Genomic DNA, 72,089 nt, shown 5'->3' with positions numbered 1-72,089 from the left:
TTGGTCCCTGACAATATCTATGAAATTCTTTTTAGTCTCTGGCAATAAAAAAAGACCAAATTAGTCCTTAAAATTACGAAAAAAGGGCCACATTTGTCCTTATGTCAACTCTTCTGTCACTAACGTGGTCCTTTTTACATTCTGTTAGGGGCCAATTTAATCTTTTTTTTATTGCCATAGACTAAAAAGAATTTCGTACATATTCTCAGGGGTACAGAGAAGAGAACAATCTCTGGCTGAGGTTAAGGTTCACCCGCACAAAGTAACAACGAAAACTTAATTAGTGTTCATTCATCATCCATTTAAAAAAAGTGTTTATATTCTGCAAGCCAGACAAGAAAAAAAAATGATAGTAATCCTTAGCATGAAACTTGTGGACGGTATAATAGGTTGAAGGTGAATTTTATAAAAAATATGACACATGAAAGAATTTGAATCTAGTGCGCTCCAACGTTCAAATTTACCAAGGATCCTCGTGATCCATCAAACGGTCACAAATTTCCATGTGAACTTCTTTAAATTGATCCAAGGCCTCACAAAAATTTCTTTACCTTTCATTAAGAAGCTTTTTTCTTCTGTAACTATAAATAAGAGAATGCTCGAATCATGCAAGCATATCTCCAACAAAATAATAATTGAGACACACTTCTCATATTTCACCATCTTTATCATCATCATTCCTTCTTTGTCTTGGTGAAAAAATAGAATAAATAAACCAATGCCAGAGTGGTACTTTTTCTACCTTTTTTCTTACTAAATTATAGTTCATCATTTTTTTTCAAATTTCTATCTTACTCAAAGTTCTCTTGTCAGATCCCAACTTCATAGCAAACCGTGATCTGATCAAGACCCAGCTTCCAAAATGCAATTTTGGTTTTGGGTTTTAAACCTTGTTCTGATATTTTCACTACTCAGTCACTTCTCAGAAAGTGTAGCACAGATATCCTCACCACCACAGGCTCCAATATGTTCAGAAGAAGACAGAGCTTCTCTTCTGAGCTTCAAAGCAAGCATTTTGCAGGACACAACAGATACTCTAGCTTCGTGGACAGGCAGAGACTGCTGCGATGGAGGCTGGGAAGGAGTTCAATGCAATCCATCCACAGGGCGAGTTAATGCGTTGCTGATACAGAGGCCTGACAGAGATAGTGGCACTTATATGAAGGGTACTTTGTCTCCTTCACTGGGAAATTTGCTTTTCTTGGAGGTAATGGTCATAAGTGGGATGAAGCATATTACAGGTGCAATTCCTGATAGCTTCTCAAATTTAACACACCTCACCCAGCTAGTTCTGGAAGACAATTCTCTTGGAGGGTACATTCCTCCAAGTTTAGGTCGTTTATCTTTGCTTCAGACCCTTTCACTGAGTGGGAACCATCTGAAAGGGCAGATCCCTTTAACACTAGGGAATCTTAAAAACCTTATCCAAATTAATTTAGCAAGAAATTTTCTGGCAGGTCCTATCCCCCTCTGTTTTAAAACCCTTCGAAATTTGCAATACCTTGATCTCGGCTACAATTTATTATCTGGGTCAATCCCGGATTTTGTTGGGGAGTTCAAAAATTTGACTTTTATAGACCTATCCTATAACCTGCTAACAGGGAAAATTCCAATTTCCTTGTTCAGCCTTATCAATCTTTTAGACTTGTCCTTGAGCCATAACAAGCTCACAGGGAACATCCCAGATCAGATTGGGAGTCTGAAATCACTAACAAGTCTTCAACTCAGTGGTAATCAGCTCACAGGGCATATTCCACTGTCCATATCAAGATTACAGAAGCTTTGGTACCTTAATGTATCGAGAAATGGGATTTTAGATCCCTTACAAGATATCCCAAGCAAGGGCATCCCTTCCCTTTTGTCCATAGACCTGTCATACAATAATCTCAGCCTGGGAAGTGTTCCTGATTGGATCAGAAGCAAGCCACTTAAAGATGTCCATCTAGCCGGGTGCAAATTGAAGGGAGATCTTCCACACTTCATCAGACCAGACTCTTTGAGCTCCATAGACCTATCAGATAACTACCTGGTTGATGGTATTCCAAATTTCTTCACAAATATGTCCAGTTTGCAAAAGGTCAAGCTCTCAAACAATCAGTTGAGGTTTGACATTTCTGAAATCAAATTGCCAGACGGGTTGTCTTCCATAGACTTGCATGCAAATCTACTCGGAGGTTCACTGTCAACAATCATAAATAACAAGACAAGCAGCTCTTTGGAGGTTATAGATCTATCAAACAATTTCATTTCAGGTCACATTCCAGAATTTGTGGAAGGCTCAAGCTTGAAGGTGCTAAACTTGGGGAGCAACAAAATTTCAGGTCCAATCCCAGTTTCCATCTCAAACTTGGAGGTACTTGAGAGATTGGACATTTCAAGGAATCACATATTGGGAACCATCCCTTCAAGCCTGGGTCAGTTGCTGAAGCTTCAATGGCTTGACGTATCCATAAATGGACTTTCGGGACAAATTCCAGGTAGCTTGTCACAGATCACTAATCTAAAGCATGCAAGCTTCAGGGCAAACAGGCTATGTGGAGAAATACCACAAACTAGACCATTCAACATCTTTCCACCAGTTGCTTATGCCCACAACTTGTGCTTATGTGGCAAACCTTTACCGCCATGCAAGGGAAAGGAACAAGAGAGGATGGGTCAGTGAGGTGCTGACTCAATCGTCATAATAGATGCTCATGTCCTGTGACCGTTATTATATGAGCAACATAGAATAGGCTCCCCTACATTTGAATCTTTCTTTTTAAGGTTGACCACAATGCTGAAGTTCAATTTTATAATTCAATATTATTTTTAATAAAACACGCACTCATTTTGCAACGTGCTTTAGACTCTACATCAAAATAGTCTGAACAACTTATAGTGCGTCAGCGCAATGGAAAATATTACAGTAAAACCCTGACACACGCATGGAAGTAACATTACAAAGCCCTCAAATAATCTTATCCAGAAAGCTTGAATCAAACCAGTGAATTATTTCCCACTGAATGCAATGCATGAAGTTACGAGTAAGAGGACAAAAAAACGCAACACAAATACGCATTTCTTATAAAAAAAACAATGTAACTACCATTTCAGTATATTGCATAGAATAGTACGAAAAAGATGTTGCACGCGGATTTCAGATCCATTAAAATAATAACATCTAAATACAAAATTCCAACTAAATCATGTTCCAAAATTTACAACCCTAGACTAAGCAGTTAAGTAGCCCTTTCGAAATAGTAACCATGTTTAAGAAGCTTCAAATTGCCACTACTACTACTCCTCATCAGTTATCTCTTCTACTTCTCCCGGAGTGGCTTCCTTATCAGACCCCTCTTGATCCTGAGAAAAAACAACAGCTTTAGAAGAGAGCACAACAAACAATTAATATAAAGCAAGCTTGGAAGCAAGAAAATTATACTTCATCTTCAGCAGCATTATAACTTTCCATAGCCTTCTCGTATTCTGCCTTGCGTTCAACAAACTTATCGAAATAAGGTTTCTTCTCCTGAACCATTGATGCAATACCATGATACTTGATCAACATCACATTATTAAACAGCTAAAGAAACACTTGAACCAAAACACAAATTATTTTAAACTTACTTCATCAGTCATAGACTTCCACTTCTCACCAGCCTCTTTACCAACCTAAGGTTTTTCAAAAGAGTAAATGAATCCGGGATTCAATTCACTTAACAAAGCATGAATCAAATTTCAACTTAACCCAATTTTACATACCCTTTTAACATCCTTAGAATCGGGATTTGCTTCCTTAAAAGTTTTTCTAAAACCATCCCTGCAACAGATGATTACCTCAATAAAACACTCCAGAGCAGAATGGAATAACAACATCATTAAAAGTTGTATACAAATAAGGGAAGCAGAAAAAGCCTTACAAGAAGAGAAAGAAGGCTGTGGGAGGACGCTTGGGCATGTTAGGATCCTTGACCTTCTTCCCCTTCTCAACTTTGGCCCGTTTTGCCTTTGGTTCTTTACACGTAGGTTTCTTCCTACACAATTTTTCAAAAGAAGAACCAAACGAGAAGTTAATAGGACCAATGTTAAAATTTCACAAACAGATTAAACAGAGAGAGAGAGAAGGAGAGAGGCAAGTAGAGGAAAATTCACCTCTCTGTCTTCTTGACTTCAGCAGGCTGTTCAACAACCTGAGCCTCTGAACAACCAAACAAAATCAAATTTACAACAAAGTAATTTTGAATATAGATAGAAATCAGACAAGATTATGAGAGGGAAAAATGATCATACCGAGATTCATTTTGATTTTAGCTTCGAGACTGCAACTGTGCATGCTGATGAGTGCCACCGGAACATCCTTCTTACACTCTTCGCTGCAGTAGGAAATTTATAATAATAAACAAAAATAAAGAACAATCAGCGAATACAAAGGCTAACCTAACAATGCCAAAGAATGAAGCGAAAGAAAGAAGTGATGTCAATAAATGTGAATCCATTGAAATTGGACGTGTAAGAGAAGAAAAGGGAGAAACAAACCATTGAGCAAAGGCACTGCCATCTTTGCCGCGAACTAGGGCATCAACTCTCTTTCTCGCTTGCGATGCCATTCCCTATCGTATCCTTCTTCTTCTTCTTCTTCTTCTTCTTCACATTTCATAATGCCAAACATTCTTTTAATATATGTGTCATGAAAAAAACAAAGGAGGGAAAATCCAATTCTCTTTTTTTCGTTTTAGCGCCAACAATCGAGCGCCTTGCTTCTTCTGCATTCACGCAGGCGCGGATCCGTGACCTGTCTCTCATATCTACCCTTCGATATTATATCAACGCTCTGCGTTCATTCCTCCTTTTTAATTAAATAAATGTCCATGTTCTTTCCTAAAGTAATAGCCCCCCCCATCTTACATTGGATCAGGCTCAATTTCTTTTTTTCTGACTTCACTCGGCCCACTTCCTTTTAACTACTGAACAATAAAAAATAACGATGTATATCAAATGAAAACAAAAAACAAAAAAACCCAACACTATTTCACCTCACAAACACTTTCTTTCCTTCACACAAAATCCACACTCTTTTTTTTTTTCTAGCTATGCTAAATACAAATCCAAACGTTTCATTGTTTAGGAGTATGATCAACATAGGAATATATATATATATATATGATGGGACTAACACTAATGCCACAAGGCAGTTCCGGGTGAAGTTCTCTGTCAATTTCTTAAAATTTTCCTACTCGGATTTAAACCGCTTTTGGTTGACGCACACGGTCTGGGCTTAATTCTGTTGCTTTCAGCGATTTCTGTTCTCTTTTGCTGTGGGTTTTTTTATTTATATACTAATTTGATTATTTTATAAAAAAAATAAGTCAAACTTAAAATATCAGAAAAATTTGTTTTTAGGGAAAAATATACTTATCATCAAAAAAATTTGTTACTTTTACCACCAACCTAATCACCGTTGATTTCCGTCAATCCAACGGTTATAATTTATGAAAATTAATAATTAATTAATAAATACTATCCGATAATTTTTAATAAATTATAACCGTTAGATTGACGGAAATCAATGGTGATTAAGTTAGTTGTAAAGGTTGTAAACTTTTTTTGTGATAAGCATATCATTTTCCTTTTTTTATAATAATTATAAACTATAATTTAGACAAGGTAAACCATATTGGGAAATTAGGGACATAAACCCTATAAATCAGCAACAAATTCAATTAGCCTTCAATTAATGATTTTGACAAAATTAAAAGGCAGAAACAGAACATAATAATATGAGAAGGAATATATTTACTATCAAAAAAATTCACTATCAATCCATTACTTATCTAATCAGCATTTGATCAAAGAAGGAGAATCTGAAAAATTTATAAAGAGAGATAAAATAATAATTCAACAGTGATTAAATAGACAATGGATTGATAGTAAATTTTTTTGGTAGTAAGAATATTTCTATCTGATAACATATCAGAAACAGAATTTACTGGTGCGTGATGCTCGCTGGCATGCATTGAGGTGGGTGGAATTGTCTGCCATTGTTTGCTGCTCCCAACTGCCGTTCATGGTTGTGGCACGGAGCGCTGGAGAGTCAATGGTTTGTGATGTGATGATAGCATTCTGAAAAGCTCATATTCTGTCAGCAATTGTACAAAAAAATTATCAGGCTGTTGTGTCAGCATAAACAAGAAACCAGTAATCAACCTTCTTAAGGCAATTTAAAAGCATACCTCCTTCATCCAACACATAAAAAAGAAAGGTTTTACACTCAAAAATTTAATCAAAAAAGTCATGCTCGATCTCGGGCCAATCTTTGTATTGATGGCTAGTTAAGTATGCGCTACAATCAACTTTTGAAACTCGATATTTCTTCACGTGTAATCTCTAAAATGAAAGAGGTTCGGAAAATTATTGGTAGTTAATCTTCGTGTGGCCCTTGCATTTACAAAAAAAAGTCATGCTCAATCAAATTCAGCATTAAAACACTTGAAAAAATGATTACTCTTATATACCATATTTAAAATTTCAAACAGCAACACCTACAGACCAAGTGTAATTTGACACAGTCCAAATGATGGAACAAAAAGAATATCTCAAACAGACCTGGCCAAAACGTGTTCTTTCTATATAGATACGACACTTTTTTATGAGGTTCTTTTAATTTCAATTCCAATATTTCGATGAAAGTTCCATATTGTTGAAAAAGGGGTCGGTTATTCTTGTTCACTTATATTTAATAGTTTGCATAACTTAAAAAAATTTAACTGGAATATAACTAATTTAGTTATATTATATCTTATTTAGTTATATTGAGAATATAATTTACATCAATATCCTTATATTCTTTGATAAAAAATTTATTGTCAAAATTTGTTAATATAACTAAATATATTTGTTTGAATAGGTAAAAATTTAAAAAAAACGAAATATGATAAAAATACTATTTTATAGTGTTTTCCTATTTGATACAAGATGAAAACAAAAACAACATTTACAATTTATTTTTATGTTTTTCACTATTCTCAATTTGGGGAGGGGCTTTAGGGGACCCACTCATTATTTTTTTTTATGTGAGTATAGTAAATAAAATTTTCTTTTTTAAAAAAATCAAGTGGCCAATGGCCCAAAACAAAGCTACACAATAATCCAACATGAAAATTTAATGAGTTTAATGTCTTTTATATTGTTGTAGATAAAATTATCTACTACACACATATAAAATTATATAAAGCTCATTTTTTTTCTTCTCTTTATATGACTTTACATGGACCACACATACATTTTATGTATGTGTAAGAAATAATTTGTATCTACTACAATATGAGAAATATCAAATCCAAATTTAACAGCAAATAAATCACTTAACAAATGTAAAAATTAATTCCCTACATTGGGAGAATATCTTTAGTGTTATGGATATATCGAGTTTTCGATGCATCTACTACTCACAATGTAAATAAATAATTTATTATAAAATCGTGGTTTAATAAAAAAGAAGACATATTTGTAAGTGGAAGATATACTCGATGCATGGCAAAAAAATTAATTTATTACTTTTTTAATAAAAAATTACGAATAAGTTGTCGTTTTGCAAAAAATTACGAATCTATAGCACCCAAACACGCCCACATGGGGCGTGTTCTGATGGAGAGAGACACGCCCATGTGGGGCGTGAGCTTGTGAAGGAAACACGCCCAAGTTAGGGCGTGTGCGGCAGGAGAGAGACACGCCCATGTGGGGCGTGAGCTTCTGAACAAGACACGGCCAAAGTAGGGCGTGTTCTAGGAGTCTGATAATGGTTTACACATTCCATTACAGATTTAATTCCCTACCTCCCTTTAAGCCACATGAGCAGTCTTGGTATCGGGCAAACCTTGACACGCTTTATAGAGACGAGGTTTGTGATATCTATTATTAATTGTTTTTTATTTATTTACATATTATAGTTGGTGGTAATTGTGTTTTCTGAATTACTAATTTTTTTATATGTAGATTGTGTGGCAGCCATACGGAAAGTACCATACAGCATTGTTTGTATCTGATCATGAGCGGTACTTATGGTTGGCCATTACTCCTAACATTTGCTTCCACACAGTTGAGTACGCTCAACCGGATCGATGTATGCGACAATTTGGTTTCGATCAGCCCATACCGCGGAGACCAAGAAAGCTTAAGGGTGTTCATGATCTAACTCTGCGAGGGAAGAAGGATGATAATTGAGAGCGTAAGTTGAGGCCCTTCATACATCGATGGATGATCAGGGATACGTCCATACGTATTCCCCCTGCACTGGTCGGGTTGATGTCCCCGAACCATGAGTACCTACACTGGTACAGACAACGAGGGAAACGGTTTGTCGCCAGGAAAGCTGCCAGGGTTGGACGAGCAGTAAGTTTTGACACTTCAATTATGAATATGATTATGTGTTTATAAATTTTTAATTATATCATGTTGTTTCATTTCTTTATAGATTGATGGGTTGGAGATGCTATATTTTGCGACTACTGCGGATCAGTTCCCCGCCTTTGGCTTAGAGTGGGTCCATGACGAGATTGGTCGCATTATTGCCATATTCAGAGAGTCGGCACGAGTACAGGAGCCAGGGCCAGAGGCTCCACCTACGCAGACTGTTGAGGAGCCGATGTTGACCATTGAGGTGCCCAGTGGCAGGCAGGAGGGGCGTGGACTAGGACGACAACGGGAATCGGTTCGAGCGATACCCGATCCTATTATTGCTCCTATACCGCGCACTGATATGCAGGGTTGGTTTAGACCGCCAGTGCTGAGCCAAGCAGGCGGGCCAGAGCCTATGTACCATGGTCCTCCTCCGCCGCAGTATTATGATAGCCAGCCAGGTCCATCGTATGGCCAGGGGTTTACACAGAGTGAGCAGGTTTATCAGGCTAGCCCCATGGCATGCGCATCTGGTGGGGTACCGGTCTCTCAGGATCCTTCCTGTGGTACAGAGTATCAGGAGTGGAATATGGAAGACGTTACGGAGTGGTGCCAGACCTTGGACTTGACCACAGACGGAGTAGGCGATTGGCCTACACATGTTAGTGCACAGTATGATTTCATACCATCTGCGAGCGGTGGATATGTTGCTTCTACACCTGGCATAGCTTGCACGACTCCACCAGCTCATGTTCCAGAGGCGGTTGGCAACGAGGAGCTATGTCTTGACGCATTTGCACAGGCTATAGAGGCTCAGTCTAGGCGTCGATTACCTCCACGTCAGGCACGTGATAGGCCATGGCCTCGTTGGTCGTAGTTTTATTTCATGTATTGACTGATGTATTGACTTTTTTTTGTTTAGTTACATGGACTGATGTATTGACTGTTTTTTTGTTTAGTTACATGGACTGATGTATTGACTGGTTTTTTGGGACTGTTGTAATTGTGTACTGTGCTATCGCTGACTATTGTGGACTGTTTTTTGAAATTTTCTATTAGCATGCAAGGAGTAAACAAATCAGTTTTATGTATGCGATGTTATACGTAATATGCAAGCAAACCACACAATCACCGTAAAAGCTAATTTAAAAAAAACAGAGAGATACATTGTAATTGGCAAATTAATTGTTCATAAGCGACAAACACCCACAATTCATATCATGCATTATTGCCAAGGTTAGGACACGACCTACGATTGTGCCCGTGTTGCTTACAAAGACCACATAACCTACGCGATGTAATAGTTTCAACCTCATCCATCTCGTTCCGTATTCTTGTAGACTTTGGATGACCCTTTGCCCGCAACATATTGTTATCTGGTATTACCACATGACCTGCATTGTTGGGTGGAATTGCTTGCTCATTGCCGATAGGTTGCCATGGAAATGAGTATGCCTTTACCAAGTTTGACGTCTTGAATAGATCATCTATATATTGTCGATAATTTCGACGAATGGATAACGCTGCAGCAACGACGTGACTACAAGGATATTTAAATGCTTTAAATTGTCCACATTGGCATGTACAAGCAGTAAGGTTAACATCATATGTCCTTTCAAACCTTGCATCCACCTCAAAAACGGTTTCATCAACATTATATGTACGCACAGTATGCATAGTTGCCACAGATTCATTATGTGTCAAAGATTCAATCACATTTTTGAAATAACTATGACCAGATTCAAGTTGTCTACAAGCCGATTGACCTCTTTCCACGCAATATTGAACCAATCTACTGTATGTAAATTTTACCAGACCAGTAATGGGCATGTTTCTTGCTCCCTTTAACACTCTGTTTATGGATTCTGCCAAGTTTGTTGTCATATGCCCAAATCTTCGTCCATCAAGGTCATGTGCACGCGACCACTTTTCCTTAGGGATGACATCAATCCATTCCGCTACCTGCCTGCTTGTGTCTCGAAATCGTGCTAGCGACCTCTCAAAATCCACCATGCAAGGAGTATATCCTGCGAACAATTTAAAAAACACACAGTTGACGCTTAACGAAAAACTACAATTATTTAATTCACCAATCATAATGTGCAACATACCTATATTCATCAGGCTAGCCTTCAATTTGTCATTTCTAAATCGTTGATTAAAATTGCTTACAACATGTCGCAGACAAAACACATGAAATGCATGGGGTGGCTGCCATAGGGGATTATTTTCAACAGCTGATGATATGCTAACATGCCGGTCTGAAATTAGACATATATTATGCGCTTGAGTGACGTGCTGACGAAGATTGGCAAGGAAGTATGACCAAGCCTCCAATGTCTCACCCTCAACAACGGCAAATGCAAGTGGCTCACATTCATTATTACTGTCTTAAGCTGTGGCAATCAATAACTTTCCCTTATATTTTATGTATAGATGAGTGCCATCAATTTGTATCATTGGTTTGCAAAATTTAAATGCCTCGCAACATTGTCTGAAAGGCCAGAAACAACGAACAAATACACGTTTTCCGGTAACCAACTGCCCCCCAACAAAACAATCCTTTGTTTGAATATTGTAAAAGGAACCTGGTGAAAAACGAAGCATATATTCACACCAGTTGGGTAAAAATGCATAGGACTCCTCCCAATCACCATATAACATTGCCATTGCTTTCTGCTTCGCATACCATGCCTTTCGATATGAAACTTTGAATCCATATGAATGCGTTAACCTCTCCTGAACGAGCGAAATGGCCACTGAAGGTTCCTTTTTATCATCTCTGAATTACAAAAGCTGGATATAAACATTAACAGAACAACAGGTATATCAACTGCAATTTTAATCACCTTTTTAATTTGAAATTACGTACCTACTACAAGTGCTGCAATAACGTCAGAATCAAGTTGTCGATGATCTTGAGAAATATGGTCATTCAAGCAATTGTGCTTCCCACCCCATTTCGTTACCATCCAATTTTCACCATACGTTGGTTTAATTACCCTGACCCTCCACGGGCAACCTTGGACGTGTGCACAACATTTCATGCTTAATTTTGTGGGAGTGCTCTCAACCACAATTGCTTCTTGATGCTCCTTCATGAGGTAGCGCTTGATTGTCATCTGAGCCTCTTTTTTGGATGTAAATTGTTGGTTAACAAACAACTTTTCTCCCAATTGCCAAGGACCCTGGATTGAACCCGAGCTCTGCGTCCATGATTGTGCCTCACTCGGATAATCCCAATCAATATATATGTAATGTGGAATTTCTGACCAAAAAGGGTCAACGGGTGCATCGCCTACATGTACTACGTAATAATAATAATAGAATTGAATTATTTTCTTAAGCAAAAATTGCAACAACCAAACTGTCAGTATATTAATTGATAGCATACCTTCAGGATGTTCTGGTAATTGACTCGATGTTGTGCCATGATGTACAACGATACGAGACTCCCCCAAATCATGCAATGGTTGAAGTTCAGTACCAGACCTGCCACATTCTTCGTCGTTGTCCGATGCACTCGCATCCTCTAAAAGAAGACGATCCTCTATTGCAATATTTTCCTTATCATCTTCGTCATACTCCTCATCCATAACCCAAGTAGGGTCATGTTCATCTTCCTCAGACATGTTAACAGCAGGAACAGCAGATGATGATGCATTAAGAGGAGAAGTAGACCTAACTGACCTCATTGGTATAACTTCCTCCACGGCTGTAGTATCCACATACAACTCTAAGAAATCCTTTCTACACTGGTTCAAGAACTCTTCCATTACCATATCGATGTCTTCGTCATCGACCATTTGCAAGCTAATGTATTGTTCACATTGCCATAACCTTGCCGTGACAAGAGTGATCAATTGGTTGTCTTGAAGACATAATTTTTGACGTATTTTCTGATGCAGCTCAGCAACCGTTAAGTTTCGTTTAATACGTGGTGGCCTTTTCTCCCCTACAAAAATAACACCACGACGACCTTCTTCTTTCCTACCGTTAAAATATAGAACGACACGAATAGTATCAGAATTCGCACTCATTTTTAAAATCAAAATTTTAAAAGATAAAACAAAATATGAGTAAACAAGTGCAAACTATCAGAGAGTTTAGCATAACAATGACAGAATTGTGAAGAGTGTGTAGCGGGGTGGGTGTTTAAATAGCAGTCAGTTTAGTCACTCACGCCCATAATTGGGCGTGTCTACCCACTGAACACGCCTTATCTTAGACGTGACCACACACGCCCTACGTTGGGCGTGTTTCCTTCACAAGCTCACGCCCCACATGGGCGTGTCTCTCTCCATCAGAACACGCCCCATGTGGGCGTGTTTGGGTGCTATAGATTCGTAATTTTTTGTAAAACGACAACTTATTCGTAATTTTTTATTAAAAAAATAATAAATTAATTTTTTGCCCTCGATGCATTCGTAGATACTGAATAAATTTTCGTACATGGGAGACCTAAACAAGCATAAGTCATTCTAAGTCTCTTACTTATGATCTAACGGGTAGTTAGATAGTCAGTCACAGGTATTAGTTTCGTTACAAGAGTCAAGAGTTAGTAAATCTTACTTCTCAGTCTCGTTTGATTGATGACTGTATTCAAGCAACTAGATGCGTCTCACGAATTTCATCACCAGGCTAGCGTGGTGAGCATAGCGACTGCGTGCGTTACTGGAATCATTCTCCGCTTTAAGTTTTTTAAGGTGTCTCCAACCCCGACTTTAGGCAAACTCAAGTCCCTTGACGATCCTCACCAACTCTGTCATTAGAGCAAAACAATGACCAATTCTATAGGAAAACCCTGCTAACCAGCTGCCATTCTAATCTCTAATTATCCCACCACACTCAACTAGACCTGGGTTACCCATAGCAGCGTCATTTGTATTGAGCTTTCTTGAACAAGGCATGCCATGGATTTTCCTGTTTGCAACAGAACAAAATTCCTTAGCTTGACTTACTGTGAAATTATAGCTGTATGCATTTTGAAGACTTTGAACACCACGTGTCTTGTCATTACTCTATCTTCAATTTAGATAATGATGTATCTAATCTAATCCAAATATATTAGCACACTTAATTTATTGTCTATGTATAATTAAATTTTAAGCATATTTTTTTTAATTCGCTATGCAAAAATAAAATTTAAAAAGCAATATGATATCTTTTATATCAGTTAATTAGATCGGATGTTACATATTTAATTAGGGTTATGCGTGGGTCAGTCGGCTCAGGTTTTTGTCCGATTCGACCCAACTTGATTTTTAATGGTCAGGTATTTTGACCCGACCCGCTTTAATTTGATCCAAGTCAGGTCTGACTTTGTTTGGATTTTGTTGAACTAGTTTAGAACAAGATCAGATCTAACCTGACTTGGTTTCTGAAGTGGGTCAAATCTGACATGACCCGTTTTTGACTTGGTTTCCTCACAAAATTTCGTCGAAATTTCTACATTGCAAATGACGAGAATTTCGTCACAAAATTATTTTTTCGTCAGAATACTTTTTGTCGAAAAGCAACGAAATTTTTTACAAAATTAAATTTTCTATCGAAATTTAGTTTCCGTCAAAAGTTTTGACGAAAATGATTTCTTCCCTCAAATGTTTTAAACGAAAAAAAAATTCTATCAAAAATTTTGAGGGAATGTTTTTCATTCAAAATTTTGATGGGAATGTGTTCTGACAAAAATTTCAACGAAAATTGTTTCGAGAAAAATGTTTCCTTCGAAACTTTTGATGAAATTTTGATTTTCTAAAGTATTTTGACAGAATATTTTTTCCGTCAAAATTTTTTATCAAATTTTTTTTTTACAGAAATGTGTTCCGTAGAAATTTTTGATGGAAATATTTTTTATCAAAAAACTTGACGAAAATATTTAGTTGAAAATTTTCGATGGAAATATGTTTCGCTAAAAATTTTGACGAATTTTTTTTTTGTCAAAAAATTTAACTAAAATTTTTCCGTCGAAAACATTCGCCAAATCTGTAAAGAATTTTGATGAAATTTTTTTTCGTCAAATTTTTTTGATTGAAATGTGTTTCGTCCAAATTTTCGATGGAAATTGTTTTGAGGGAAATGTTTCATTCGAAATTTAGATTCTCTAAAGAATTTTGACAGAATATTTTTTCCGTTAAAATGTTTATCGAATTATTTTTTGTCAAAAATTTTTGCGAAATAATTTTACAGAAATGCATTTCGTTGAAAATTTTGATGGATATATTTTTTATCAAAAAACTTGACAAAATATTTAGTCAAAAATTTTTGAAAAAAATGTCTTTCTCTAAAAATTTCGACGAAATTTTTCTTTGTCAAAAAATTTAATGAAAATGTTTCGTCGAAATTCGAAATCTATAAAGAATTTTGATGAAAATTTTTTCCGTAAAAAAATTTAGATGAAAATGTGTTTCATCGAAATTTTTGATGATATATTTTTTTGTGAAATATTTTAACGAAATTTAGATTCCGTAAAAAAAATTGACAAAAAATTTTTTTTTTCAAATTTTTTTACAAAAATGTTTAGTCACAAATTTTGATGAAAATATTTTTCGTCAAAAAATTTTGCGAAATTTTTTTATGGAAATATTTTTCGTAAAAAATTTGACGTAATTGTTTTATGTTAACATTTTTCTTTTAATGTAATTGTGATTTTCTTTTTTTTTTCACATAATGAATATCGATCAAGTTTTGGGTCAATGCGTTAATATTAAAACAAGTCAGATCTAAAATTGACCCAAATAAAAGAGGTGCAGTATTTAATCCAGTTCAAAAAATATAGGTATTTATAGGTCAGGTCAAGATCGAGTCTAGAGCAAGGCAAGTGAACCTGTTTTTTTGCACGTTAAATTAGTAAATAATTTGTCAAAAATAATTAAAACGATCCCATTACATCGTTCAAAAGCCTGAAAATGAAATGAGGAGAGAAAAAAGGTAATCGGATTTGTTACGTTTCTGTGTAATACTCCTTTTAGGAACTGTGGCAACTCTTTACCCAGCTAAAGCGATGATTATATATTATTCCATTTTTCTGACGTATTTAAGGGAGAACTTGCCTAGCGAGCACCGGTAATATGTTGAAATAAAAAAATAAAAAAGTTACCTGCTGAGCAGGTCATATTTATTTGCAACTTGCAAACGAGACAATGATTAAAAAAAAAAAAAATCCAAAGAAAAAAAAAAAATTTCATGATTGTTATTATCTATTACTGTAGGGAGCACCAGTTATCTTATGATTGTTATTATCTATTTCATGAGTTTTTTGGAAAAAAAAGAAAGAAGGAAAGAAAAAATCCAAAAACACCTCACAAAGAAGACAACGATAAACTCATTTTGTAGCGCTAAAAATCCGAAGTGGCTTACTTCAAAGTTCAAACACATTCGCCAAGATGGCTAGAGCGCATTTCAGCACCAATAAACACAAGGCATGTATATCGAGTTTTAGTTCATTCTCATTTCCATCCTAGCGCATTGATTTGAAAGAAGTCAAGAACAAGTTTTTTCTTTTTTCTTTGGGTTAGAAGCTGGTGACTCCTCAGAATCATGGGCTCCAACATCGCAAGACTCCACTGGCTTCTGGCAGTGGTTTTTACCATCATTTCATTCTGAATCAAAAAGAAGCATAGGATGAACCAAAACACGGCATGAACCGAGGATATTGGACAAAGTTCCCAACTGTGTATTACAAAAGTGACTATTTTGAGCAGAGGAAATAACAGTGGCCTTTGACCAAGTTGTTGACCGACATTAGAACCTTAGAAGATTAGACTATCGGAACAGTAAAAACCTTAAAACTTATGCTTGTATGCAATTTAAAAGCTTGAATCTTACAGCAACAGTTCACCAAAAGAACAAGAAATAAAAAATAGAAAACAGAAAACAAGATTTTAGTTTAGCTGGAAAGCACAAGCCAGTAGTAAAACAAAACTAATCTTCCCAACTGATACATCAAAGCAAAAAGCATGAGAAGGAAGTCTATAGAATCTAGAAGACTAGAACCATAAACAAAAAAAGAAACAAGGGACCCTCTAGCTAATTTTCATCACATATTGTGAAATGTGAATGGTGTGCTATTCATATCTTCAAAGCCTTCCGTTCTTGTTCTCCTAATACTACTGCGAGTTTAGTTGTATTCAGCAAAAGAACCCAAAATTCCCATCGTCAAAGTTGAGGGAATAACTAAAAGGGTCATACTTGAAGCAGAAACTCTTCTTATTCGACCGAGCCTTCATTTGCCTCTTAACATCTGCTCTGACCCTCCAAAACAATCTCCTCAACCTTCTCTTCCCATGCAAAAGCACCACGCGTGGCTCAAAACAGCAACTCATAACACCCATTCCTTCTTCACAACAGATAGAATATAAGAGAGATGAAAGCAAAGTGAGAGTAAATGCTGCAGGAGTTATATATATCACAAGAGAATAATGGAAAAAAGGAAAGCTTTTTGTCTTTATTTTTGTTTGCTTTTGTATCGTTGCGTTATGTTTGTTTTGTTGTGCACAGTGGATGGCTTCATTGGCTTGGAGAGGAAGGCTTAAGGGTAGCTTTTTCCTAGGAATTGGTGCAGCTGAAACAGGACTCTTTCTTCTTCTTCTTTTTGGATTTCTCCCCACTAATTTGGTAGGATTTTTATAGATTAATTCGAAGTTTGGGATGAGATCATAATTAAGTTTTTAATTTTTTTTCAAAAATAATATTAAAAAAATTTAAATACATATTCTTATTTCTAATTACCCAACTTTTATACGTCAACTCAATTATCATAATCTTGTAGAGAGTACTCTTTCTTTGTTTGCGTAGGCTGGGAAACGAGAGCTTATAGTGGTTCCGTACTTGTTGATTTGTTCTCTCTATTGTGTTGTCCCTGCTTTGACAACATACGGCGCTGGCCTTTTTGAGAGAGAAAAAGCTCTCACTGAGAAAAGGATGGTGTAGGTAGTCACGTGGGTACTCTGAGACTTTGAAAGCACTTTGACAGTGAGTTTGGGCTGAATAACAACTTTATGCAAATAGGGTTTTATAAATGTAGTGTTAGCATTATATTTTTTTGTATTATATCATAAACATGTAAATATCATAGGTTCTATTGCATGAAAAAAGAAGAAGAAAAATTGGAATGGATCTCACAATTTTTTAAGTATGTATGAAAAAAAATTATGTCAAGTAACGTGACATTTCTATTTTCTTTGTTAATATCATAGTAAATAGTTAAATGATAAGATTATGCATAAATAAAAATAATTAAAATCAACTTATATATATATATATATATGAGTTCGTTTTTTCTACAGTCAAAGTAAATAAGTTATCTACATTGAACTCAAAATAACATTATTTTGGGTGGAAATCCATGTATTTTTGTAATTTAATTCATTTAAGGGTTATAATGGTCTTTCTCAGTATAAATTTTTTATTTTTCTATTCAAAACGACACTATTTTGAGAATGAATGTAGATAACTTATCTGTATTTACTGTAGAAATATTAATGCCTATATATATATATATATATTGTTATATTATATTTTTTTTTAATTAACTCAATATCATTGAATATTGTTGATGGGAATAAGATTATTTTAGTGTAAAACTAAAATTCTTACACTTCATCTGAGCTATTAATCCAAACAAAATCTAATGGTGATGATCTATTAAGAATTAGTGATCATGTGAGATTAGAAATTTTTCTTTTCTTTTCTCAACACTGTACCTCTCCCTCAAGCTATCCAGAACTCCATCCTATCGAGGCTTGTTAGGAGTTAGTTAGTTTTACGAGGGAAAGAAAAGAAAGGAAATTTTTTTTATTAATTCCTTATTTGTTTGTGAGTTAAAAAAGATGAGGAGAAAGATCTAGAAATTTTCATAAAACCCTCCAAAATTCTTCTTCTTTTTTTAATTAAAGTTCTCCCAATTTCAAACAAAGAAAAAAAATATCCTTAATTTTCCTTTTTTTCCCTCTCCTTTGAATTTTTTTTTCTTCACCTCCAAACTCCCAAACAAAACCTCAAATCTCCCTTGAGAATCCAAACGAGTTGCCTGAATAGTATAGAATTTCTAAATCTTTGGTAATAGGACAACTCAAACAATTTTGAGGGCAACAAAAATCGTTCTCCTTGCCGTAGGATAATCATTTAAAAAAAAAAAGTTTTAGGATCCTACATACAAAGTCACCAATAGAATCATAACAACATACTAAATGATATCTTTACCTTAATTTATGTATCTGATGGGGTGAATGTTCATAGCCCATACCAATTAGGACCCCTGACATAATAACTACGACTTTTATAAGAAGAAAATTCCTAAGTTGTGTGGTAGGTGCTACTGTGTCTGCCCTACAACTTGGTCCCTGAATGGCATTTCTAACTTCAAAGTATGGAAACAGAGACAATGAATACTCATATTTAGGGAGCGAAAACTAGTTGGTTCCTTTTAAAAAAGATTACTACAGGTTTGGGCATAAAAATTAGGGTTTTATAAGAGTTATGTTGTAGGAAAAGTAATTGTGTAATGTTATAGAGATTCGTTTTGGGTGCCTTAATTTTTTATTTATTTTTTTGTTTTAAAAAATGTAGGCCCCACAAAATGTTGTGAGAATAGGAAAGTTTGTTGTGTTATGTTAAAGGATAAAACGAAAACCCTAAAAATTAAGCCTTGTGGCAGTAGTGCTCATTGCTTTGCCAATTGTTTATACCCCTCCCTTTGCCTACTGCATAGGCAAAATGAATTTTCAAAAGGGATAAACACACATACAGATTGCTTCTTCTACAATATGGTGGCTACAATTTTCATGTATAGAAATAACAGTTAACAATACTTCTCTAACAAGATGTTTGTACGTATACATACATATATCGGCACAAAATGTAAATTGAAGACATGTAGAAGATGTGAATACTACCCCAAAACATATTTTTAGCAGATCAATAGGAAGATGAAAAGCAAATAGCAGAAGTTACTTACGTTGCTTCAAAAACTTTCGTAATTATGATCTTGATTTAACTTTTGTAATTTGGCCTTGTATCAATCTTTTGTGGTGGTATGTTTATCAGGCTGTGTTTCTTAATGACAAATTTAGTTTTGTACGCTGAAAATCAAAAAGGGGTTGCTGCACAAACGTTAAAGCCTCTTTTAATCAACTCTTTCACCACAAGTTTTCCAACATTCCTAGGTGGACCCACCACTGAGATATTAATATATTTTGGGTTCTTATTTCTATACATAGATGGGGTGGTCTCAATATCTTGAAATGGTGTCAAGGGGGAAAAAATTTCAATCTTTCTCTGCTAAACTTAATGGGTTCATATGATTTCCGACCAGGAAGACAAAGAACAAGTTAGAGAGTGAGATGCAAAAAGGATATGGGTAAGGGCTCACGGTTAATTTGAGAACGAGAAAAAATTGTGCAAATTGCATAAATGTAATTCTAAGGAACAGGCGAACCAAATGGTAGTTAACTTTGCCGTGAACTAGTTCGGGAACGAAATCCAGAAACCGAAGAGTCCAATGTTGAAGTGAACGCCGGTGGAGAGATTGAATCTGGTGGTGGACTGATGGGTGTGAAAAGGTTACGCGGAGGATCATGAAGTTAGGCTTTATCTTGGAAGAAAAAATAAATAAATAGGATTTTACGTTTATGTTATATAACCTAACTCCAAATTTATACACACGTACATTGTCTATATATTTTTTTTATCTTTTATCATTTCATTTTTTTCTTCCTCGTCATTGTAGTTAAAGAAAATTTTAAACGTATTAAAAAAATATAAACAAAAAAAGAAAAGAAAATTTTAACTTAACATAAAAAAAAATAATCAACAGTCAACTAAGCTGTTATAATAGAACGATCACACAAACATTCTTCGATTCTCCGAAAAGTAAAGCTTTGGAGAAATAATCGATAATGATAATTAAAAAATAAATAAACACCACAAAAAGACATTTATAAAATATAATATAATTGTAGGGGTTAATTGATCAAAAACTCATCTCTGTCGATGTCAATTTGATCCAAAGTTGGCCACTTTTATTTTACAAAAAAACACGAAAAATCTCGTGCAATTCTCCTCCACTTGATAAAGATTAAATTTCAAGAATCATTAATGTCTATTAAGATTTGGAGCTAACAAGGTTTATGTTTTAAAAAAAAAGAAGAGACAAAGCAATGAGGTATAGTTTAAGTTTTAAGCTTTTAAATATAAGGGTTGTTGGGTTGGGCTCTTGTTAGTTAAAATTTCGATTTAAATCTGTGATTTTACGATTTTTTTTTATCAAAACGATTTCATCAAAATTTCAAACACTTTTACGATTTTATGATTTTTTACGATTTTTTTATGTTAAAATTTTATGTTTTACGATTTTTTATCCTCCTTCCGATTTTAGGTAAGATCTCGATTTTAACTACCATGGTTAGGTCTATATTTATTTTTTTCTTTTCAATCTTCCTAAATCTTTTTTTTTTTTACTTGACCTAAATTACTCACCCTTAGGGAAAAAAAAATTCTCAAATTTTTGTATCTGCAAATGCAGACACATGCAAAAACGTACGTCCGCCACGGACAAAAGTAGACAGAAAAAATAGTAGATAGAATATCACATATATATAGGGCAGGTTATATATACAAACTTTTTTGTTTACAAACTACACTATGTTCTCCCGGGAGAACATAGTATAATTTATAAAAAAAATAAAATAAAAATTATAAATGGATCAATCCAATATATATATATATATATATATATATATATATAAAAGGATGATGGAATGTAAGATTTTTTTTCTTACATGATCCCGCCCCTTGTTCATGTAACAGTATCCGTATCATAACAGAGAATCCATAATACGAAAGGGTGTATCTTCCGGTGTGAAAGGCCTAAAATTACGCTGAGAAACTGCGAATGTTTTTTCAAAAAACTTGATTGGATAGATGGGTAATGGGTTATTGATATTTGATGGATGGATGATTGGATGTAATGATTGAATATATATGATCGAGTGGGAAAAATATCAAGTTATTATAAAATAAGAGTTTAATATCTTTTTATAAGAAAAAATATTTGTCCTTTTAAATGATATAATTTATGTCATTTCACTCTCACAAAGAGGTGAGATTCACACTTTTATATATTTTTGTGTCAACTCCCTCTTCTCCTTTATCTATTTCTTTCTCTCACTTAAAATGACACAATTTTACATCTTTTAAAATAATATACATTTTTCCCTCTTTAATATTATATCTTACTCTTATAAGGATTCACATGGATTTTACACATTATTTTACATATATTTTAATGAAAATTGGATAAGGTTCTCTAAATTAATTTTAAAAACTTTAAATCCAAAATAATACCCAATATTGAAGACATTTTATTATTTATTTGAAAACTTCAAAATAAACGTGAAAGTTGAAACTGTCAAAATTATAAATGTTTCTTTCCCTTCAATTATAATTATTTTTAAACGGTTATTATTTTAACAGTATATAAGTAATTTTTTACACACTTTTGTTATTGTTTATTTTTTTCATGCTAACAAAAAATATAAATATAAATTAACAAATGCATAGTGCCAGTTAATACACTAATAATATGTACTTGTATTTTATAGCAGATCTTGTTTTTAACTAAATTCAAATATTTTGTTAACCAGGGTAAACACAATTGGTTAAGAATTAAATTTGTATCTCAAAAGTTCATGCATTCGAATCTCACTGGTAGATGAGGATTTCATTGGTGGTGCAATGTTCAACTTATTTCTTGACTGAATGCAATTTTCACTTCGCTTACAAAAAGCCCCGCAACTCCGCAAGCAATTCAAAAATATGAATTGTATATCTAAAATCAATCCATAAAGTAATGTAGCTTACATTCATCATATTATATTTATAAGAAACATAAGAAGTGTGGTCACACTTCATTTTACGAACATTGCACTTAAATTATGATCCGACATATTTGTAGATAAATATACTCATGAAAAATTACACATATATGTGGCAATTAATTTAAATAAATAAACTATATATCGTTTTATATCAATGTAGATCGTAACATTCCACTTTGAATTATAATTTTTCATACATATTACAAAGAAAATTTGGAATGTAAATCTTATATCAATATATTTCGGAATGTCATGATATAAATCATTAAACTAACATAGGGTATTAAATCACTCTTACAAAATATAAATAATACAACCAAAATATAGTTATATTTCTCTGGTCAATGAAAATAAGTTTTTTATGTGAGTCCAAAATGATGTCATTTTGGGACGAAAATCAAAGTATTTTTGTAATTTTAATATATTGCAGAGTTATATTAGTCTTTGTCATTATAATTATTTAATCTTATAAGCCCAAAATGATGTCATTTTGAGCTCACTAGATATAATTTTATCTCCAATGACGATTGGAGAAATGTTCTTTTCCATTTTCTAATACCAAAATTCACAGCTCAATGAAAACACGACTTTATAGGATAATGCTTATGCTTTAGATACACGTAACATCTACATTAAGGGCATGTTTGGTGTGATGTATAAGGCCGGATAATATAAGCTTACACTTTACGTTATGACATTTTCAGTTGTTTGGTGTGACCATCGTATAGTATAAACTTATACAGCAGGATCCTTTAATACATCAAAATGATGTATAACTTAATCCGGCCTAAAGGGGAGAGATAAGGTGTAAGAACCTGCACCGTTAAATAAGAAATTTAATTTATTAATTATGTTAAATTAGGAAATAATTCCATAATTGACCCTTATAATATTTAAGAGGCTTTAATAATTATAGTAAGTGATTAAGAATGATGAAAGTCGATTTTCGAAAGAAAAGTGCAGATACCGGTTCTGCTAGTCGCTATAAATGCGTACCGAAAAAGTATCCCAGAAAATTATGAAAAATACATGATAATTACTAGAACAATATATAGGACTTGTAAAACGAGTTTCAAGTCAAAATAATGAGAACTGATGCCAGAAACTGATACTGGCTATGAAAAGCGCGTACCGGAAAGGTGCTCCGAAAAATATAATAAAAATATGATAATTCTTGTAAAATTGAGTAGGTTAAGAATTCAAAGTTTGGGATTAAAATTCTAAGCGTAGCAATTAAAATTAATACTGCGTGTTTAATGCTTAAGTGGCTATATATACTCCTATTAAGGGGACACAACCCTAGAAAACTGATTCCTACGTGAGTGCATTGGAGGCTGGTCAGCTGGTGCTCTCTCCTTAAGTTCTCTTCTTCATTTTGAGACCAAGTTGCAACCTTTTCATAGATTCTTCACATTTTCTTCTTGTATACACTTGAGTGGTGTCTTGTGAGTGTGGAGAGTGGGCTTGGGGGAGTGTTCAGCCACTGTTGGTGAGGGGGTTTTGGGGCTGACTTTGTTGGTTTGGTTGGTTTGGTTGTGGGAGATTTTGAGTTGGCACTTTGAGCTTCAAGGAACCATTTTGTTGTTCAAAGGATCAACCTTTCATCTCATTTTCATGCACCTTGAGAGGCAGCACCTTTGCATCTGCTTGTGAGCTTCAAGAGCACCTTCATCCTCTGTTTTGAGCTTGTGGTATGATCATCACACTTGAACTTGAGTCTTTGAGCTTAAAAATGGAACCTTGATGCATGTATTGTTTAAAAGATGATAACCTAATGTTGGGTAATGTCTAACACACATAGAAATGCATGTTTTAGTGTCTTTAATCGGTAAAAACCCAACCTTGAAAGGGTATCTTCACGAAATGCAGAAACTGCATTCTGTCGTGAAATATCCAGATATATGATCGTGAAATATCCGGATATTGGATATCCGGATATGGGGATCTGGATATTGATATCCGGATATGGGAATCTGGATATCCGAATATTGATATCCGGATATGTATAGTGAGATATCCGCATATTGGATATCCGTATATGCTACGAGGAATATCCGGATATTCTGAGATTTCGAAGAACAGTAGCTGTATTGTTCATACAGTAGACTATTGGGGGTATGTGGACCCTAGATTGACGAAGTTGAACTTCTGTAATTAATGAACTAAGTCAGAATCAAGTGATTAAGGGCTTATGGCTTTGTGTGAAGCCTTAAGACGTAAAACGTAAAGGAAAAACATAGTCTTTATGTTAATGCTTATGAGCTATGAATGTTGATATGCTTGCTGGTCCTAAATCAGATTGTGATCTGTTGTGTGTTGGACTTAAGCTGTGAACTCTTGGTTTGGATAGTTAGCTTAAGAGGTAAGCTTTCGTGTCCTCGGTTTAGCCATGTTGTGGTTCCACCATGTCCCATGGGGGTATAGTTATATGCATGTTGTGTTACATGCTTTTGATGTTTTGGAAATGCTATTGAGTTGTTATATGCTAGTGCCTTTTTGATATGCATGTGGTGTTCCACCTATACGGTAAGCCTGAGTATGTGGTACATACAAGGTGGTGAGGCTGTGGGTGAGGTGCAAGCGGTGTTCCTTGTACTACGTGTGGGTAATAGACGTATTCCTGCATTTCTCTGGCCAGTAGAATAGTGATAACACACATGGCATGAATATCTATTGCACTGCATAATTTTGGAACTGATATTGATATAAATGCTTTTAGAACTTATATTGCACATGTAAGTGAGCTTGGGGTGAAAGATCCATGAGGACCCCTTGTCTTACTGAGATTTCTAGTTTAGAGATCTCACCCCACGTTTGGGGAATGCTTATTTCAGTATCAGGTAATGTGGGGGTTGAGGCCCCAGGCGGGAGGAGGCCGGAGCTGAGTTAGATATTGATGATATTATATGCTGACATGTTGGATGCTGGTTATGCTTGCTGCTTTTATGCTTTTAGCTTCATTTTATGATTTTAGTGAGCCTGGGGATTGTCCATGACACATAGACTTGTTATGTCTTGTTTTAGTTGGAGTTGTAATAATGTATCAGGATTATTGTTCGAATTACGTGATGTAATGTCGTGACTTACATACTCACTTTATATTTTATATTAAGGTATTTCAGTTAGTTGTCTTGCAATTTACATACAAGCATTGTTTTTATGAAATTGATTAAGTAATCAACTTGGCTAAGTACAATGACGTCATAATTGGAAAAGAAAAAGATATTCCGCAAATTTTTAATTAAGAGCAGCTACGATGTAATGTTAACAAATCGGGTATACACGGGTGTTACCTAAGGCCTGATAAGAAGTTGGTGTATTAACATCATTGTCCAGTGTAATTCTCAAATATTAATATATTAAAATAAAAATTAATTTTTCAATATATTAATTTTTAAAATATTGAATACTTTTATTTTTATAAAAATTAATTTATGTTATGGACACATTGATCAATAATTTTTTATAAAATTTAATATCATATGATATTTTTTGACGAATTGTATAAATTATGGGTTCGCTTTTTCTGCAGTAAGCCTAATACGACGTCGTTTTGGGACAGAAATCATCGTATTTTTGTAATTTTAATTTTTTCAAGGTTATAATAGTCTTTATATTTATAATTTTTTAAAATTTCAATATCAAAACGACGTCGTTTTGGGAATAAATGCGGATAACTTATCTGCATTAACTACAGAAACATTTTTCCCATAAATTATTTATTAAAGGATATTTTTATCCTATATAGTATTATGCAGTGCATTACCAAATACTAGATGATATTATCTTATACAATATATTATTTTACACAATACCGTGCCAAACGCTGGATAGTATTAAAATTCAATCAGATCTTATACAATCAGACCTTATACTATCAGGCCTTATCCTATACTATGCACCAAACATGCCCTAAGTTCTGACTTCCTCGTTTAAAAAGATACATTTAATTAGAAATTTATATTATTATTTTTTTTTTAATAACCTGGAGGTATCCTCATTCAATCTCCTCTGGTCACCTTGTCATCGGGGTACGGCCCTGTAGGCTAGCCCCTCATTGGAACAGCGGGTGCTTCGCTACCGGAGGAAGGATGAGACTAATCCTCCCATTCGAGGAGAAAGACACATCCTCTGGCTCTCAAAGATTTTCGAAGAATTCTTGAGGTAGGGTTTGAACCCCTGACTCAAGCAAATCCTTGGGAACTCAGTTGCCAACTGAGCTATCCTTGGGGGTTAATTAGAAATTTATATTAGTTAATATAACAATTGAAAATATTTTTTCTTCCAGCCGTGATTAGTATGGAAATCAGTTCCGTAGTTTTAATTAACCAGAACATCATAATATTTTAAAATAGTTTAACATCACAAATATTGATAACATTTGATGTAATATTTTTTTCATAAGCATGAATTTGTTCTTTGTATCAGAACTTTGTATTTTGCAATGAAATCCTCCTAGCTCATCTTACCTAAGAAACGAGTTTCTTCGATGAAGAAACTCGTTTTATCGACTTTGCATATATTTGGATTATATTCTACAAGGAATCTTATAACTTTTTAGACAAATAAATATTCGAATACCTTAAAGATGATCCAATAAAAAAAAATGAAATTTAATATAATTCATAACATGCATGTCATCCCCTAAATTTGACATCACATTGAAAATTAGAAAAAACAAAAAATTATAAGCTATATAATCTTTTTCACCATACAAATTTTACCATGCAAAATTTAAAGTACAATTACTGATAAGATAGAAAATTAAAGACATAATATATCAATATAAAGAAGATGTAAAAACATAAATCAATATATATATATATATATATATAAATGTGTGTGTATGATATTTATCACATATATGACATTATTCATATATAGTTTATGGAAAAAAATATTTATCTTTTTAAATGATATAACTTTGTATCATTTTATATCATAACTTTTTATTTTCGTCAATCAACGGTTAGGATTTATTGGATCAAAATTAATAATTAAATAGTAATTTGAAATAAAACTCAATAAATCTTAACTGTTGATTGGCCGAAATCAACGGTTAAGATCTAAAATGACATAAAGTTGTATCATTTAAAAGGACAAACATTTTTTCCATTGTTTATTATACATTTTGGAACCAAATGAACTCAAGAGGGGGTGAATTGAATTATATAAGCTTTTTAAATCTAAATCAATGCTAATTTTACCAAATAAATAAAATAGTAAATAGATAAACAAGTAATTACATGGGAAAAACTCCAAGAGAAGAAAAATAACCTACAACCCCAATTCAAATACCTCTTTATTCAATTGAAAGACAAATATGCTATAACGAGTCAAGCTCGATTCAAAATGCAGAATATTACTTATTCTGCCATTATACAATAATTCACCCAAATCAATATCTAGATATAGGCAACCCAATTTACCTTAGTAAATTATGCCATAATTGTCGAACTCCTTATAATTGCAAAACACACTTTCTGCAACACCCTCTGTATCTAGTTTGCATAGAGAATATCACATTACTTCTTAAATTATATCTTAAATGAAATAATAAGAATTATAAAATAATAAAAGTGATATAAGATGTTAAAGCAGCGGTTATCAAATAAGGCATATGACAAAAACATACTTAAAGTTAATTATACATATGACAGAGTTAGGTACATTGATTTATGGTTCGTAAACTATTTTACATCAATGGTTATGGCACACAAGCCATCTAGTTAGTTAGGCTTAATTCTCACACTTATCTATTTGTTACATCAAGTAAGAACTTTAACTAAGCCTTAACATATTTAATCATCATCTAAACTGAAAGGAAATATTTCTGCCCTATCAGGATAAAAATTACAGTCACTCCATGGGTATACACGATCACCTTGGACTCCGTACGGTCTTCAAAGTCATTAATAATGACGCTCTATCCCTTTCCAAGGTTACACATATTAGGCATGCTTTTTTCTTCTGAAACTGTAAGTATAAACATAAACACTAGTGAGATAAATTTCAGTAATATTGAGATTTTCAAACTATAACCAGTCTAATGGCTTCAATGGAAATATCACTCTCTTAAAGCATGTTCACGATAATAAAGCCTATATTTCAATAATAACTAAGTAATAAACATAGAAAAAATGTGTAATATTTAACTAAAACTACTAAAACCAAGCCTGTAGGCGTCTCTGAATGAGAAAGGTTACTGAGTGACTAAGCTCAAAGTCAAATAAAGTGTCCCTTACAATATTACCATAAGAACCCAAACTTCCTTGGGTTAGTTAACACCATAATCGTTCAGTTAAATATTACATATTCTGCTAATATTCATTTGGTACCAAAAGAACACAAATCAACTAGTTCCATAGTCTAGATTCAATATTATTCTTACAATCAAATCAACAAAACCAAAGTTTAGAACATAGACAAAAAGGTAGAAGAGAAAACCAAAGATGGAAGATAAAAGAAAAAGAGTAGAATAAATACATAAGAAAATGGTTCACCACAGTAACGATACCTTCACAACTTTTAAATAAATAACTTCCAAATACCAATCTTAAATATAAAAATAAATGAAGATGAATGAAATTAGGATAACGAGGTTCTCTCCCAATATTACTTTTTTATTTTCTTTATCTTTTTTTCCTTTTCTCTCTCTATTTTTTTCCCACATGCCATCACTTAACTTTTTTTTTTTGGGGGGGGGGGGGGGGGGGTTGGGTTAGATAGAATTTCGATTTGTTTTTTTTTATAATAATATAATAATACCTTTATAAATAAATAAAAAAATAGCTTGGAGGGGGTGCCTCCACTTTGCCCCCCTCACAACCATTTTTTTTAATTAGATTATTTTAATATTTTTCTAGGTGTTACACTTTCAGGTTAACTCTAAGTCAAAAGTATGAAAGCCTTAATTTTATTAGATAATTATTCTCTTATTGATACAAGTTGCCTTACACACTTCTAATCTATGAAGCACAAACACACTTTTTTTCAATAAAATGCGTGTCGAATATGGACTTGCTATGACATGTGTCCAACACCCGGTCAACGTTTTCTGACATGCAGTCAATGCTCATGCAAATCCAAATTTTATCTTTTTAACAAAACATGAAAAATTAATTTATAAATCAATATTTTTTTGGTAAAAATAAATCAAATATTTTTTTTTTATCACATCTGGGTATCCCTACAACCGATAGCCACGAGACTAATCCTTCGCCCCGGGTCAGCGCACAAAGCGGTAAAGAGCTGGCCACAGAATGCTTTCCATTCACAAGAGTTGGGGTTCGAACCCCCAACCACTTGCTTAAGGGACGAGATGCTGAACCATCACGCCCACCCACGTGGTTATAAATCAAATATTTTCAATTATATAATTTGACATGAAAAATTATTTTTGCTTTACATTTATTTTATGAAATTTTGATATTTGATTGATTATATAACTTATTATGGGCTGCTATATGTATTAAATGTAAACTATATTATATATATAAAAAATATTATTTAATATCAAAATGTGTCCTAATATGTCAAAATCTAACATTTTTATAATTAGTGTGTCGGACTGTCGTATCGTGTCGTGTCTCGTACATGCAACATAACTTCTAATCAATAAGAAAATAGGTACAAATTAATCCTAAGAGTTGAACTCAATGAATATGTTCATGCCTTGATTATCAAATTATTTTAAATGCACCTTGAGAAAAAATACTCATAATATATGCAATGAGCTTTTTCTTTAGAATGCTCACCCATACTTTTAAAAAAGTCTCAAAATATGATTTTTATATAAATCAACTACTAAGGAAAAATATCAAACTTTTTGTCTAAATTAATTTTTCAGGATTATCATGAATTTAAAAAAATGAATTTTCCAAAATAAATAATACATACAAATATATATAGTAGGGATTTACTTGAGGTCCATATTTATTTTATGATAAAACATGGATATTATGTTTCTAGTTTGATTGACCATTTTGCTCCTCTTTTATAATCAATTTACGGTATTGTTTATTTTTTCAAACTATATACGAATCTGCCCATTGTTACCAAAATTTGACCAAACTCTAGTCCTTAGTAAGTCATTTACTCGAATAAGTATGAGGTAATTTTTTGTCAAATAGCATTACATCAGTATATAGTTTGAAAAGAAGGACAAATTAATATATAGTTTCAAAATAAGGGTAAAGTGTTACTTTTTTATAACAGGGGGAGATGATTAATCAACCAATATTTCTATTATCACTTTCTCAATAGTTATGGGTAAATTAAGAATTATGATTTATTATTTTGTTCTAATTAATTGAATTCAAATAGTTAACTCAATTAATTATGACATTAATTATAATCAGGGGTTCTTACTTCTTAGTATATAATTCATATATAATATGACTAATCTATAATCAATTAAATTACATAGAATACTAGACATTAAATACGGTACATATAAACATTTATAATTTGCAGGTAAAAATATATAACCACAAATAAGGAATACATGCAATGAGATGTCGAAAACGCATAGAAAATATGACTAGACAGCAAATAAGAATTCCATAAAAGAGTAACATTCCTCTTCTTAATTTCTATTAACAAAATAATGAAATTTCACCCCTCCAATAAGGGTCATAAGCACCTTTTTATAGACTAATTATAAATTGATCCAAATTTAAAATTTAAAATCCAAAATTGTAAAAATAAAAAATTTCTAAAATAAATATAACGGTAATTAACATCTAAAAAAAAATGAATAATCACAATCAAATCATTCAAAACACGTCCAAAATCTAAGATTTCAAATCATGTCAAATGTGTTGCTTTATTTTTTTTGTCAGACAAATTACAATCATATCTGCTGCTTCATTGAACTTAAATTTGATTGTAGTTTGTTATATTTTAAATTATTATTTCTTTTAACAATTGAGCCACAATTCTGGTTGACTTCAGGCTTCTTGAATCAATGGTTGGACTATGTGCAATGGGACAACTGTAAGTGCGTCGCAATGAATCAATTTGATACAAATTCATATAAAACTTTATGATAAAATGATTAACTTATACAAATGGGATAAGAATGTAATTTGATATTATATCCTAATTAATCATATAAAGTATAATTAAAATTTATGTTATCAATTAAAATTTATGTTATCAATTACAATTATTTATATATATATATATATTATGTGATTCAAAAGCTCTTAATATATTGAATATAAAAAAAATTCTTAATATATATTTTGAATTATTAAAGATGATATGGTTAATCTCTCACTAATTAAACGTTATAGATCACTTCATATTGATTAATTTCCAAACCTATATTTTATAATAAAATATAACAATAATTAAAACAGTAAAATGTTCATATTAATATCTTAATACTACATATATAAGAACATAACGCAAATACAATGACATAAAAATAACAAAATCACATTATAGAGATCTTGGCTAAAGATATTAACCTCAGGGACGTTTGGCAGAGCAGATTTTTTTTTTATCTGAAAATTTCGATTTTCAGAAATATGATAAAAATATTCAGTTTACGATAATATTCAAAAATTAAAAATTTAAAAAAAATTATTTTCTCAAGAATTCTAAAAAATACCGACTACCAAACAGCTCTTAGTGTCACGGTGTATGCGTTGATTCAAAATCACGCAATATTTAATAAAAATGCAATTTAAAAGCACACAAGCAATTAATAAAATAAATTTTTGCAATTAATGCTAATAACGGATTTAAAGCGAAAGCATGTACGATTTAATGACAGCACAATTATAAAACTGACAAAGACAAATAAATCAAAACAGGTTAGCAAACAAGTTTTAAAGCCATAACAAACCACCATTTAATATATATATATATATAATGAAAATACATATTATCGACAAAAAAATGTTATATTTACAAATTTCACTAAATATGACAGGTCATATTTTAATCTAAGAAGATATACTCAGTGTAATTTGTAAAAAAAAATTTATAAACGGATACTTCTCAATTATCTATTAATAAAAAAATTAAAATTGAAATTGAAATTCAACTTATACATTTATCATCAAGAGAGAATTAACTAACTAACTCAATCCCATTGTTAACAATGTGTTTATCCAATGAGTTGTGTTCCATTATTCAATGAATGACATTTTAGGAATACTTGTAAAATTAGGGTTTGCTACAGAGTGCAGAGGCAGAAATGGTGGAGTAGAATTTTGGTGCAATGGGAAAAGGTATTCTTTTATAAAAAATAATAATAAAAAAATATGAAATAAAATAATTATAAAAATAAGGATAATATAAATATTCTTGTTTCATATGTCGTTTTAATCCTCTTTTACTCTTCGGTTACTGCGTTTTGGTTTAAAACTGGAAAGAACCCTAGTCTCTGAATGCTTGTCTGCTGCATTCACAAGTCAGGCCTCAACCTGTGTCCAGCAACAATACACTGAATCACAGAGTTGCATCACGGAGAGACGAAACTTCCTATCATACCCATAATGGAAACACAAGTCAGCATCAGACACTTAATTCCCGAATTTCTAACATGTATGGTGCCGAGCCGATTGTGAGAAAATGTCATCTCAACAAGCTTTCAAGAGGACCCTCCCGTCATCTCTTCAACCATCAGACAGTTAATACTGATCCTGAGGTTTGGCTCTTCCCACCATTGTTACTGCTGTGAATTGTTACTAGTGTGAATTGTTAATGCTTGATGCAATTTTAGTCAGTATGTTTTGTAACTACTACTTTAAATTGCATTATCCACTGAAATTGCATTATCAACCTTGGTAGTCTTTGGTGTTTGACTAACTGAAATTTGTTTCGGATAACTGTTATGCTGATGGATAAAAGCAGGAAACCTTGGTTTGAATATGGTTGCTGCATGTCAATGTTATTCTATTGGATCCTTGGTGGAATCCAACAACTGAAGATCAAGCTATTGGGCAGACTCGTCCTGTTACCATGACACGGTTCACTATAAAAGATATGGTCGAAGATAGAATACTGAATCTTCAGGTCTTTATTTCTGTCAGTTAATTTTGCGTCAAAATACTGTCTGTCTTGGTGGAAAAATTGGATTTACATTCACTAGGAGTGAGGCTTAGCAGCCCATGGGGAAATTGAGCTGATTCTAAAGTTTTGATTTGTTTTCTGTTTCACCTTTTCTTTTTCCCTCTGTTTTTTATCATTTTAAATTTATTGAATGATATGAATCTCACCCCGAGCTTGTATAAGTTGAAAAATGACATTTTTATGACATAAACAATTTTTTTTTTTCTTTTTTGGTTTTAATTTGTACAAAGGAAAGTGTAACCTGCGTCTGGGGATTTATGAATCGGCATAAGTTCAGTTGTGGTTCACAAGGGGAAATTGGTCTCATAAAATCCCATATCACTTTAATTTGCGTGGCTGCTTCCTCTGAAAGATAAAGGGGAAGCTATCAATGAAGTGATTTTTGTTATGGTTTAGCTTTGAGATGTGAGAGGAGGGGGGCGGGAATTGTTTGAAGGGGTAGAAGATAGTATATATCTGACGTATGTGTAGAGGAATGATAAACTCTGATGATGGTCTTGTGATCTGGCAGGAAGACGAGAGAAAAATGGTTGCATCTGCTTTTGGTGGAGACCATGTTGGCAGTTCTACCACTCGCCTTACAGTGGATGATCTGAAATATCTTTTCATGGTCTAGAATGCTGCTTACTCGTTCTTCCCATTTTAGTTGATGATAGCACTAGCAAGTTTTGTTTTCGACGGTTAGGCTTGGAGTTAAGATGGTTCTTAAGGGATATGTCTGTTTTTTTCGTTCCTGCTGATATCTGTTGCTCAAGTTGGCTGGTGAGGTTGGTTGATCCTAGTAGTAGCTTACATGTTTTCAAGCCCACAAGGGCATTTTTGTCCTCAGAACTGCTTTAAATCCATGTTTTCAAGCTTACATGTATTTACAGCATCTTGTGGATTACTTGGACCAGCATTAACATAGTAGTCAACTCCTTCCTTACGAGAAATACTTCCTCCTTGTAATGAACTCATTGGATTTACAGCATCTTGTGGATTACTTGGATCAGCATTAACATAGTAGTCAACTACTTCCTTACTATAGGAATACTTCCTCCTTGTAATGAACTCATTGGATTTACAGCATCTTGTGGATTACTTAGACCAGCACCAACATAGTAGTCAACTCCTTCCTTACGAGGAATACTTCCTCCTTGTAATGAACTCATTGGATTTACAGCATCTTGTGGATTACTTGGACCAGCGTTAACATAGTAGTCAACTCCTTCCTTACTAGGAATAGAGCCATGATCACATAACTTAATGCCTTTCCTTGGTTCCCCACCCACATGACCTTTAATTCTTGAAACACCTCCCTTGAACTCATGTTTACAAAATTTGCACCGCATCGTACCATCTTCTGCCATATGCACAAAATTCAGTAGTAATTATCTTTTGGCCTACCCATGATCAATATATTTCCTAAACAGACAAGATCCAACTTTAAATATTCTTTTATGCACAATATATTTAGAGTTGCAGAAATTTTACTTTATTTTATTTTATTTTTCTTAAGAAAAAATCACCCATAAGAATATGCATCAACTAGCTAATATGTTGCCCTTCCCCTACAGTAAATTTTATTTTGCGTTAAACAGCATATCACATGAAAACAGTTAAAGATGTCGTCCTTTAAACATAAAAGCCAATGAGTTCCGAAAGTTAATGCTCATGGATCACAAATTAGGGAGAATGTAGAACAAAGTATGTTATACAATATTATGAGGCTTTGAACCATTGGTGGTTCATATATTTGTCACAGGAACAGTGAAAGTATGTCAATTAGATGTGACAAAATGGGTCAATCCGTCAAAAACCCGATGGGGCGGGATGGATTGACCCGCCATTTGATGGTGGGTTGGTAATATCAATCTACCCCATTTTGAGATGAGTTGGCAAGTCAACCAGTTTAAAAAATAAAAAATAATAAAAAATCATATTTTTTAATTTTATAATATTACTTATTTTTATTTCACACTTCCTATAATTTTTCTCTCGAATCTCAAGCCTAAATATAAGCTAATATTTAGTAAAATATTTTTTAAGAATTTATTTTTGCCTCCTTATATAGATAACTTTTGTCATAAATAAAGTTTTTCTTTTTCATTTTTCTAGGGAAGTACTAAAATAAAAATAAAAATTTTATCACAAAAGTTTAGTGACAAATAAAATACTACTTAATAGTAAAAAAAAACTAACCTGCGGGCCAATCCGCCATCAACCCGTTATGAACTATAACTAAGCTGAGCGGGTTGAAGCGGTAACTGGGAAGTCCATGGTGGGAAACCACTACCAATGAGCTAAGTGGATCAAATATAACAAGTGGATTTAATATCACATCTCGATCCAAAATCTTAAAATATTGGGTTCATGTGTCCTCTTATTTATATGTATTTTATTTAGCCCACTATCAATTAATGTAAGACTCATAACACTGAAATATCCCAACAGTTTAATCATAGACAATTGCGATTGCAGATACATAAGTAGTACCTGCAGTTTTCTTCGATGCGTTGAAGCTTCACAGAGCGAAAAGCTAAATTCTTTGCCCAGAGATCGGACAGTAAATTGATGGTGTTGCCTGAGACTCAGAAAATAAATGTATCCAACAAAAACAAAAGGCAGGGCCGAAGGTGGCTGTCTGGACGTATAAAACGCATTTGAAAAAATGTAATGTTTTAATCGAAAGGTTATATTTATAAAAATTTTGTTTATAAATTCTTACAAATTACATTATGTTTGACTTTTATTGAAGTCTGACCAGTCATGCTTCGTATAATTTGTAAGAAAAAAAGTTTATAAATATAACCTTCTCCATGTTTTAAATTGTATAAAACCCTATAATTTTAAAATTGACATATTTCTAATTCATTTCTTTTAGAAATGGATCTACTTTAAAAATATTTTTTTATTATTTCCTGCCTAAAACATTAAACTACTTCACCTCACCCCCTTGAAAATTTACTCAGGGAATAAGAAAAGCTAATACAATTAGAATAAGATGTTAAATAATTGGCGTGAGATTTTAATATCGTATTTCGTACCTCCTTCTCTCTCTATATATTCCTAAAAAAAAATATACGAGGACTGTTATACTTACAATCAAGTAAGTTTACTATCCTTACAACCAAGGTCATTACCGTCACATTAGAATTAAATTCAACGATTCAAAATTATCTCTTATAATCCTAATTTTTACTCTTCCATCCCTTCTCTGTCTCTCTAAATTTGGAATCTGCACACTTCTCTCTCCAAATTCTTCTCTTCACTCCTAGTTCTTCGGAATCACATATAGAATGAGGTGCAAATGCATACAAGACACAACAAATTAAGAATCAGCGAATCAGCGTAAAAAAAATGATACGAAAAAAGAGAAAGATACTGAAACCAATCCTGTTATTCGGATTCACTCAATTCCCACGCCTAATTACAGGCAAGTGACAATAAACAATACTATGATATGATATTATAATACGAACGTAACAGATAAAAGAAAAAAAAAATTTAATCTTTATAAAAACAAAAATACAACAATGGATTGAAATTACGAATCCCACGGACAGCACCCAACCTTTGAATTGCTATAAAGCCTATTTGGCTATTTACCAAATTGCTACAAAATACAACAAATTATGAATTAGCGTACATATGAATTGATATATGTTTACATATGAATTAACTCATCCGATTATTTGTTTTGGAGATTTATTTTTGCTGAAGATCAAAGCGCAGTAACAATAGCGGATGAGAGAGGTGATTCTCAAACCTAGAGAGAGATGTGCATATTTCAAATCTAGAGAGAGAAAGGGGGGATGTGAGAGTAAAAATTAAGATTATAAAGAACAATTATGAACTGTTGGATTTAATTCTAATTTGACGGTGATGACTTGGTTGTAACTTGTAAGGATGGTAAATTTACCTGAAGGTAAGTATAACTCTCCCCAAAAAAATTAAATATTTAACATCTTAAGAACTTTAATTCAACAAATGTTATTTTTATCTTCAACATGTGTCTTAAAAACAAAAAATAACAAAATGTATACTATTATTGTATTACAAAGTGAGAGTAAATGCTGCAGTACATATATATCACAAGAGAGTATAGTGGAAAAAGGGGTGAGCTTTTTGTCTTATTTGCTTTTGTAAAGTTGTGTTGTGTTTGTTGTGCACAGTGGATGGCTCGGAGAGGAAGGCTTAAGGGTAGCTTTTTTTTTCCACCAGGAATTGGTGCAGCTTAAAAGTGATAATATGGGTTAAGTCCGACAGGTGAACTCATTAATCCGTCAAAATGGGATGGGTTGAGTTGTGGTTTTCAACCCACTAACTCACTTTAACTCGCCTCGCCTAAAAGTGGATCAAAGTGGGTTTAACCCGCCGCAAGGCCTCTACCCATCTGTTATTGAAGTGGGAAAGAGTCCCATGAAATCAATGCCCCACACATCGAATATTACCATTTATAGTATGTTGTTAAGAGGCATCTCATGTCTTCGGGAAATATTCTCCATCCTCTGACAATTGTCACAAGCCTCCACAAACTTCCTGGCATCCTTGTACAGTGTAGGCCAATAGAAACTACTCATAAGCACCTTAGCTGTTGTTCTCTCTCCCGCAAAATGTCCTTTATAGTTTGAACCATGATAGTGTCGTAAGACATCTTTCATCTCTTCTTCGGGAATGCATCGCCTTATAACTCCATCAGCACATCTGTAGAATAGAAAAGGTTCATCCCATATGTATTTTTTGACATCATGCAAAAATTTCCTCCTTTGTTGCAAAGAAAAGTCTTAAGGAATTGTTCCTCAAGCTTTAAAATTTGCAAAATATGCAAATCATGGTGGATTATCAACATTTAGCACTTTTCATTTAATAAATCGGAGACCACTGATTGAAAGAATTTGCTCGTCTGGGAACTCATCTCTGATCATCAACTCGGGTCTGTCTTGAAGATCCTTCTCTTGGATCCTAGAAAGATGATCAGCTACTAAATTATCCACTCCTTTCTTGTCTCTTATCTTAACTTCAAACTCTTGAAGGAGTAGCATCTACCTGAGTAGTCGTGGCTTTGCATCCTTCTTATTAAACAAATACTTTAAAGCAACATGATCAGTGTATACAATCACTTTAGATCCAAGTAAACAAGGTCTAAACTTGTAAATGCATATACAACAACTAGTAATTCTTTTTCAGTAGTAGCATAATTCATTTATGCATCATTTAGAATTTTACTAGCATAGTAAATTTCATGCAACAATTTATCTTTTCTTTGTCCTAAAACAGCTCCTATAGCATAATCACTAGCATCACACATCAGTTCAAAAGGCAAAGTAAAATCACGTGATGTAGTGATAGGTGCAGTAGTCAACTTTTCTTTTAACAAATTAAAAGCAATTAAACACTCATCTAGTAAAGTTGAACTCTTCATCCTTAACCAACAACTTGCATAGAGGCTTAGCAACTCTTGAAAAGTCTTTGATAAATCGTCGATGAAAACCTGCATGATCAGGAAACTACGCACACCGCACATATTAGTGGGAGGGGGAGTTTCTCAATAACAGTTATTTTAGCTCTTTATAATTCTATACCTTTTTTCAGAAACCTTATGGCCTAAAACAATGTTATCTTTTACCATAAAGTGACATTCTTCTCAATTCAAAACTAAATTACTCTCTTGACATCTTTGCAAAACATATGACAATTTCTAAACAAGAGTCAAAAGAGGAACCAAAAACAGAATAGTCATCCATGAAAATCTCGATAAATTTTTTAATCATATCAGATAAGATAAAAAAACATACACCTTTGAAACGTAGTTAGAGCATTGCATGATCCGAAAGGCATCCTTCGGTATGCAAAAACTCCGCAAGGGCATGTAAAAGTTATCTTCTCTTGATCTTCTAAAGCTACTGTTATTTGGTTGTAACCCGACTACTATCTTTCAAGGGGAATTCGTCAAGGAGACATCCTCTCACCTTACATCTTCGTCCTAGCAATGGAAAAATTATCTCATTTCATCATTGATGCAAATTATCCAATGAATGACATTTTAGGAATATTATAGGTCTGTCCTAAGCTTTTACGTGTTTTTGAGGAAATTAAGAGCAAGTTTCCTTTTTTTCACATTTGAATCTTAAAGAAGAAAATGACAGGAAGTGGAGCTCTAATATTTATACCTTATCGAATGCGTTTCGTGACCTTATAAAGAGTAAATTTTCGGTGTAACAGGAGTAGATACTCCCCTAATAAATTGAAGAAAAGAGAAATATATATACATACAGTGGCGGATCCATAAATTTTTCTTTATGTCTGCACACTCAGGGCGAGGGTTTGGGGGTGTCGCCCTCGATTTTTTTTTAAAGATCATAATTATGATCCAATTTTTGCTTTCACTTCAAAAGTAAAGCTTTGGTGAATCAACCAAAGTTTTAAGGAAATAATCGATAATAATAATTAAAAAATAAATAAACACCACAAAAAGACATTTGTAAAATATAGTATAATTGTAGGGGTTAATCGATCAAAAATCCACCCAATCCACCCTTGTCAATGTCTATTTGATCTAAAATTGACCAGTTTTGTTTCATAAAAAAACATGAAAAATCCCGTGTGATTCTCCTCCACTCTTTACATTTTTTCTTTTAATCTTCATATATATTTTTTTTACTTGACTTGAATCACACACCCTATGTGATTTTTTTTCCTCCTCAACTTTATGTCTGCAAGTGCAGACAATGGAACCAACCTAGGTCCGCCATTATATATATATATATATATATATATATATATATATATATATATATATATATATAAGGTAGGATTTTTTGACACCAGTATCAAATTTGAAATTTGACACTTTATTTGAGAGCCATTAGATCAAAAAAGATCAACAACTCTGATTTGTAAGCATGTGACACCATTGATCTTTTTTGATCTAATTGCTCTCAAATGAGGTGTCAAAGTATCCTATCTCTCTATATATATGGTAAAATTATTTTCTCAGCCGCTTTACGTACAACAACGACAGGTGTATTATTATGATTCCCAACATTTAATGTTTTCAAACATATATATGGCAAGTATTTGATTGCTGCACGTACAACAGCTACAGAAATGTAAACTCCTATATATATATATTTCCCATATTTAATAAAGGACATATGAATGATCGGTACGTCTGTAATATCAAAAATATTTTCCTTATAAAATCACAATAGCTTAAAAACACAATATAATTAAGGGTAAATGATTTCTCCGGTCAATGGAGATAAGTTATCTCCGGTGAGCCCAAATCGATGTCATTTTGGGACGAAAATCAAGGTAATTTTAATATATTGCAGGATTATATTAGTCTTTATCATTATAATTTTTTAATTTTATAACCCAAGATAACGTCATTTTGAACTCACGGAAAGATAAAGTTATCTTCAGTAATTAGAGAAATAATAATTTTCCCTATAATTACTAGTGGAAAGAAAGAACATAGTAGTTGTCTGTTACCAAAACTTCTTGTGGATTGTACTGTCAAAGTAGTTATGGATCTAAAGAAGAAAGTTGACACGTCATAAGATATTGCATCATATAGGTTCGTCCAATTGGTAGTTGGAAACAACCTACAAGATTTTAGAAATATTTCCGTTTTCATGGAGATAAACAATGGCTAAATTCAAAAGATAGAGTAAATGAGTTTGTAATTCAAAATTTAAATCGAGTGTTAATTAAATTAATTTTTTAATAATACTATTAAGATTTTTTTTAAAAATAAATTATTTCTTCCTGAATAATCTCAACCATGTTTGCATTTAATCTTCAATCAAGTCATATTTTTCGGGATCACATCTAAGTTTAAATTACAAAAATAATGTATATATTCAAAAAAGGAAGTATGAAATAAATTATTATTTAAATTTGAATACTGTTTTTTACTATCATTCGTAGTTTATTAGCAAAATCTTAAATTAAATTAAATTATATTGTTTAAAGTAAGGAATAAAATTAAAGGGAAAAATATTTGTCATTTTAAATGACAGAAAGTTATGTTATTTTAAGAGAGATATAGACACAGAAAATTTGAATTTTAAATTAAAAAAAATCACCTACTTTCACTCTCTCATTATTTCCGTTTTTTTGTGTCTATCTTTTTCCTAAAATGACATAATTTATCTCGTTTAAAATTACAAACACAAAATCCAAAGTTAAATCATAAAAGTATATAAATATGTCATGAAAAAAAAACACAAACAAAAACAAAACCACACCACAGTGGACGGAAGAGTGATTCGTAAGTGTAAGTCGTGATCCTCGTTCTTCCCGAAGTTCAATCTTCTAGTCGCGCATTCCGTGTTTCCTTCAGAATTTGGGTAAGTGAACTCCTACTCCTTCCAATCTATGTCGTTTTAATCCTCTTTTACTCTTCGGTTACTGCGTTTTGGTTTAAAACTGGTGAGAACCCTAGTCTCTGAATGCTTGTCTGCTGCATCCTTCAATTTCCTCATCAAAGATCCAATCTTTTCACACATTTGACTAATCAAAAGGCAATCCTCAACTCTTCACTGAGATTTCTTCGATTCTTGCATTTCTTTTTTTGTTCTTTCTTTTTCCACGTATGGGCTTAAGTTGATGTCGTGGTGGTTTTGCACGTTTTGAATTTGGGTTCCCCTTTTCCCCTTTTCTTGGTTTCTCTACCTAATTCCAGTTGCACTGATCTAGTTTGGCTGTTTATTTTCTTTTTTTAATACTATTGTCATTGCCCGTTGGAGTATGAATTTCTTCAATGGTGGGAATGCATTTTTTTTTTTAATTAATGGGTGGAAATATTCCTATTTATACAAAATGAGTGTGTCTATTTTAGTCATAATTATCTTTGCGCTTTTAATTGAATTTCAGAACAAACTGGTGATGTACTTTTGTTAGAATTAATTGATTACGGGGTAGCAGAATGGTGGCTAAGAGGAGGAAAAAGAGTTTGATTAAGGCGTTTATGATGGATGTTGGCTGCATTATTAGGAACCCTGATTTTAATATTGCTCAATTACTGAAATTTACGGGTCTCTTTACTTGGAGGAAAATTTCTGTAGGTCTTTCACTGATTATTCGGATTTGAGCTCTACTTCTTAGTTTAAAAAGGTAGTTCATTGAATTTTAAGGAGGATGGCAAGATGAGATTCATTGAGCAAGTTTGGGTTATAAAAATGCAGGTGACATAAAAATGGGGAAAGAGCAGCGTGGCTCTAAGAATCTGCAAACAATGTTATCAATGATGTTAACTAAGTTGTCCAAGCAAAGGATGTGACCATGTGCTGTATTTTCATGAATGCTTCATACTGTATTTGCAGTGGACTGTGATATTTTTTTTGAACGAACCTCCAATTTCATTGGATTGGAAGACTGTTGTTTTGGACATTTTTTTTCCTTCTATTTAATTGATAATACCTTATTAATTGTTTTGTGATATTTGTTTTCTTCTGTTAATAAAACAATCATCATTTTTATCTGAAAAAGAAATCCATAAATGCGGTTTTCCTTTGATATGCTTCCGGTTGTATACATATTTCATAATTCAGAAATTTATTACTTTTTGTAGTGCAAATTTTACCGTTCAAGGATAGGGGAAAATAACAACACTTCTTCCATGTAGAGGTCTTTGAATATTAAAATGGCATTTACTTTCTGTTTCATTTATTTTTTTCCTTCCTTGCTGATGAATAGGTTATTTAATAAGGAAGCTACAATGTGGTTCAAGTAGATGCATGACAACGGGGACCATATTCATCATTTCATCAACTCAACTTGGAGACTCTGTTCTCTTCTAGGTGGTTGGGTTTCTGGTTTAATATCGAAACCTTATACAAAAGTGGTGAGTGAAGACATTTTCATGTGGAGAAGCTTTAATTTTTGTCATCTGTTACGAGATGTTCATGATGCCTCTTGACTACAGGTTGGCTCAGCATTTAATGGTTCTCTTTCTAGGTTGGCTGAGGAAAGAGAAAATCATTCTTTAGAGTTCATGGATGCGTGTATATATATTAGTTCATCGGATGATGACTTGGAGGAGATAGAAGATCCAAAGAGGAGTCTCCCACGTTGGGCTGCTAGTGAAAGGAATTCAGGTGGGTGATCTTTAGTTAAAGCTCCCCTCTAATGCTATTTCTTTATAAATTAGCAATCATTGTACATGTAATATTATGTGCAGATTATGGTGGGTGGCCTAGGCAGGGTAGTTCTTCAAGAGGGGCAAATACTTCAAACACGAGCTCTTCTAACATTAATAATCATTCACAAGTCAGGCCTCATACTCAACCTGTGTCCAGCAACAATACACTGAATCACAGAGTTGCACGGAGAGATGAAACTTCCTATCATACCCAGAATGGAAACACAAGTCAGCATCAGACAGTTAATTCCCGAATTTCTAACATGTATGGTGCCGATTATGAGAAAATGTCATCTCAACAAGCTTTCAAGAGGACCCTTCCGTCATCTCTTCAACCATCTGCAGCAAGGGCTCTTCCATCTTCATCACTTGCCCCAGACAGCAGATTAAGCAACTTAAAAGATAACATGAGCAGCAGTCAGCTTCATGATGCATATAGGAATCGTCGCCATGGAGTAGGACCTAGCACATCCAGTGGCAAAGGCTTCATTCGTGACAATTTTAACAGGGGCAATGATGAAGATCGTTTCATGCATCAAAATGGTGGGATTAGGATGCTTCCTTCATCTTTGATGCTTGGAAAGGCTATAGCTCCACAGTTTGCTAGTTCTAGTGAATCTGCAAACCGTTCTGGAGCAGGAGATGAAAGGGCTCCTGGAAATGATGAAAGACTAATTTATGAGGCAGCGTTACAGGTATTACATGCTGTTTATCATTGTATACTTAATTACTTAAGATTATCAAAGTTCTATGAAAAGGATATTCCCTCTGTTAAGTTTGATTGGAAATTACTTAGTTAAAACATTTCATCTCTTTAAGTTTAATGAAAAATTATTTGCTTAAGCGTGAATATTCATTTGGGACTTATATGTGATATGTTGTCAAGGTTGACTCCTTAGAAAATTGGTGATAGTTGTTGAGAGGATGTTGCGAACCTGTCTATAATAGGTGAAGCTGGTTCTCTTGCTTTTTGTTTCTTAGTTTTTGGTGTTCAATGCCAATTTTCTTTCTTAAAAGGTGTTAACTCCTTTACATGCTGGACATCAGGTACTCCTGTCCATGCCCATCAGTTTGTGTGAATTGTTTTTGATTTGAGGGTGTCAAAATTATTATACTATCTCCATTGGGATGGAGTTGTAGGACTTATTCTCTGGAATAAACTATTTGCTCAAATTTCTGGTCATTGCTTTGGTGTTGAGGTTTTTCAGAACCTGAATTGTTTTTCTTTGATGGTCATGATAAAAATTTAAAAACAAATGTGCATATGATGCTTTTGATATGCCATGGCCTATTTAGAGTCCGTTTGTTTGGACTTTTAGAAAAAGTAACTTTTACTTCTTCCTTATTTTAAAAGTACTTTTTACAAAAGTTAACGCTATTTATATTTTTATAAAAATATTTAGTTTTTGAAAAAAATATTTGACTTTTGACTTCTGCTTTTTTTAGAAGCTAAAGTTTTTAGCTTCTAAAAGAGGTAGGTTTTTGGTGTTTTTTGTGACTTCTGCTTTTTTTAAAAGCAGACATCCAAACGAAACGTAAAGTGAGAAGTGCTTTTTTCCTAAAAAAAAGTAACTTTTGAAGAAAAAAAGCCCATCCAAACGGGCCCATATACCTATCACTTACCTTGCAAGACCTAGGGAAATGCCTGAGACTCTCTACTACTAGTAAAACTATAACGGAAACTTGGGCTTTTAAACAAAAGTACAAAACCCTTAAAATCTAACTTAACATGAATTCAAGCCCAAGTACCACCCATGTACTAAAATTACAAAAATACCCCTTGTCCAAAAATACAAGTTCAAATAAAATAAAGCCCGCTAAAATAGTGACCTTAGATAACAGTGATCTATAAAGCTTATGGAACAGTACAATTAGCCCCAAAATCAAAACTTAAAACCCAATTTTGAGATGATTTGATTTTTAATCTTATGCCTTATTGATGTTTGTCCAGCATCAATGTGATTTATGGAATATGCTTCAAAATATTAAATTTACCTGAGACATCAATTGTGAATTTGGTTGTCACAGGAACTTAATCAACCAAAAGCAGAAGCTGAATTACCTGATGGTCTATTGTCTGTCTCTCTTCTAAGACATCAGGTATTATGGCTTGTCTATTTTAATTGCTTTTTTTATTTCTGTTTTGGGCCATTTATTGGTTATCACTTTATTTTCCAGAAAATTGCATTGGCTTGGATGCATCAGAAGGAAACCAGGAGTTTGCATTGCTTGGGGGGGATTTTGGCTGATGATCAGGTCATATTTAATCAATAATTTTTCTTATCAATGGCACTTGACATTTAATTGAGTGATTTTACCTGAACATCAAAACCTTTTTCAAACAGGGCCTTGGAAAGACAATTTCAATGATTGCCCTCATTCTAGTGCAGAGGTCTTTGCAGTCAAAATCGAAAACAGATGATACATGCAATCATAAAACAGAAGCTTTGAATTTGGATGACGATGATGATAATTGTAGTGCTGATGTGGAAAAGCTTAAAAAGAATGAAGAATCTGATGATATAAAACCTATTACAGAACCAAGTAGTTCAACACGGGCACCAGGTAGGAAAAGGCCAGCTGCTGGTACACTGGTTGTGTGCCCTGCAAGTGTTCTTAGACAGTGGGCCAGGGAACTTGATGATAAAGTTGGAGAAGAAAAGCTTTCTGTTTTGATTTATCATGGGGGCAATAGGACTAAGGATCCCGTTGAACTTGCAAAATTTGATGTGGTTCTCACAACATACGCTATTGTGACTAATGAAGTTCCAAAGCAACCGATAGTTGAGGAGGGTGATGTTGATGAAAAAAATGGGGAAAAATTTGGGTTGTCCTCTGAGTTTTCTGTTGGTAAAAAGAGGAAAAAGTCATATGATGGAAGTAAGAGGAGTAAAAAAGGTAGAAAGGGAATTGAGAATTCTTCTATCGATTGTTCTTCTGGCCCTCTCGCAAAAGTAGGTTGGTTTAGGGTTATTCTAGATGAAGCTCAAACAATAAAGAATCATAGAACTCAGGTGGCTAGAGCTTGCTGTAGCCTTAGGGCCAAAAGAAGGTGGTGTTTATCTGGAACACCTATTCAAAATACTATTGATGATTTATATAGCTACTTTAGGTTCCTGAGGTATGATCCTTATGCCGTGTATAAATCATTCTACAATACAATAAAAGTTCAAATATCCAGAAATTCTATTCAAGGTTACAAGAAACTTCAAGCAGTTTTGAGGGCCATAATGCTACGTCGGACAAAAGGTTATTTTTTTAATTTTTTTATATATTTTAAATCTGGTTGCTTTTGTCCTGACTGGATAGATTGTATGTGTTACCTTTTTCCTGGCATGGTATAGGTTTTCATTGTCCTTGCATTATTCTTGCTGATCTCCTCTTAAATAAAGTTCATCATTTAGATAATCTTTTTAAAATTCTTTTTCTCATTTCATTTTCAACCTTTTGTACTACCATTCCTGTATCGGCAGAAATTCATTCTCCTACAGGGTATCTTCATGATCCAGCTGGAATAATCTAAAATATGCTGTTTTCTCAAAGAGTTAGAAAAAACTGAGTCATTAATGAACCTGGAAAGTGAAAGAGAGAGAGAGTATCGAAGCTTAGCCTCTGAAAAATATGCTTCTATTGAAAACTTATAGCCTCTGTAACACAGATAGAGATACATTTGTAGTTACAGAAAGCTTGCATAGCAAGCCAACAGATATGGAGTCAGTTGTAACAATATAAATGAACTGCCAGCTCATCATAACAAATATCAAACTCAAACTCAACTAACAGCTAACCGAGCGCATAACCAAGGGAATAACTGATTACAATAGGATCAGCAACAATGTAGAGCTGCACTAACACATACTGAATTAATTCTGCAGTAACTCTACTGTTTTACCCTAATAATTACAATAAAATCTTTAAAAAAAATGTTCTTTTAATTGATCCTCTTTTGTTCTTCATTACTGCAGAATTAGTGAATTCATTAACAATGGGACTATAGTGTGTAAATAGTGTTACATTGTCAACTCATTAAAATTTATCTATCTTTGGCTAATTTTTCATATGCTTTTTAAATGATGGAATTATTCCTTCAATTAGTGAACTCATCCTTGATTTCTTTTACCGTGACTGTCGTGTAGGATGTAATAAATTTGTTATATTTTCCAAATGTTTCACCATATTATTCACCATAAACATAATATGGTTTGATTGAGGGAGTGAACTGAACATTTTAGCCATCAAGGTTTTGCTTTGTTTCTGTGAGCTGGGTTATCCTTGAAGTTGGAGTCTAATATACTATATGGGTTAAGTATTGGTCTTGGCTGTCTTATAATATCAATTTCTTGTATTTGTCTAGGAACTTTGATTGATGGGAAGCCAATAATCAATTTACCTCCTAAAACAATTCAGTTGAGTAAGGTGGATTTCTCCATTGAGGAGCGGGCCTTCTACACCAAGTTGGAAGCAGATTCACGTTCTCAATTTAAGGTTTATTTGCTCCTAATTTGTTTATACTAACTTGGGTTTGTTGTGATACATTTTTTTGGTCTAAATAGCATCCGGGAACTGTCATCTTGTTTATGAGATTTAAACCTAGTTTTTAGAAATTCAGTTAAAAATTCATTTCGGAGTTACAACCATCCCAACCTGTAAAGAACTAATTCAACCCAAAAGCTTAAGTTGTTAGGTGAGGGCCTCTTTAAGGATTTATATTATACTCTAACACGCCCCCTCACACGAGAGCCCACTGGGCTTGAAGGGTGGATAATGCACAGGCCCAACTACTTGTGCTAAGAAAATTCCACAAGAGAAAGTGGGGGGCAGTGAGGATCGAACCCGGGACACGAGGCTCTGATACCATGTAAAGAACCAATTCAACCCAAAAGCTTAAGCTGTCAGGTGAGGGTCTCTTTAATGGTTTATATTATACTCTAACACAACCAAAACCGTGGCTGCTATAGCAGCCAAAAGCACTAATTCAGGTGATAGTTAGAATAAGGTTAAGTAATATGATAGAGACGAATTCAGCACACAGAAACCAAGAACAATTCTGGGAAAAATAGCTAGAAATAGTACCCTTCTTGTATTCAATACCACAGAACTTAATACAAGAGTTTTTGCAGGAATGTAAAATATTACAGTAAGCTTCAAAGAAATTAACAATGCTGGAAAATGTAAAGATAATGTGGAACACATATGAGAGGTTCCACTCTCTCCCAATCCCCAAAGGGCCCAAGCAACTTCTAACTTTCTGAATGAATCCTCTTGCCTCCCTCTGCACCTCTTCTTAACCAACAGCGTCACCAACTTGTTCATCCCACGCCTGCATTCTGTTGGAGGGTAGTCTCGTCCATAACATCACTGGAGCAATCAACCATGTCAGCATAATTTGGACTAACAGCCACACCACCTGTATCCATTGGGCCCTTAGTTGCACGTGAGGCCCAATTTCTTCTATGCTTATCCCTGCGATATACCAATGGGGTTGGGGTTGTATCAATACTCTCCCCCAATTTAAGCACCTTGTCCTCAAGGTGGAAATGAGGGAACTATTCTTTGATGACAGAAAAATCTTCCCAAATATTTTCGAAATCAGGCAGATTACTCCATTTGATTAAAACCTCCATGACACCCTTGTGGGAACGACGCCACTGCACCACTGGCTCGGGCTGTACCTGTAGCTCCCAATTATCTGATAAAATTGGAGGTAGTGGCTGAGCATTGGTGACAGAAGAAGTAGCAGGTTTGAGAAGAGAGACGTGAAAAACAAGGTGCACTCTACAATTGTCCGGCAATTGCAGCTTATAAGCAGCCTCTCCTACACGTTCTAGAATGAGATAAGGGCCATAATACCGTGGGCTAAGCTTTTCATTGACCCTTCGAGCAATTGTTTTAAGCCTATAAGGCTGGAGTTTAAGATAAATAGCCTCATCCACCTTAAAAGAGAGGTCCCTGTGTCTCTGATTAGCATGTTTTACCATCCGGTTCTGAGCTTGGATCAGATTGTGCTGCAGCTCTTGTAGAATGGAGTCACGCTCCGCCGAAGCTTGGGAGACAGCCTCAATGGCTGACACTTAAGGGTGTATATGGGCTAGGCTGGCCTGCAGGGGCCTACGGCCTAGCCTATATTAGGCCAAGCTTGGCCTATTATAAGTAGTAAAATAGAATAGACCTAGGCTTTTTAAAAACCTATTTAGAAAACAGGCCATAGGTTTTTTGTGTGTACATGTCGGGCCTATAAGCCTACAGGCCGGCCTAAATCATATTATTTATTTAAAATATAATAAATAAAATTATTATTTAATAATTTTGAATAATAAAATAATATTATTTTAATTATTCATTTAATTGTTGAATGTTTAATAGGCTTAAACAGGCTAACAGGCCTCGGCCAAGACTTTTATTTTTTGAATATAGGTCAGGCCAGACTTGTACTTTAGAGCATACACAGGCTAATAGGCCAGGCCATACCCAATGTTTTTTTTTTTTTCACAGGCTTGGCCTATTTAAGCCAAAGCCTAGCCCAACCCAACCCATTTACACCCTTACTGACACTGAGCTGTTTTCCTTCAAAAGGGTAGGAGGGTCTATGCCATAAAGAACCTTGAATGGGGTCATACCTGTGGAGTCCTTGTAAGTAGTGTTGTACCAGTATTCTGCCAAATGGATCCCACTTGGGCCATTGTTTGGGTCTTGGTCCACAAAAACAGCGAAGATATACTTCCAGGCATCTATTCACCACCTCCATTTGCCCATTTGTCTGGGGATGGTAAGCCGTGCTGTAATGAAGCTTGGTACTTGCGCTTTTAAAAATTTCAGTCCAAAAGGAACTCATAAACACTCGATCTCTGTCTGATACAATTGTCATAGGAAACCCATGTAATCTAACCACCTCCTCGATGAACAAATCAGCCACACTCTTAGCTGTATAGGGATGGGTAAGAGAAAAAAAAAATGAGCGTACTTGGACAACCTGTCCACCACTACAAAAATGGTGTCAACACCCAAAGCCTTTGGTAAACCTCCAATAAAATCCTTGGAGATATCCGCCCACACCTTGGTAGGGATCGGCAGTGGTTGAAATAACCCTGTTGGTGTCAAATTTTGAATTTTATTTTGTTGGCAAACAGTACAAACAGCCACATAATCTTTAATGCATTTCTTCATCCCTTCCCAATACACTAAACTAGCCAACCTCTTATAAGTTCGAAAGTATCCTGAATGCCCCCTAATACCCGAGTCATGAAACTCCCCTAAGAGTGGGGAGATTAAATTAGAGTTTTTGGGTAATACCAATCTGTCCTTGAAATATAATCTGCCCTCTCTCAATTTGAACCCATCATGTGCACCCGGATTCACTACCAAGTCCTGTACAATAACTCTCAGTTTATCATCCTGCTGTATTTCCTGCTCCAATTGCTCCAGATCAGGCAGTTGCAACTTGGAAATGCTGGAAAATAGCATCTGACGAGACAGCGCATTTGCCACCAAATTCTCCTTACCCTGTTAATATTGAATGTCAAAATCGAACACAATCAACTTGGATACCCACCTTTGTTGATCTTCCCCCAACACCTTTTGTTACAACAAATGCTTGAGGCTTTTCTGATCTGTTTTCACTATGAAATGTCTGCCCATTATATAATGCTTCCACTTTTGGATTGCGAACACAATAGCCATGAGTTCTTTCTCATACACTGACTTACCTTGAGCTCTAAGTGAAAATCCTTGGCTGATATAGGCCAAAGGCCTATTCTCTTGCATGAGGACAACACCAATTCCCTTACCAGATGCGTCAGTTACTACAGTGAACACCTTGTTAAAATTTGGTAAGGCTAGCACAGGGACCGTGCTCATACAATCTTTTAATTTTTGGAAAGCTTCCTCAGCTTCTTTATCCCACTTAAATGCATCTTTCTTCAACAAGTTGGTCAGAGGCTTAGCCTTTTTCCCATAGTCCTTTACAAAGCGCCTATAATATCCCGTAAGTCTCAAAAAACCTCGTAATCCCTTGATATTCTTTGGTATAGGCCAATCTTCCATTGCTTTCAGCTTGCTGGGATCGACACTGATTCCCTCAATAGAAATTATGTGTCCCAGGTACTCTACATGATCACTCCCAAAAGTACATTTTTTTCGATTTACGACCAACTGATTCTGCCTCAGTACTTCAAATACCTTCCTCAAATGGTCTTCATGCTCCACTTGGCATCTGCTGTAAATCAGTATATCGTCCAAGAACACCAGTGTGAATTTCCTTAAGAATGGCCTTAAAATTTCATTCATCAAGGCTTGGAAAGTAGAAGGTGCATTGGTCAAACCGAAGGGCATTACCAGATATTCATAATGCCCCTCATGTGTCCTGAACGCTGTTTTTGGAATATCTTCTTCCTTCATCCTCACCTGGTGGTAACCGAATTTCAGATCCAATTTAGAAATTTTTTTTGACCCTCCCAACTCATCAAACAGCTCTTCCATGACAGGTATGGGAAATTTGTCCGGCACGGTTAGCTTATTTAAAGCTCTATAATCCACACATACCCTCTAACTACCGTCCTTCTTTTTAACTAAGATCACAGGGCTAGAGTACGGACTAGTGCTATGTCTTATCCACCCATTATTCATCAATTCAGAAACTAAATTTTCAATCTCAGTTTTTTGATAATGAGGGTACCTCTATGGTCGTATATTTGGCACTTGGTCTCCTGGCTTCAAGTTGATGACGTGGTCACTGTCCCGTTTCAGAGGTAAACCTCGAGCTTCTTGGAACAAATCCTGGTACTCTAACTATAAGGACTCTAGTCCTTCCCAGCTTCTGCCTTCCTCATCATCAGAGTGTTTAAGTGCTCAAAAAATACCCCTGGCCTTGCTCGTGTAATGCCTTTATGATTGACTTGAACGACACCTCTGCTCTTGACAGGGCAGGATCCCCTTTGATCAGCACCTCTATATCTCCTTGCCCAAAGCGGAGGGTCATCTTCTTAAAATTGGCCTTAATGTCTCCTATTTGTGTCAACCATTCCAGTCCCAACACCACGTCTGCTCCTCCCAGCTCAAACAAATATAAATCTTGTTTAATATGGACCCCCTGCAACCTGATCTGCACATCCTTGCACACTCCTTGTCACTATACCTTGTGTCCATCTCCTACCTCCACATGGTAGATTGAGGTCTCTGTTACAACCAAACCGAGCCGTTCCACGATACCAGCCTTCACAAAGTTGATGGAATCACCACAATCTACCATCACCTCCACCCTTTTGCCCGATATCTCCCCCCAAGCCTTTAAGGTTTGGTTCGAAGTGAGCCCTAACAAGCTGTTCATAGAGAGCTGCAACTCTCGATCTGGTTCTAACTTGCTTGCGTCTACAGCCAAGTCTTCGTTCCCTCCTTTTTCGTCCTCCTCTTCCGCTTCGTCGTCCTTCACCAGCAAGAGATGTAGTTGTCGCACCTGACAACGATGGGTGGGGTTCCATCGCTCGTTGCATTTGAAGCACAACCCGCGCTCATGTCTCTCCCGTAACTCAGCCTGCGACAACCGTCATCCGTGATTTGTGAAGCTCTTTGCCGTTGTGATGCCCATGGCTGACCCAGATGCTTTCGCCATAGCTCCTTCTCTTGAATTTTATTTTGTTCCAGCTTTCCTCGTGCCCTGACCAGTATTAGAACCACCCATATTCAACGCAGCGTTTCGATTTGGGCCGTGTACAGCCGTTTGGCCCACAAACGAATTTCCCCATCCTTTTGCTTCATGTGGGCTTGAACCCGTTCGTGAGCCCAATGCGCGTTGGGAACCCTGAGCCCAACTCTTAGCCATTGGTCCCCATCCCTCATCTTTCCAAGCTACGTTCCTCCGTTCGATTTTCAGTGAGAATTTCATCATCTCCAACAAACTGAGATTTGGATACATCAGAAGTTCTTCCCTGATACTAATTCGTACACCATTCAACCATGCCCCTTTTAATAATTCCTCGTCTTCGAATCGTAGGGCTCCAACCATTTTCTCAAATTCCCTTCGAAAATCCGCCACACTTCCGTTCTGCTTGAGGGTATACAGAGCTCCATAGGGATTGTCCAACGCTTAAGGTTGGAAACGGCTGAGCAAATCTCGACGGAATAACAATCAAGTGGCATTTGGGTTACCCACCTCCCACCATTGACACCAGTGGAACGCCTCTCCTTCCAAACACACCAGCACCGCTGCCAATTTCTCCGCCTCCGTCACCTTATTCAATGTGAAATACCTCTCAACTTTACTCAACCACCCAGAAGCATCCTCGCCTGCAAACACCGGAATCTCCAAGCGTCGAGTCACCGGAAAGTTCAGGGTATTCCTTCTTCAATTCCTTTCCTCCCGCGTTTCTGTCTCGTCGTCCTCCAAATTATGTTCTCCCCCTCTCGAACGACTTCGTCCTCGCTCAGCCATCTCATCTAGCCTCCTTATTATCTCTACCATACTCCGTTCATTCCCTTCCAATCACATAAGAACCTTTTCATGCTGAGCCTCGCTCGCGTCTAACCTCAAAAGAATTGCCTCGTGTCTAGCACTTTTTCTGCGCATCCCCTCTTCTAACACTTCTAAACGGTGTTCCATTTGTCGCGTCAAGACCATCCCACAGAGCTCCTAGATCGGAGCTCTGATACCAATTGATAGAGACGAATTCAGCACACAGAAACCAAGAACAATTCTGGAAAAAATAGCTGGAAATAGTACTCTTCTTGTATTCAATACCACAGAACTTAATACAAGAGTTTTTGCAGGAATGTAAAATATTACAGTGAGCTTCAAAGAAATTAAAATGCTGGAAAATGTAAATATAATGTGGAACACATATGAGAGGTTCCACTCTCTCCCAATCCCCAAAGGACCCAAACAACTTCTAACTTTCTGAATGAATCCTCTTGCCTCCCTCTCCACCTCTTCTTAACCAACAGCGTAACCAACTTGTTCATCCCACACCTGCATTCTGTTGGAGGGTAATCTCGTCCATAGCATCACGGGAGCAATCAGCCATGTCAGCATTATTTGGACTAACAGCCACACCACCTGTATCCATTGGGCCCTTAGTTGCACGTGAGGCCCAATTGCTTCTATGCTTATCCCTGCGATATACCAATTGGTTTATATTATACTCTAACACAACCAAAACCGTGGCTGCTATAGCAGCAAAAAGCACTAATTCAGGTGATAGTTAGAATAAGGTTAAGTAATACTGTAGTGCTATTAATACAAGCTCAAACCCAATCATACAATAACACTACTATCCCTAATTAATCAAGGAAACAAATTAGAAAACATAATGAAATCACAAAACAATTTGTAAGATTGCTTCCTCAATTAGAGGACTAATTGATCCCAGAATTTATTATAAACATCCTCTAAGAGATTCCAAGATAAGTGCTTTTCTTACAAATTGTCATCTAGTTGCATAAGTGAATTATTCACGAGTTATCAAGACATATACTTGATACAATAGAGGTGCTGGGTTGTGGAAGATGTTAAATTCCCTCTCTGACTCAATCTTTGTATCTAGTTTATTAATATCTAGCATGCAATATTGCAAATTGTAGAATATTCTTGTTCAATGGTCTTTCTGTGCTGAAGGGTTGTAGTTTTGAAATGAGAAGCTTGTACTTTGCAGGCATATGCTGCTGCTGGCACAGTGAATCAAAACTATGCAAATATTCTTTTAATGCTTTTACGTCTCCGTCAGGCTTGTGACCACCCACTTCTTGTTAAAGATTATGATTCTGATCCTGTTGGGAAAGATTCTGTAGAAATGGCAAAAAGGCTTCCGAGGGAGATGCTGGTTAATCTATTTAATTGTTTGGAAACAACATTTGCAATATGTCACGTTTGCCATGTGAGTTAATTTCAAAATTGATATTTCATTATTTGTTTCCTTGGTTGTGATTTGTGAATATGCCCTCCAAGAACGTGATGGCACATATCCTTTTGATTATATCTTTTTAGTTTTGCTGTTCCTATGGTATATGTAATATTTTTAGGTCTACTATATATTTTGGAGGTACACTTCCTGTACGGTTTCAAAAATAATGAAGTGTTTAAGACTGTTAACAGAAGTTTGTATGGATATGCTTACACGGGTCATGTTTTAGGACTGTCACATGTATAGTTTTTCTGCAAATTTATGGTATAATAACACTCCCAGTGGAAGTTGTTTACAAAATTGGGTAAAGTTTAACATGTTACAACTTACACCTTCAATGAAAGAAAATGATGTTATGGAAAGGACTATTAAACCATAAGGGTTAAATTGACATTATTATTATCCCAGAGTAGTAAGAAAAGTATATTTAGCGGGGGATGCTTTTTAAATAAAAAATTTTAGTAGCATAAAAAAATGTCCAAAACCATCATTTGCTGGAACATATCTTTGGTACTACTACAGTGGTACCTACTCCTTTAATAAACCTACTCCTTTAATAAAAATAGGAAAATGTGGGACTTAGGTGAGAATAACCATAAAAGGATGGGTAAAATGGTAAAAGTCAGCTACACTACTTTTTTCCAAATTTAGTAAAAGATACTGGATTTTCAGTACTACGAGAGTATAGAAGAAATTTTCCATTTGCTATTACTAAGTTTTATTAATTGATTACTGAATCTCTGTGATTTTTATTACTAATTAATTGATTAATTGAAGTTTTAGATTTTGATTTCTCAGTTAACCTGCTATAGCTTAGTGGTAAACAGGAACAATATGTTGTCAGTGAGGGCTCTGATTGATTTGTACTGTGGTTTCAACAGGATCCACCTGAAGACCCTGTTATCACAATGTGTGGCCATGTCTTCTGTTATCAATGTGTATCGGAATATTTGACAGGTGATGATAATATGTGCCCTGCAGTTGATTGTAAAGAACAAATTGGTGATGATCTTGTTTTCTCCAAAGCTACTTTGAGGAGTTGCATCTCTGATGATGATCTTGGTGATAGTAGTTCTGCAAATTTGCATCTTATTGATTATTCACTAGTGCAGCAGAGTGAGTATAATTCATCTAAAATCAAAGCCGTCCTTGAGGTTCTACAGACAAATTGTAAATTGATGACCGCAACTGAAGGACCAATAAAAGCTATAGTTTTTTCCCAGTGGACTAGCATGTTGGACTTAGTTGAGATGTCGGTGAAACAATCTGGTCTACAATACAGGAGGCTTGATGGTAGGATGACTCTGGTTGCGAGGGACAAAGGCGTTAAGGATTTTAATACTGATCCTGAGGTTTGGCTCTTCCCACCATTGTTACAGCCGTAACTTTTTTACGCAAATCCATAAATGACATTGAGTAATATGATAACCTATCTGTTAGTAGTGTGAATTGTTAATGCTTGATGCAATTTTAGTCAGTATGTTTTGTAACTACTACTTTAAATTTGCATTATCCACTGTTTCAAGTGCCGCAACCTTGGTAGTCTTTGGTGTTTGACCAACTGAAATTTGTTTCAGATAACTGTTATGCTGATGTCGCTAAAAGCAGGAAACCTTGGTTTGAATATGGTTGCTGCATGTCATGTTATTCTATTGGATCCTTGGTGGAATCCAACGACTGAAGATCAAGCTATTGATCGAGCTCATAGAATTGGGCAGACTCGTCCTGTTACAGTGACACGGGTTACTATAAAAGATACGGTTGAAGATAGAATACTGAATCTTCAGGTATTAATTTCTGTCAGTTAATTTTGCGTCAAAATTGAGCCAAGAGAAAGTTTTGATTTGTCTTGGTGGAAAAATTGGATTTAGGGTCACTAGGAGTGGGCTTAGCAGTCCGTGGGGAAATTGAGCCAATTTGAAAGTTTTGATTTGTCTTCTGTTTCACCTTTTCTTTTTCACTCTGTTTTTTAATGTAGCTCTCTTTTTAAATTTATTGAATGATACGAATTTTGGGAGATCCTCACCCCAAAAGCTTGTATAAGATGACATTTTTATGACAGAACAATTTTTTTCTTTTTTGGTTTTAACTTGTACAAAGGAAAAGTCTAACTTGCGACTGGGGATTTATGAGATCAGCATAAGTTCAGTTGTGGTTCACAAAGGGAAATTGGTCTCATAAAATCCCATATCACTTTAATTTGCATGGCTGCTTCCTCTAAAAGATAAAGGGGAGGTTATCCATGAAGTGATTTTGTTATGGTTTATCTTTGATGTGAGGGGGGAAAATTGTTTGAATTGGTAGAAGATAGCATGTATCTGACTGACGTATGTGTAGAGGAATGATATACTCTGATGATGGTCTTGTGATCTGGCAGGAAGACAAGAGAAAAATGGTTGCATCTGCTTTTGGTGAAGACCATGCAGGCAGTTCTACAACTCGCCTTACAGTGGATGATCTGAAATATCTTTTCATGGTCTAGAATGCTGCTTACTTGTTCTTCCCATTTTAGATGATGACAGCACTTGCAAGTTTTGTTTTCGACGGTTAGGCTTGGAGTTAAGATTGTTCGTAAGGGATATGTCTGTGTTTTTTTGTTCCTGCTGACATCTGTTGCTCAAGTTGGCTGGTGAGGTTGGTTGATCCTAGTCGTAGCTTACATGTCTTCAAGCCCACAAGGGCATTTTTGTCCTCATAACTGCTATCAATCATATGTGCTGAAATCTGTCTGTAAATATTCTAATTAAATTAATTACATGGTTTATGGAAATATTACCTAGTGGCAGCTGTCCTTTCTTCTTTTATAGTGTACAATTATAATCTTATTAAATTATGCATGGAAAGCAAGGATAGGTTGTTAAGGTGGAAACTTGCTATTTACTGATTGTTCTGTGGAGCCAGTTTCCATGCGTAATGGTATTGACTCCAGCTCTAGTGGAATTTGACCAAGAGAACATGAATTCATATTTTAGAACAACTAATTCTCAAGTCCAAACAAAACATAATTCTATTTGAAATTTATTATGAGATAAAAGCCCTTCGTTGCAAAAAGTTGTGAACTATTAATATAGAATAAATAACATGTATTTTCACCTTTGGGTTTTACTTCTCTCATGTTGTATGAGAGAAACTATCTCATGTTGTGAGATAAATTAAATGGGGTCCACCAATTTTTAAAAAAAGAAAAAAGAAAGAAAAGAGAGGCACGTCTTTTTATGTGAGTGTAAAATGAGATAAGAGTCTTATGTAGCATAAGAATATAATTTTCCTTCACCTTTATATAATGTATTTTCACCCCTCAAAAAAGGCACTATGGGCATCTGATTTCGAGAAGAGAAGGATTGAAACAAGGGACATAATACTCTCATGCTACATGAAAGTAACATCTTTTCTTACACAAATTCGTTTTCCGTGTCAATTAATTTTTCTTTTCTTTTTTAATATAAAAGATGGGACCCACATTTAACTTCTCTCTACTTTTTTTCTCTCCTACTATCTTACAACACGAGAAAACTTGAACCCTTAAACAATCTAATAAATCTTCCCGAGACCTGAGACCTGCAATGATATTGGAGATGTAATCTAATAATTTATCTTGTAATTAAGAAAAACAGAGAACCTAGTGAAATCTTTATTGCTTTTACAACATCTTGTGGATTACTTGAACTAGCAAAAACAGTGTAGTCAACTCCTCCATTACGAGGAATACTTCCTCCTTGTGATGAACTCATTACAGCTTCTTGTAGATTACTGATTTCATTGCTTTTACAACATCTTGTGCATTACTTGAACCAACAAAAACAGTGTAGTCAACTCTTTTGTTACGAAGAATACTTCCTTCTTGTAATGAACTCATTACAGCTTCTTGTAGATTACTTGAACCAGCATTAACTTCTCCATTATGAGGAATATGGACAAAACTATGACCCATTTGCTTCAGCACTTATCTGATTCTGAGGATATGTTTGTCCTCAGAACTGCTATCATATATATGTAGCTGAAATCTGTTTGTAAATATTCTAATTAATTTAATTACATGTTTTATGAAAATATTACCTAGTGGCCGCTGTCCTTTCTTCTTTTATAGTGTACAATTATAATCTTATTCTGTGGAGCCAGTTTCCATGCTTAATGTTATTGACCCCAGCTTCAGTGGATTTTTACCAAGAGAACGTGAATTCATATTTTAGAACAACTAATTCTCTAGTCCAAACAAAAACATATTTCTATTTGAAATTTAAATTATTAAAATGTTATTTTTCTTAATTAAAATATTATGAGATAAAATCCCTTCGTTGCAAAAAGTTGTGAAATGGTAATATAGAGTAAGTAACATGTATTTTCACCTTTATATAATTGAATTTCCCCCTACAGTTTTAGTTGTTATATTTACACATATTGGCTGCTCTGTTTTTTGGTGTTTAGTCTTATATTCATTTGATATTAATGCCCTTATGGCAGTACTTTTATTATTCATGATGACGTAATTATGTTTTGTTAGCACGCCTTGAACCAGTGAATCAAAATGGGTTAACCCATTCAATTAAGTGTTAGCTAGTGTGGGTTAGGATTAAAAAATAAATAAGATTCAAATAAATCTCAATAATAATTGCTTATATGGCCAAAAGCCCTATAGGTTAGGATCAGATTATCCAAAATTATAATTTTATATTTTTTTTATCATATTCAATACATTAAAAAATATTTTTACAAATAAATATTTAAAATTTTCTTAACATATTTTATATAATTTTTTTTAATTTAAATATTTTAATAAAATAATATTTATACACAAATATACAAGTAAAAATATTAACAAAATTTTAATATAAGTAAAAATTTAGTTACTACCTTTACTAAATTCATTATTAAAAGATGTCATCAAATAAATATTTTCTTACGAGGAGTCCTAACATAATATAACACCTCTAGCGAAAAACTAAAAATAACGATGAAAAAATGATCTTAATACTAGCATTGAATAACTACTCTTAGTATGCTATACATTTGAAAGTAAAAGCCATTGAATTTCTTAAACTACTATCGTTACAAAAAGCATTTTAGCTATTATTATCCACCAAATTACTAAGGTGAATTGTATACAATATGTTTCAAAACAAATTTGGATATATTGTTGGGCTTCCTCCTTCAATGCTAAGCCCAAGCCCATTTGAGGGGTTTCCTAACCCTAACCCTAATTTCCACCTCCTCTATATATACTCATTAGTTGAGGGTGGAGGCTAGGTTAGATTTTGAGAGGTCAGATTTGAGAGAATTATTTGATTGTTTGAGCAAAAGCTTTATGCTTTGCATTTGAGAGATCTCTAGAGAGAGTTTGAGTGAAACATCTCTAGGGTAGTTTGATTATCACCATTGTTGGAGAGGTTGAGTTAACCACCACATTGGTGTATTTGATTATTTGTAACCATTATTTTCATAGTGGATTTTTGATCTGGACTAGGTCCCGTGGGTTTTTACTTCTTCATTGGAGAAGGTTTTCCCACGTTAAATCTGGTTGTGTTCTTCTTCTCTCTCTCCTGTTTTCATTTTGATTTTTCCGCTGCGCTGCCTGACCTGGTGAAGTTCAGGCTGAGGTATTGTCGAGATCCGAGATCAGGATCTTGTTGATTGACTTCCGCACAAAGGCCCCTGAGCCGAGCTTGAGGGAACCGAGTTTTCCCAACAGTGGTATCAGAGCCCGAGTTCGACGGGTTCTGAGGGAGACGAGATGGAGACCAGTGGCATAACTCATGATGGAGATATGTTCAAGTTGACCGCAGATAATTTCACATATTGGAGACCGATGATGGAAGATCATCTCTACTGCAAAGATTTGCATGAGCACATTATCCTTGATGAGAGACCGGCAGGCAAGACCGATAAGGAGTGGGAGATCCTGAGTCGGAAGGCGGTAGCCACGATTAGGAAATATATTGATAAAAGTCTCTTTGAGCACGTGTCTGAATTCACGAACGCGTATGAGTTGTGGACGAAGCTGGAGTCCATGATTCAGAAGAAGACTCCCAGGAACAAAGCACACATGGTTCGCCGACTTGTTAAGCTTGAATACAAGGACAACATGAGCATGATTGAACACCTGAACACCTACAAAGGTATTGTGAATCAGCTGTCAAAGGCTGATATGAAAATTGATGAAGAATTGCAGGCATTGCTGCTGTTGAGCTCGCTGCCAGAAAGCTGGGATACTCTGGTGGTGACCCTGAATAACTCGACTCTAGATGGAAAATTGAAGATGGATGTCGTGACAGACAGCCTCCTGGGCGAAGAATCCAGGAGAAGAGAACGAGGTACTTCGAGTACGTCTGAGGCCAATGTTGCTGAGAACAAAGGGAAATCTGACTCCCGCGGTAGAAGCAAAAGCCGAGGTAGAGCTCGTGACAGACGAGATAAGTCCAGAGGTCGGTCAAAGCCGAAATATGAGTTGAAGTGCTTTTACTGTGGAAAGACAGGCCATAAGAAGCCAGACTGCTGGACCCTACAGAATGATGAGAAGAACAGCTCTGTGAAGCCGGATCAGATTATTCCCAAGAAGAGGGAAGACAAGAGCACCACTGCGGTGGCTGCAAACCCTGATGCCGTGATATTCCTCCTTGGTGAGGACAATTATTTGAATGTTGCATATGATGACTGCACCTGGATTGTTGACTCTGGTGCCTCCTTCCACGTTACTCCACACAAAGGTTTTTTCTCCTCTTACCGAGGTGGTGATTTTGGAGTCGTGAAGATGGGAAATCAGGTGACCAGCAAGATTGTTGGTGTCAGTGATGTAACTCTGACCACAGATGTCGGATGCCGACTTGTGTTGAAGGATGTGAGGCATGTACCTGACATGCGTTTGAACCTAATCTCGGTAGGAAAACTTGATGATGCCGGGTTAGTGAACTACTTTGGTAGTGTTAGATGGAAGCTGGCCAAGGGAAACTTGGTCGTGGCCCGAGGTAAGAAAGAAGGCTCCTTGTACGTGATGCAAGGAAAGATCAATGGCGGAGAAGCCAATTCTGTTCGAGATGAACCTAGCTTGGAGCTATGGCACAAGCGCCTCGGCCACATGAGCGAGAAAGGGTTACAGATCCTGAACAAGAAAGGATTATTAACCGGGTTGAAAGGTCAAGCGTTGGAGAGTTGCACGCACTGCCTAGCTGGATAGCAGCACCGGGTTTCTTTTGTGAGACCGGATCAACCTAGACGACGCAGACATATTCTTGACCTCGTCCATACTGATGTTTGCTCCATGTCAGAGAAATCTCTTGAAGGAGCTCAGTACTTTGTTTCGTTTATTGATGACCATTCCCGCAAAGTGTGGGTATATCTGTTGAAGTCTAAAGACCAGGTACTCCAATCATTTAAAGAATTCCATGCTATGGTTGAAAGAGAGACTGGCAAGAAATTGAAGGTGGTCCGATCTGACAATGGTGGTGAGTATTGCGGCCCATTTGATGCATACTGCAGAGCGGCCGGGATTCGACTTGAGAAGACGCCCCCAAGACTCCACAGTTGAATGGACTTGCTGAGAGGATGAACAGAACTATTGAAGAGAAGGTCCGAAGCATGTTATCCAATGCCGGATTGCCGAAATCATTCTGGGGAGAAGCCGTCAAAACTGCTGTTGATTTAATCAACCTCTCACCATCACGGCCACTTGAAGGAGAAATTCCAGAAGAAGTCTGGACAGGTCGGAAAGCGGCCTACAATCAATTGAAAGTGTTTGGATGCCGAGCTTTCGTGCATATCCCTAAAGATGAAAGGGCCAAACTCGATGCGAAGACAAAAGAATGCATCTATCTTGGTTCGCCGAGATGTGAGTTCGGGTTCCGACTTTGGGATCCAATCAATAAGAAGATCGTGAGAAGCCGAGATGTGATCTTTTATGAGCATGAGAACATTCATGACATCTCGAAGCCCAAAGTCCGGGTTACTGTCAGACGTGAAGAACCCGTCCCTCCTGTCTGAGCTGAAGCAGTGGGAGAAAATCAAGAGAATGAAGAAATTGATGACCAGCAACAAGCTGAAGATGACCAAGACATTGAGGTTCGAGTTGATGATGAGATCCGGGATGAAAATGATGAACCGGGTTCTCAAGCTGAAGAACAGCCGAGATATCCAACTCGAGAAAGAAGATCCTCTACAAGGTACCCATCTGATGAATACACCGTTGTTGCTGAAGACGGTGAGCCTCAGAGTTATGATGAGGCTGTGACGAGCTCTGACAAAGAAGAATGGGAAAAGGCAATGCAAGACGAGATGAAGTCTCTGCACGAGAATCAAACTTATGAGTTGACTGAGTTGCCTAAAGGAAGACGACCTTTGAAGAATAAATGGGTCTACAAGATTAAGAATGAAGAAAACGGGCAAAAGCCGAGATACAAAGCCCGAATTGTAGTGAAAGGCTGCAATCAGAAGAAAGGAGTAGATTTTGAGGAAATTTTTTCTCCTGTGGTGAAAATGACCTCGGTCCGAACCGTGTTAGCCATGGCGGCTTCAATGGACCTCGAGGTAGAACAAATGGATGTGAAGACGGCATTTCTGCACGGTGATTTAGAAGAAGAAATATATATGGAGCAACCTGAAGGATTCCAAGCTCCAGACAAAGAAGACTTGGTATGTCGGTTGAAGAAGAGCCTCTATGGCTTGAAGCAAGCACCTCGGCAGTGGTACAAGAAGTTTGAATCGTTCATGACTGATCATAAGTTTGAAAAGACAGATGCCGACCACTGCGTATTTGTGAAGAGGTATGAGGCCGGAGATTTTTTGATTTTGTTGTTATATGTTGACGACATGCTTATTGTAGGGAAAGACAAATCGAGGATAGTCGCCCTGAAAAAGGCGTTGAGCTCGTCCTTCGCAATGAAGGACCTCGGCCCTGCAAAGCAGATACTCGGAATAAAGATTATCCGAGATAGACAGAAGAAGCTACTGTGGCTAATTCAAGAGAAGTATATTGAGAAGATTCTGAAGAGATTCAGCATGGACAAAGCCAAAGCAGTGAGCACCCCCCTTGCCGGACACATAAAGCTGAACCATAAGCAATGTCCGAGATCTGATGAAGACAAAGATGAGATGATGAAGGTCTCTTACCAATCCGCCGTCGGAAGCTTGATGTATGCAATGGTTTGCACTAGACCCGACTTGACGTATGCTGTTGGAATGGTAAGCCGGTATTTGTCAAACCCCGGCAAAGAGCACTGGGAAGCAGTGAAGTGGATCTTCAAGTACCTCCGAGGTACGACAGACTTATGTCTCCGATTTGGAGAAGGAAAAGCCGAGTTGCAAGGCTACTCGGATTCTGATTTAGGGGGAGACGCCGACTCGAGGAAGTCGACTACAGGATATTTGATGAGATTTGCCGAAGGAGCTGTCTCTTGGCAATCAAGACTTTAGAAATGTGTTGCACTATCGACAACTGAGGCTGAGTACATTTCCGCTACTGAGGCAAGCAAAGAGATGTTGTGGATGAAGAAGTTCCTCATGGAACTCGGCCATGATCAAGACAAGTACGAGCTGGGTTGTGACAATCAAAGCGCAATCCATCTTGCGAAGAATTCAACCTATCACTCCCGCACTAAGCATATTGATGTGAGGTATCACTGGATCCGGGATGTGGTGGAAGGTGGTGAGCTCGAACTCGTCAAGGTGCACACTGACCATAATTGGTCCGACATGATGACAAAGTCGATTCCAGCAAGAAAATTTAAAGACTGCTGTGAAGGAGCCGGGTTGATGCTGAAGCCGACGCATTGAAGTCGTAGGGGGAGATTTGTTGGGCTTCCTCCTTGAATGCTAAGCCCAAGCCCATTTGAGGGGTTTCCTAACCCTAACCCTAATTTCAACCTCCTCTATATATACTCATTAGTTGAGGGTGGAGGCTAGGTTAGATTTTGAGAGGTCAGATTTGAGAGAATTATTTGATTGTTTGAGCAAAAGCTTTATGCTTTGCATTTGAGAGATCTCTAGAGAGAGTTTGAGTGAAACATCTCTAGGGTAGTTTGATTATCACCATTGTTGGAGAGGTTGAGTTAACCACCACATTGGTGTATTTGATTATTTGTAACCATTATTTTCATAGTGGATTTTTGATCTGGACTAGGTCCCGTGAGTTTTTACTTCTTCATTGGAGAAGGTTTTCCCACGTTAAATCTGGTTGTGTTCTTCTTCTCTCTCTCATGTTTTCATTTTGATTTTTCCGCTGCGTTGCCTGACCTGGTGAAGTTCAGGCTGAGGTATTGTCGAGATCCGAGATCAGGATCTTGTTGATTGACTTCCGCACAAAGGCCCCTGAGCCGAGCTTGAGGGAACTGAGTTTTCCCAACAGTGGTATCAGAGCCCGAGTTCGTTTGAGAGCCCGAGTTTTCCCAATTTTTTTTGGTTTGGATTGGATCGGTTTTCAGTTTTTTGAATATCCTAAAATTAGTTTCATGATTATTGTGCAAATAAGATCTTTTGTATATATTGGCTTTGTCAGTAAACAATACTATAGTTGATAAGACGTGACTAAGTTTTTTCTTTGGTTTAGTTAATGAGTTTTGAGTTTAGAAATTTTTGGGCTATGATTGGAGAAAAGACAAGTAGGTAGAGGATAATTAATATATTGGATCGGTTTGGATTAGATCGGTTTTCATCAACCCATCCGAAAACCGATCCAATCCAATTAAAATTTACGGTTTTTTTCGGTTTTCAATTTTTCGGTTTTCGGTTTATTCGGTTATCGGTTTTTCGGTTCGGTTTTCGCGGTTTGAATCGGTTTGGATCGGTTGATGAACACCCCTACATTAAAGCCATTAAATATAAGGGAAAAATGTTTCTGCATTTACTGCATATAAGTTATCTGCATTTATTCCCAAAACGACGTCGTTTTGATATTGAAATCTTAAAAAATTATAAATATAAAGACTATTATAACCCTGAAATAAAATAAAATTACAAAAACACTATGATTTCTTCCCCAAAAAGACGTCGTATTGTGCTTACTGCAGATAAATTATCTGCAATAATTGCAAAAAAGCGAACCCTAAATATAAATTATAGTATATATATTAAAAATATTATTTAATATCAAAACGTGCTCCAACGTGTCGAAATATGATATTTTTTAGAATTAACGTATCAGCGTGTCGTGTCGTGTTGTGGCCCATGTCCCGTGTCAGTATCAGTGCATCGTAGGATAACACCATATATGCATAAGGAAAATGATAGCCCTTTAAGGCTGCCGCACAATCTGCAAAGGTAATAAAAGGTAGGGATATATTACTTTCATGTTGCATGAGATAATATAACTTCCTACAAACCCATCGATTTTTGTGATTCTCTTTTAACAAATAATGGGATCCAGTATATAATTATATCTACAATATGAGATAATATATCTCCCATTACATGAGAGTAATATAATCCTAAAAGGTAATCATACCTTGAAGGAACAGTGACCATTGTGCCACGTTTGGACAAAAAAATTTGACATGTGGCATTTTTGGTTCTGACGTGACATATTTCGCTACATTGTGTAGCAAATTACTTGCATGCATAATTCGCTACACTATGTAACGAATTATGCCGCGTGATATTTTAGCAAAATTTACTATTGACGTGACAGTCTCATCATTTTTTTGTACAAACGTTGCACTTTAGTCAGTGTCGCTACCTTGAAGGAGTAATACAAAAATAGAATTCCAATTTGATGTCTATTATACTTACATCATCTCGTCCCATTTGGTCAAAGGTCAACTGATAGTGACAGAGGATACGAGCTGGCAACTGATTAAACTGAACCAAAACATCAAAATTAACCAAATACCATGAACAATAAATGAACTATAAACCAACAAATAACACAGAAAATATAATCTAATATCACCATACCTCGTCCAAAGTGATCATCTGGCTGGGGAGTGGCATGCCCGGTGAGATAGGGGGAATCGACTCCAAGCCCATAATTGCAAAAGCGGGTGGAGCAACCACCCACGTCCTTCACTATGAAGGCGGTTGCCTGACATAGTTTCGTGAATAAGGTGGCAAAAACTGTCGAACCCCAAATATATGTGGAAGTCTACTCAAAATTTTCTCCCAGTAAATTAATATAGCAACAAGCGACCATGTTGGAGGAATTGTCGTACAACAAGGATCCCCATTTGAGAAGCAGAAAATATGCACGAGTTTGAAGAGCTCTTGCACAAGGGTACCTACATTAATGTCCTTATAAGTGCATGATATGTAAATTTTTACAATTTTTTAACATAATTCATTTCACACTTTAACGATTTAAATTTTCATTACAGATTAACCATTTACCATCATATAATAGATAAAATAAATAATATTCATTAAATAATCACTATATAAATTATTTTTTAGATCATAAAAATAATTATTTTTTTAAATTTAAATGTCTAACTTAATATCGCTATATTATTTATTATCTTAATTAATGTCACTATAGAACTTAAATATAATCATTGTTAATACTATATTATGTAATAACTTAATATCATTACCCGAAAAACAACTTAAACTACTTTAATGTCATTACATAATTTACACTATGTAAACCTAACTATAATACTTACTCTCATATCATTTAAATGATAAAATAAAATAATTTAAATAAATAAGTTAATGAATAATTTATTCGAAATAGAACTCCTAAACAGAGAAGGTGAAAAGAAAAAACAAATTGTTGAGAGGGAAAATTCAGAGAGAGACAAAAATGGTGACGGGGTATGTGCGAGATTTAGAATATATATGACAACTTTTCTAAAATTAGTTTTTTTTTTTTTCAATTTTTGTTTTCAGAAAACAGAAATAGATAAAAACAGTATTTGACAAAATCAATTTATTTTTTTTGTTCCTGGTAATGAACTGGTTCAATTCTGTGTTGGGTAATAGAAAAAAGAATAAAAAAATTTCTACTTTTTTTGTTCCGTGCACACAATATGAGAAATACTTGTCTCTCTCGATCACTCTCCATTATTACCATCACCACCATTACTACCAAAGTAGTCAAAATCGGGATTTTACCTAAAATCGGAAAGGAAATAAAAAATCGTAAAATCGTAATACAGATCGTAGATTTTACTTGCAGTCTAAAATTAAATTTTTATATACATATGCTTATGTATAAATTTTTTTAAGAAAAATAGACTACCTGCCACCATCCTTATTCATTTGCATACAATTGTCACACTCTAAGGGTCTAAGCTAATAAATCATTCAAGTTATTATCATCGAAGACATTCTGTTCCACGTGATCTTTAACTAAATCATTCAAAATTGTCTTCATCTAAACTTTCATCATGAGATAAAGTTCTTTCGTTTTCCATAATCCATTCATCTTCGGATGAAACATTAATAATGTTATATTCAACAGTTTTTTCAACTTGCTTAACATCATTCCAATAGTTAAAATCAGGATTTAAATCTTAAAATCGGGACTTAAGTAAATGTCTAAATCGGGATTTTATATTGGAAACGATTTTAAGTGAAATTTAAATCATTTTAGCAAAAATAAATCATTAAAATCGGGATTTTAAGATTTAAATTCAGATTTTAACATTTAAATTCAGATTTTAACTACCATGACCACTACCATCCCAACACGACCACCACCACCACCATCGTTGTCGTCGTAGTCGTACCACCACCACCAACATCATCACTACCACTACCGTCACTAACATTGCCGCAACCATTGTCGTTATCACCATGCTACAACCACCACTACCATCACTATCGCCACCATTACCACCACCTCCGCCTCCACCACCACCACCACTATGCCATAACCACCACCACCACACCATATGAAAAGGAAAGTGATGATTCAAAATTTTTTTATACTTAATAGGAATGGTTTTTTATTCATTTATTTGTTGTGTTATCAAAAGCAATTCTCATTTTCAGAATAAAAATAGAACATGCTATCAAACATATTTTTTCTACTAAGAAACTATGACAAGACACAAAAATAGAAAAGAATTATTATTTTTTTTCCAGAAATAATGCCAGAGAACGTAATGTTTATCTTGTACACCCTTAACCAATATGATTTTAGTGCGGGACTGCATTACTTTGATACATAATTTAAAAATCGCATTAAAATGTAAATGTTTTTAATAAACCGAATTAGTACGGGAAGAAGGCCAACGATTATAGGTTTATTGAGTAATCGGTCCGTTGAATATAGTGAAGGTTTGAGACAGGCATTGACGAAATGACAAGGAGAGTATTGAAAAATGATGATTTTGTCCAAGTTCTTTTTCAGATGCGGTGTTCAGAAAATTGCGTATAGTTTCCACAAACCCAGTGATAAAATCGCAAGAGTATATCCTATATGATCTTAATTTCTGATCAAAAGAAACATTGCTTGATTCTCTTCCTTTCACCATTTTTCACCAACAAAGTCCTACTTTTTGGTGGGCCTATAAAGTGCACAAAGCCATAGTAACGGACGAAAAAGCATATCATTTTCACCGCTCAAATTACAACATACATTCCATGCACATCACATACATGTGAACGGGACATGTAAGTATTTATGTTCCCTGCTAAAAATCAACCTCATTAAGAAAAAGAAAGAGGATAAGCAGTGATTTTTCTTAATCTTAGATATCTCAAAAAGAGGAAAAGCAAAGGGGTTGCCTTTGTAAAAGTCATTGCTTGAATACACTCCAACTTGAGGTCCCAACAAAAGTTAGAGCAGAGCCCCCCAGTGATGATTTCACATGTCCACAATGGTGGTGGCTCCCTTTCCCTCATGATTCAATTTCTGTAGCAGCTTTCACATACACAGAGTGAGAGAGAGAGGAATCTGTATATGTGAAAGAAAAGAGAAATAAAGGAAAAAAAAAAAAAAAGTTGCAAGGGCTAATGTCTAGTCATTAGTAGAGAGAATGAATCATTTCTACTCTTCAAATTGATTAAAAGGGTTCTCTTGGATCCTCCTCACTAGCTGTGCTATATAAAGATTACTCTTAGTACCCAATGGGGCAAATGACCTTTTCTATGATTCTTTTGACTATGGCGAAGGTTACCCGAGGAATGTTTGACTGCCCATTATATATATACATACATATATTCCTTCTTTAGCTTAAGTAGATACTTTGTGTGCATCACTTTTGCACAATAACGTTATAACTTCCGGTTCCACAATAATTGCTTTTACACATACTTTTAGCACCTAATAAAAGGCTAGCTTATAAATACAATAGTTAATGACCACATGCGTCTTATATGTAAATATATATAATACAATATGTGACGTTACTATACTAACACTAGCAAAATTCAGATGGTTCATATACATGCTTGCTTAATAACACTTAACAAACATTGGGTCCAAATCCCACAAACCCATTAGCTCCATCAACTGAAATTTCAATCCCTTCTTGCTGGATGTTCCCAATAATGGAAAGCCCCGAAGGAGAAGGAGCAAATGCAAAGCAGAAAGTCCCCGCATCATCCACTGGGATTAAAAAGTTTGTAGCAGGTAGGGTCAGGATAGGCCCACCCGAGAAATAGAAGGATGCGGTTGGGACCCGAACCGTCACAAACCCGAATAAGTCATAGCAGGTGTCAAAAATGGATACTCCGGATGCTCGGGGCAGGTTTGTGGTTTGGGCAATAAAAGCATCCCGGAATGCATCATAAGCCACCGTGGGAAGCCTTGTCACGGCGGTGCCGGTATCCATAACAACCCCTCCACCACCCAATTCGGTTAGCCTAAAAACATCTTCGGGTATGGGTACCCTTATGCCCCCAACTCCAAGACCCGAAAGCCCGACATAGTAAAAACTCGGGGCCCCTGGGTTATGGATCAGAGGAACCCATGCAGCGCCCACGGGCATTGCTTCTCGTCCGAATTCAAGTGACCCGGATGATTCGGTGCCCCGACTCACTAAACAATAACTAAATGCACCACCAGTTTGGCCACCCAATTGGCCAACAAAAGACATGGACCCACCTCCAAGGCCCAACAACCCGGCTGCTCCGACAAACATGCCCTGGTTCCGATGCCCGCACCCGATTGCCACGTTTCGGATCACGGTTCGCCCGAATGTAAGTGTCTCAAGGGCAAGTGTCCCTTTGGTGTAGGACCCATCCCCATAAGAAACCTCATAACGGCACCTCCCCTCATGGCAGCCAGCATTCTCCAGGCGGCTGCAGACGGTGGAGCCACAAGAAACGCCGGCGTAAGATGTGGAATCTGCCGGGTTGAAAACCGGGTCGGATTGGCGGTAACATTGGGTACAGGGTTGACATTGGACCCATATAATGTCACTACCCGAGTCAATAACCACGAATTGGTTTCTTGGGGGGCTACCAACACCTATTCTGACAAAATACTCTCCACTCCCTTGCTCCATACCCGAAACCACATCTGACCCGAATGCCTCTGCCTCGTAGCTGGTTGCTCCGGCGCCCCCGGCGGTGAGGCGGCGGATGAGGTCGGAGACCCTTTTGGCATCTCTCTTCATTCGTGCATTGAAACGGCTGCGATGATCGTGGAAAGTCTTAAAGGTGGTGATTTTATCTCTGTGAAGCAGCTTCAGTTTCCATTTTCCCGATCCTTCACTCTCAGTGTTGGCTTTTTGTTGTTCATCCGAGTGTTGGGGTTGTTTGGGTATCTGGGTTGGCTTATGCTTCAGTTTCGTTTCTGCAATGGCTTTTTTCACGTTCAGCTGCTGGAAATGAGGGTATGAAAGTTTGTGGGATGGTGATGAAGTTGGA

The 72,089-nt window shown here is 35.4% G+C and overlaps 4 protein-coding genes and 1 long non-coding RNA gene across 7 annotated transcripts in view; 3 read left to right on the top strand and 2 right to left on the bottom strand.

The window, feature by feature from the left end:
* The first annotated feature begins 648 nt into the window (after positions 1-648).
* LOC133306459 (leucine-rich repeat receptor-like serine/threonine-protein kinase SKM1) lies at positions 649-2,662 on the top strand. The gene is made up of 3 exons (XM_061506784.1): positions 649-729; positions 814-1,207; positions 1,355-2,662. Exons 2-3 carry the CDS (start codon positions 863-865, stop codon positions 2,660-2,662), a joined length of 1,653 nt encoding a protein of 550 aa, XP_061362768.1. The 5' UTR covers positions 649-729; positions 814-862.
* A 581-nt stretch (positions 2,663-3,243) lies between these two features.
* Positions 3,244-4,586, bottom strand: LOC133306462 (high mobility group B protein 7-like). Its single transcript, XM_061506786.1, has 8 exons — positions 4,516-4,586; positions 4,270-4,352; positions 4,132-4,177; positions 3,900-4,013; positions 3,742-3,799; positions 3,607-3,651; positions 3,422-3,508; positions 3,244-3,342 (listed from the first exon to the last, which is right to left on the bottom strand). Exons 1-8 carry the CDS (start codon positions 4,584-4,586, stop codon positions 3,277-3,279), a joined length of 570 nt encoding a protein of 189 aa, XP_061362770.1. The 3' UTR covers positions 3,244-3,276.
* A 28,080-nt stretch (positions 4,587-32,666) lies between these two features.
* On the top strand, positions 32,667-34,370 carry LOC133306461 (uncharacterized). The gene is made up of 3 exons (XR_009750899.1): positions 32,667-32,910; positions 33,117-33,278; positions 33,847-34,370. It is a non-coding gene; the product is annotated as an uncharacterized LOC133306461 (long non-coding RNA).
* Positions 34,371-41,564: 7,194 nt separating this feature from the next.
* LOC133306442 (helicase-like transcription factor CHR28) lies at positions 41,565-58,156 on the top strand. Of its 3 annotated transcripts, XM_061506760.1 has the most exons (12): positions 41,565-41,671; positions 43,020-43,167; positions 43,249-43,420; positions 43,504-44,159; positions 45,493-45,564; positions 45,643-45,720; positions 45,810-46,713; positions 47,819-47,949; positions 55,104-55,325; positions 56,234-56,704; positions 56,930-57,139; positions 57,730-58,156. In XM_061506760.1, exons 2-12 carry the CDS (start codon positions 43,057-43,059, stop codon positions 57,832-57,834), a joined length of 3,132 nt encoding a protein of 1,043 aa, XP_061362744.1. In that variant the 5' UTR covers positions 41,565-41,671; positions 43,020-43,056; the 3' UTR covers positions 57,835-58,156. The 3 variants fall into 3 exon arrangements, with proteins under 3 accessions (XP_061362744.1, XP_061362747.1, XP_061362746.1); XM_061506763.1 differs by lacking the exons at positions 56,930-57,139; positions 57,730-58,156 and having other exon boundaries at positions 56,234-56,468; positions 56,576-56,696; XM_061506762.1 differs by lacking the exon at positions 41,565-41,671 and having other exon boundaries at positions 43,034-43,167; positions 43,281-43,420.
* Positions 58,157-70,552: 12,396 nt separating this feature from the next.
* Positions 70,553-72,089, bottom strand: part of LOC133306455 (protein ASPARTIC PROTEASE IN GUARD CELL 2-like) — a 1,909-nt gene continuing 372 nt past the window's right edge. Inside the window, exon 1 of the mRNA XM_061506781.1 lies at positions 70,553-72,089. This exon is cut by the window's right edge and continues 372 nt beyond it. Within this exon, the coding sequence (XP_061362765.1) occupies positions 70,682-72,089 (1,408 nt within the window). The 3' untranslated portion in view covers positions 70,553-70,681.

Source organism: Gastrolobium bilobum, unplaced genomic scaffold (genome assembly GCF_033153095.1).
Source record: "Gastrolobium bilobum isolate Gb01-03AN ecotype WA unplaced genomic scaffold, APGP_CSIRO_Gbil_v1 utg7194, whole genome shotgun sequence".
Classification (NCBI taxonomy): domain Eukaryota; kingdom Viridiplantae; phylum Streptophyta; class Magnoliopsida; order Fabales; family Fabaceae; genus Gastrolobium; species Gastrolobium bilobum.
The sequence above is the reverse complement of the archived record's forward strand: the minus strand, read 5'-3'. Positions and strand labels throughout refer to the sequence as shown.

Bases quoted from the DNA above. Each gene is read 5' to 3' on its own strand.
- LOC133306459 (XM_061506784.1), top strand. From the start codon at position 863: ATGCAATTTTGGTTTTGGGTTTTAAACCTTGTTCTGATATTTTCACTA. The intron at 1,208-1,354 runs GTAATGGTCATA...TCTTTGCTTCAG, and splicing joins GAAATTTGCTTTTCTTGGAG to ACCCTTTCACTGAGTGGGAA.
- LOC133306462 (XM_061506786.1), bottom strand. From the start codon at position 4,586: ATGGCATCGCAAGCGAGAAAGAGAGTTGATGCCCTAGTTCGCGGCAAA. The intron at 4,014-4,131 runs GTGAATTTTCCT...AAAATTGTGTAG, and splicing joins GAAGTCAAGAAGACAGAGAG to GAAGAAACCTACGTGTAAAG. The intron at 3,800-3,899 runs GTAAGGCTTTTT...CATCTGTTGCAG, and splicing joins ACAGCCTTCTTTCTCTTCTT to GGATGGTTTTAGAAAAACTT.
- LOC133306442 (XM_061506760.1), top strand. From the start codon at position 43,057: ATGCATGACAACGGGGACCATATTCATCATTTCATCAACTCAACTTGG. The intron at 45,565-45,642 runs GTATTATGGCTT...TTTATTTTCCAG, and splicing joins TCTCTCTTCTAAGACATCAG to AAAATTGCATTGGCTTGGAT. The intron at 46,714-47,818 runs GTTATTTTTTTA...GTATTTGTCTAG, and splicing joins AATGCTACGTCGGACAAAAG to GAACTTTGATTGATGGGAAG.